The sequence below is a fragment of the Clupea harengus genome, unplaced genomic scaffold (assembly GCF_900700415.2).
Source record: "Clupea harengus unplaced genomic scaffold, Ch_v2.0.2, whole genome shotgun sequence".
Lineage (NCBI taxonomy): Eukaryota > Metazoa > Chordata > Actinopteri > Clupeiformes > Clupeidae > Clupea > Clupea harengus.
This window is the reverse complement of record NW_024879738.1, coordinates 3,812-75,900: the sequence shown is the minus strand read 5'-3', so window position 1 is coordinate 75,900 and position 72,089 is coordinate 3,812. Positions and strand designations below refer to the sequence as shown.

The window sequence follows — 72,089 nt, the reverse complement described above, 5'->3', positions numbered from 1 at the left end:
GGTTTAGGGGCAGGGGCAGGTTTAGGGGCAGGGGCAGGTTTAGGGGGAGGGGCAGGTTTAGGGGCAGGTTTAGGGTCAGGGGCAGGTGAATTTAATAAATAATAGGAGTTTAACACAGACTAGCAATAATGGAATAGTAAAGCAATGAACATTAAATACGTGTGGTGTAAGTCAGTGTAGAGGAATAACCCAAAATGTGGTGTGGATCAGTATAGGAGCAACAAACAAAACACAACGGAAGCACCAAAAGCCGCGAGGAGGAGAGAGAGACCGCCATGTTGGAATCCTAGCCTTTATATCCTCCAGCCAATCACGCGCACCTGAGCAGAGACAAGGACAAAACCAATATTCCCATCTTCCCGTGGGCGGGGTTAGCTGGGCCGTCACAATATCAAGTCCCTTGAAGCATTGCTTCAAATATGAGATTTGTGGTAAAGGAGGGTCCAACCGAAAAGACGGCCTTCAAACCATGTCCGGCCACCATATGCGACAAACAAACAAAAAAAACTCCTCTTCTCTTGCCAAAAAAGATGGAAAAATCAAAGTACCATATATTCCAATGAATTCCACAAGTAGTCAAGACAGAGAGGATATATCCCACTTAACTGGCCTCAGGCTCCTTCCAGAATTCCTCCAGTTTTCATGGCACACAAAATGGCTTCTTCACCTGCACTCGAGGTCGCAGGTGTCCCACACATGCACTCACTTCCTGTTTCCTCAGGTGTGCTCTGTTTTATGTCAACTTAAAAGTACCACTTCCTGTATTTGATCAGTAACATGATTACCATTATACACAGGGATGAATGAGAAATACAATTATACAGAAAAATAAGAATACAACTATGCAGAAAATAAAGAATACACCGTCACCATATCCAGTACAATAATTAGAAAAATGCGGATTTCCCATTAGAATTCTCTCTAGACTCCCCCTCCTGTACCTCAACAGTTTAGTGTCAACTCTGTTACTTACTGGGGTCCTTTATGAGGGTGTTTAAATCATAATTCGTCTGTGGTGGTGCCACAGGCTCCTGGATGCAACTTTCTTCCATAGCTTTCCACCTGTAACTAACTACTCTAGCTAAGTAGGTAGAGGGGACATTTTTCTGTTGTGTGCTGCCATCTAGTGGACAAAAAGGTATTGCTGTATGAGTTAATCAGCTAACAACAAATTAATACAATTGTCTTGCTTAATGTACCTACTGAATGGGTTGCCTTAATCATTATCAAAAAAATTGCCCCCCCTGAGAATTTTTTCAGGAGCCGCCACTGTTTTCGACAAGCAATACAGATCAGAGTGTGCTGGTTGGTTGGCCAGTCTAGTTCAGTGGTTTCTTTTGTACATTTGTGTTGAAGCTTTCCCAGTCGTCCAAGCACAAACCCATTGCAGGGTTTGTATTTGAACAAATACGGTAATCTCTTCCCAGACATAAACAAGGATGATCTTGTAAATCTCTCTATCATGATTACAATTGTCCATCTTGACATTCACTGTAAATAAGACAATAAGACAAATCAGACTGGCATCATAATGTCATGGTGTTTCCACTGGTAGTCAGAGAAATGCTCTAAACTGCTAAATGAAAGTCACTGTTTTATGTCAACTTTATCAGCAACAATAGCAACAAAGAAAGAGAAAATGAGTGAAAAGTCTCTGGTTGAACTTTAACACTTTCAGGAAACGCACCCCTGCACTCCCCACAGCACCCAGCACCCGAGCCACAAGTGTTTCATCTCCGACTAAAGACTGAGCACAAAGCATAGGATAATTGGGAATCTCACACAGACTATTTTCAGTGTCAACTTCAAATGACCACAAATATAGAATCATTGAACAATAAACATTAATCTGTTCTCATCGGTCATGTTTATTATCAATATTAGAATTAAGGGAATATTAATGAAAACAGTACTAACAATACTAACAATTTTTTTTGTTACTTAAAAAAAAAATACATATTGCTTCAAATAGTAACGTGATGCAAGTAGTATATGAGGGAGAAGGAAATATATTTACAGTCCAGTGGAGTACAGAGATAGGAATAACATCATTTCTTCCTAAACAAAGACAGGTACTGTGGAAAGGAGCTGTTGGACAACTACTATATCTCATATATGCAGTCACTTCAACAATAATAATTCCAGTAACTAAAGAGAAATCTTTTTTATATCTGATGTAATTATTTGTTTTATACACAGTGTAGAGAAATATGTAATGTGGAATAAAATGTGAATGGTCTATGAGGGTCCAGATAAGTTGATATGTTTACATTTTGGATCTTTCTGAAGTTCAGTGATCAGCTGCAGTACTGAGGGTCCAGGATGATTCCCATCCAGCTGAAGCTCTCTGAGGGCTGATGGGTTTGATCTCACTGCTGATGCTAAAGATCTGAAGCCTTCATCTGTAATACTGCAGTCTACCAGGCTGTAGAGAGAAAGAAGGAAAGACTCTATTAGACCAGCTGTGTGTGAGTGTGTTTGTGTGTGTGTGTGTGTGTGTGTAAGTGAGTGTGTAAGTATGTGTGTGTGTGTGTTTTTAAATGTGTGTGTCAGTGTGTATGTGTGTGTGTGTGTGTGTGTCTTTTTAAGTGTGTGTGTGTGTGTCTGTTCTTGTAAGTGTGTGTTTAAGTTTAAGTTTAAGTTTGTCTGTATGTGTGTTTCCGTGTGAAAAGGTAAACTCCCTCCCCCTTCTCACTGTGGTCCAAGAGGGGAGAAAGGCTGGACTCCCCCACCGTAATGGTTGGGTCCGGGTTCCCCTACACCTGTGCTTGCTGGCCAATTGGGACTGATTGGGTCAAATTAGCCCCACGGTCTGCCTTGTTAAAAGGCGCACCTCATTGTTGAGGGGGAGACAGACTGGGCAGGCTGCAAAGAAGCTGAGGTAGGTACGTAGACGAAACCTGTTACGAGTACAGAGTTGTACCTTGCCTGTTTTAAAAGCTTTAGTTTTGTTCAGTGTATGTTTCTTTGTTTTTGGGGTTCAAGTCCCTGTTGTTGTAAATAAATATACAGCTGTATTTTTATAAGAAAGCCACTGTCTCCTGCGCTGTGTGTTCTCCTGCCTGCCTGAAACCACGTCCCAGAAGCTTACATCCCACATCGCTCAGGCCATTCTCACAGTGTGTCTGTATGTGTGTGTGTAATAAAGATGGAAAATGAGTGATAAGAAGTGTTATCTGCTGAACTCTTTACATGTGAAGGGCATGATCAGTCACTGTCAAATTCACTGATAGCAACTCAGTATTTGGTCTTGTGATACTCACTATAGTATCTCCAGTTTACATTTGGGATCCTCAAGAAGAGAAGAAAGATGTCTCACTCCTGAGTCTCCTGCTTTATTCCTACTCAGCCACAGCCCTCTCATGTGTGAGGGGTTTGATCTCAGTGCTGATGCAAGAGAACTGAAGCCTTCTTCTGTAATACTGCAGTTTGTCAGGCTGTAGAGAGGAAAAGGTTCAACAAAATCCATTTTAGACAAACAATATGAAAAGGAATATGTGTTTGTAAGTATGTATGAGTGTGTGTTTCAGAGTGTGTGTGTAAATGTGTGTGTGTGTGTGTGTGTGTGTGTGAATGTGTAATAAAGATGGAAAATCAGAGTGATAAGAAGTGTTTAGTGGTGGATTAATAGTGACCCTTTACATGTGAAGGGCATGATAAGTCACTGTCACTGTCAAATTCACTGATAGCAATTCAGTATTTGGTCTTCTGATACTCACTCTAGTTTCTCCAGTTTACAGTTGGGATCCCATAGAAGAGAAGAAAGATGCTTCACTCCTGAGTCTCCTGCTTTACTCCTATACAGCCCCAGCACTCTCATGTGTAAGGGGTTTGATCTCAGTGCTGATACAAGAGAACTGAAACCCTCTTCTGTAATACTACAGTTTGACAGACTGTAGAGAGAAAGAAGGAAAGACTCTATTAGATCAGCTGTGTGTGTGAGTGTGTTTGTGTGTGTGTATGTAAATATATGTGTGTTTGTGTCTGTGTGTTTGTAAGTTTGTGTGAGTGTGTGTGTAAGTGTGTCTTTTTAAGTGTGTGTGTCTGTGTGTCTGTTCTTGTAAGTGTGTGTTCTTGTAAGTGTGTGTGTTTGCAAGTGTGTGTTTAAGTATGTGTACGTGTGTACGTGTGTGTATAAGTTTGTGTGTATGTGTGTGTGTCTGTTCGTGTGTATGTGTGTGTGTAATAAAGATGGAAAATGAGTGATAAGAAGTGTTATCTGCTGAACTCTTTACATGTGAAGAGCATGATAAGTCACTGTCACTGTCAAATTCACTGATAGCAACTCAGTATTTGGTCTTGTGATACTCACTATAGTATCTCCAGTTTACAGTTGGGATCCTCCAGAAGAGAAGAAAGATGTTTCACTCCTGAGTCTCCTGCTTTATTCCAACTCAGCCACAGCCCTCTCATGTGTGAGGGGTTTGATCTCAGTGCTGATGCAAGAGATCTGAAGCCCTCTTCTGTAATACTGCAGTCTGTCAGGCTGTAGAGAGGAAAAGGTTCAACAAAATCCATTTTAGACAAACAATATGAAAAGGAATATGTGTTTGTAAGTATGTATGTATGAGTGTGTGTTTCAGAGTGTGTGTGTGTGTGTGTGTGTGTGTGTGTGTGTAATACATATGGAAAATCAGAGTGATAAGAAGTGTTTACTGGTGAATTAATAGTGACCCTTTACATGTGAAGAGCATGATAAGTCACTGTCACTGTCAAATTCACTGATATCAACTCAGTACATATTTTTATTATAAATTCTGCGTGGCCTCCCCTTTATGTTTCATGCCTGTGAGCCCGGCACGTGACATGGGGGCTCGCCGAGATTGTTTTCGGAATCAGTTAACTTGTTCAGCTACTCATTGGAAGGGAATAGTGGTTGTAAAGCGGTCATTCATTTTTTAGATCGGGATATTGACTGTTTTAGCTGACGGGCATAAAACTGCCGGTACAGCAAGGAAGGCAGTGAAAATTGGGGGAGACGCACGCGGAAAATTGTAAGTTGTAAACTTTTTAGTTTTTTGTTGGGTTGCCGTGGAGGAGGGAAGTCACTTTTGAAAGTGACTGCAGCTGTGGGCTCTCGTTGCGAGAGAGGCGCGCTGTGCATACTGGTTAAATTGGGTACAGGTGTTTGTAACTGGGTGGTGATAGTAGGTGAGTACCTACTGAGCAAACGCAAACCCCTGCGCAGGTTAAAAGCGCTTACCGCTGTTTGTTGTTTTTGGCGTGCTTGTAAGAGTTTGTTGTTTTTCGTGGGTGTGTCGGACGCGCTGGGGTTGCTTATCAACTCAATTGCAGGTGGACACACTGAAGAAATAGGCTTTGGAAATAGGCTAGGACTGTGTGTTGGAGATAGATCGGGGAAGCTCTAGTCTTTTGGGTTTTTGTGATCGGGTGGTTCTACACCTGTGCATGATTTGCTGGTGTGCACAATCGCCTCAGGGTGATTTAATTAATTCCGACGATCGGAAGATTTGGGCCGGTATAATGGAGTATATGAGTGCGTTAGATTTTGAGCAGCATCTTAAACAGGTGAAGCCTGACGCAGCTGAAAGAGATAACGCTTGCAAAGTCGAATACGAAAAGCTGAAAGCGCACGCAGCTGAAAGAGATAAAAATCGCGAAAAGTTGAGAGCTGAAATTGATAAAGAATGGGAAAAGCTGAAATATGGAAGGGATAAAATTGAAAAAATTAAACGGGATCGGAAATTGCGGGAGGAGTATATCTTTAAGTCACCAAGAGGGGAGGGATATGCAGCACCTGGTCGTCAGTCTAACAGCACAGAAAAGGAGCTGAGGGAGGTGTTGGCCGAGAAGGAGAACATGAAGTAGAGGTTGCAAGAGGTGAAAGAGGGAACTTGAGAGAGTTAAGACGATGTTGGTATAGGACTATATTAGCCTCAGTGACCATGAAACAGTCACCGGCAAGCTGAACAGTGCATTAGCTGGAGCTGAGGAGGAGGCAAAGGAAGCCCTCTCCAAGTATCAGTCAGAGCAGGAGGTCACTGGTAAGCTGCACAAGGAGATGGAGGTGCAGAGAGAAGAGTTGAGTACAATACAAGCGGCTATACAGGCTAAGTTTGTGCCACTGTCTGTCATGAAAGAGAAAGAAGCACTTTTGACACAGCTGAGAGAGGATATGGCTATGTTACAGAAGGTGACTAAGAGTGATGCTGCTTCCAGTGAACATAGCAGGAAAGATTGATTGTGAAGATTGCAACACTGGAAAAAGAAAGCAAAGACAGCGAGGAAAGGATGAACAAAATTAAAGCTGTCGCTGTGAAGGCCAACAAAGAGCTGGATAATAGCAGAAAGGAGGTTGTTGCTTTGACCAACGAGGTGGGGGCTTTAAAAACAGAGCGAGACAGTGTTTCAGTCGCAATGAAGGACATTATCCACAGGGCTGCAAACTATGAGAACCTCAGGAAGGATTATGATGGGCAGTCTGAGCAATTGAATGAAGAAGGAGAGAAGCTTGAGGGGGCGGAGAGACAAATCAGAGAGTTGACCAAACGTCTGCAGACTGACACCCAGCAGCATGAGCAGTGTGCCTCTGAGAGAGAGAGGACCTGATGGTTGGACGGGACACTCTGCAGAATGATGTCAGGCAGATGGAGGAACTCCAGGGTCAGCTACACAAACCAGAGCAGCATCTCCAGCAGACTGCACAGCAGCTCGAGCAGCTTCACAAGGATGCTCAGCAGAGATCTCTCATGGACATGGAGTTAGGAGACTATGAGCGCCTTGTAAAAGAGCTCAACATCAAGATATCAGAGAAAGACAGATTGAGGATCTGGAAATGCAGCTACTGAAAAATAAAGTTCTGGAGGGCGAGGCCCAGTATTTATTGGAGAATGCCATGACTGAACTGTTCCACAGTGGTTTTACACCTCATAAAGAAAAGGTCCATTTTGCATGGACTATTGCGTTGTCCCACACTACAGAGGTGGGGATAGGTTGTGCGGTGATTGTGCTAGCTTGCTTGCTTGCTGAATTAAGTTCTCTCCTCTCCTGTCTCTTCCCCTGTCCCTCTTAGATTGCTTTTCCAAGCACTGGAATTGCTGAGGGGCAATAGGTTGTGTGACTGGTGAGCTAAATGAATGTTGAGGTTGTGAGTGAATAGGTGAATAGGTGAATTGGATGGAATAGGTGAATTGGATAGTGCAGAATCCCACTTAGGATGACTTCTGTCTTAAGGGGGGGGATGTTATGAGCCTGGCGGATCTAGGCCCCGCCCCATGATATTTTGCATGCCTGTTCTGTCTCTGTCTCCTCAGCAGGTAATTGGAAGCAGGTAGAGAGAGCGTTGGATTGGAGATTTGGATTTTGGTTATCGTTGGTGTTTGGATAGGAATTGGATTTGGGATACTCGTTGGATAGTCACATCTTTTGTTTCTCTTCACAACACTGACCTTCACCACACGTTTGCTATAATTATTAGATAAATATATAACTGTAACCATTAATAAATAACTTATATTCTATTATTATTATGATTTCTGCGTGGCCTGTGAGCCGGGCACGTGACAGTATGTATGTATGAGTGTGTGTTTCAGAGTGTGTGTGTGTGTGTGTGTGTGTAATAAAGATGGAAAATCAGAGTGATAAGAAGTGTTAACTGGTGGATTGATAGTGCCCCTTTACATGTGAACAGCATGATAAGTCACTGTCACTGTCAAATTCACTGATAGCAAGTCAGTATTTGGTCTTGTGATACTCACTATAGTGTCTCCAGTTTACAGTTGGGATCCTCCAGAAGAGAAGAAAGATGCTTCACTCCTGGGTTTCCTGCTTTACTCCCTCTCAGCCGCAGATCTCTCATGTGTGAGGGGTTTGATCTCAGTGCTGATGCAAGAGAACTGAAGCCCTCTTCTGTAATACTACAGTTTGATAGGCTGTAGAGAGAAAAGGTAAACATTATTTATGTCCTATTAGTCAAAAGACTAAAGATAAGTTTGCATGTATGAGTGTGTGTTTGAGAGTGTGCGTTTGAGAGTGTTTGTGTGTGTAATAAAGATGGAAAAGGACAGTGGTAAAAACTGTTTACTGCTGAATTAATATTATCCCTTTACATGTGAAGATACTCAATTTTGTCTTCTGAGCTTTCACTAAAGTCATGGTCGTACTGCTGCAACAGCAGCTCCTCCAGGTTTGCAACAGAAATTCTGTTTGCCGTGACTTTAGGACAGCTATCCATGCAACATCCATTTAGAGGACCGATGACAACCCAGCCCGATTTGGTTATAACGGCTTGTGGCCATCTCCTTGGCTGTTGACCACTTCCCACTGTTCTAAAGCCTTTGGAAGATTGCTGCCAACAAATCCAGATTTACTTTGACTGTAAGAAGGTTCACCTCCCTAAGGTAAGGAAATCTAGAGAGACCATCTGATAGAGATAATTCCAAACACTGTTAATTACTTAGGAATATATGAATCAAGTGCCTTGTATTAATATATTCCTTATATGAATCATGTACTTATGTAAGCAGGAACATGGCTTTTCTGTGTTTCTGTGTGTGTGTGTAACTTAGAATATTAGGTGCCACTTAGTCTGCATATGTACAAGAGCATGTTTAGACCAGAGTTGATAAGAAGGGTCGAACTGTGCTTCTTCCGACCTTGCAAAACTTCCATCCTTGACTTCAGAAATCCACCACATGGTTATCCCTGCTAAACGCTCAATTTCTGTCTATATAAACCTGGTGCGATGTGTTTATCATTGCTTCACTTTCAGCCTTGTGCTGGGGGTGAGCCCGATTGCAATTGTTGTTTGTCTAATAAATATACTTATATGCAGCTCCGGAGTCCTGAGGTAACTAGGGTGAATTTTCACCTATCACCATCATTGGTGGGAATGCTACTTGTGTCTACTGGCATGCTTTCCTGAGTGTATACCTCTGGTAATGCAATAAAGTAGTTCTCATCTACAGCAGAGATCTCTAACCCTGTGATGATGTCTGAGCTAACAGGCTTCTTCTGGGACATAGTTCAGAGCTAGATATTGGCCAACTGTCACTTAAGAAAACCTCTGTTTTCATTGTACATAGGAAGCACCTTTAAGTCAGTCAAAAGACTTAACTAGACTTCCATCCTCCAAAAATGAGAAGAATGCAGTTTATGAATGTTAATTCAAAAGAATGTGACAGCCTCCACTAACATCAGTTTCTGCAGTCTGCAGTGGGAATCCTCCAGTAAAGCACACAGCTGAGTCACTCCCAAGGCTTCTGGTATGAGCTTACTCAGATCCAGCTCAGTCATGAGTAAGGGGTTTGAACCCACAGCTGAAGCCACAGCAGCACAGGCTTCCTCAGCAGCACTCCCCTTCAGGAACCTGTACAAATGGAGACAATAAACATATCTGTGGTCCGACACAAAACATCAAAACACACAAAAACATTACATCTTCTGGCAAGGCAGCCTTTTACAGAAATGAAAAAAGCACGCTGATCAGTCAAATATGTGTTTTTCTCATGGGAAAGGAGGCACTGCTACCCACTACTATAGTCTATTAGTTCAATAAGTCTGCTTGGCCTGCTGCAGCAGCTTTAAATCTAGCAGGCTGAGTTTTCACTGCAACAGCTGAGCTCATCCTGTCACTTTTAATATAATGTTCATCTATGGTCATTAGTGATGCCCCTAAGTAAACAGCTTAAAATATGAGGTGTGGCTATTAAATAAAGAGACTAATGCCTTAAGTTAATTGCAATGAAGAAGACTTGTTATAATCATAGAACTCGTATATACTCGTAATAACAGTCTCATTATTTTTTTTTATTGTAATTTTCTTGGTCTTGATATCCATTTACCTGAGATTTTTCAGTTTACACTGCGGGTCCTCCTTTAGGTCTAAAAGCAGTTTGACTCCTGATTCCCCTGGATCATTTCCTCTGAGATCCAGCTCTCTGAGATGATTGGGATTTAACCTCAAGGCTGAAGCCAGACTAGCATAGCCCTCCTCTGTGATACTGCAGTCTGAGAGTCTACAGTGATAATATAGTCATAATTCAGTCAAGGCAAACACAACAAGACATTTAGAGCACTTTTAAAGTACAAATAGAGTAGTCTATACTAAATATTTTTGTAGATTATTTTGGGGATCAGTAGTTTACTAAGTCAGGTACATTGGATGACAGAGCATTTGAAAGGTTGAAAATAATGCACACTGAGGTGGTATTCCCACCCAGACCGCAGTACTAAATGCATGGTGCTATGGTCAAGGTGTCATGGAACGTCGGACGACACAGAGATTGCAGGTAGGTGGGAGTTTATTGAAACCAGCCATTACACGGTTCACAGGGGGGAAAAACGGGAAAAAACACAAAAGCAACTCGGGATACAAAAGCACAAAAGATAAGTCCAAACGGGAACGCACAAAAGATCAAATCCAAAAACTATAACACACAAAAGTTAGACCGGGGATAACTGGGATTTAACTAGAATGACCTGGGTGTCGTGGAGATCACGTAAACACTGGACTGGAGGTCGGGGATCCGGAGCTTGTATCGTCTTGAGGTATAACCCATAAGTGATGCGAGCGTGATGCGAGAACCGACAAGGGATTGAAGGGAGTGAGGAGTTTAAGTAAGGAGACGGCCAGGTGTGTGGGATCAGTACTGATTGGGATTGTGAATGAAGTGCAGCTGGGAGTGTGAATGTGACTGACACACTTGTAGTGGCACTCCGTCTGTTCTGAGTCTTCTGTACCACAATTTTGAGTTCAGTCTTAGAAACTATTAATTGACACGCGAGTGAGACAAGTAAATCTTCCATAAAAAATGTTTACTAGAAAACTTAGAGTTACAAGTTCACACGGTCAAAAAACTATGTCGCTTCCAACATTTCTGAGCTCAAATCTAAACTAAAAGTCCAACACGCAGGTATTATACTGACGTAACGTCATCTGATTGGAAGCTTACATTCTGACAAGTTATTCAGCTTTTAAATACAATACTAAATGATATAGTTCAACCTAAACACTCTTTCAAATCCTAATGAAATGATTTATCTTCAGATACCTTTTTAAATCTTTTTAAACTAAATTATTATAACACATGAAATCATGAATTTGGCTCTTTCATTACCCGGCCCCTAATTGGTTAGGCAGGAGGACTAAGCAATTATAACTTAAACATTATAACAACAAACAAGAGCCACAATACTTCAAATGTCCATAAACTTTTAAACTAGTATCTTCTCTCTTCAGTCTTCTGATATTGCCTCTTCCAATAGGCACAGCTTGTTTACAGGCCTTTCCAGCGTGCTGGTTTTAGTCTTTAGCTTTACTCTTCTCACTGTTCCATTTGAGTCTGGCAATGTTTCCACAACCTTCCCCACGAGCCAGGAGTTGCGTGGAGAGGAACTGTCCACTAGTAGCACGACATTTCCGGTCATGAAGTTTCTTCTAGGCTTCAGCCATTTCTGGCGCTCCTGTAGAAGTGGAAGATACTCACGTGTCCATCTGGTCCAGAATAAATCCGCGAGATATTGGACTTGTTTCCATCTTCTTCTTGTGAATGTGTCATCTTTGCTGAATATGCCTGGAGGCATACTGGGTTGACATTTCAGCAACAACAAGTGGTTCGGTGTCAGAGGCTCAACGTCGTTCACATCATCTGAGACGCTTGTGAGCGGCCTGCCATTTATGATACTTTCCACTTCACACATTATTGTGTGTAGGCAATCATCATTCACTGTCTGTTCTTTCAATAAGGAATTAAGGATCCTTCGCACTGTCTGGATTTGTCTTTCCCAAACCCCACCTTGGTGAGAGGCTGCTGGGCTGTTGAATATCCACGTTATCCCTTTTGGTTGCAGGACTCTTTCAATCTTGATGTTATCCAGCTGTTGGATGGCTTCTCTCAGTTCTCTTTCAGCGGACACAAAATTAGTGCCATTATCCGACCTCATGATGGTAACTTGGCCTCTTCTGCTTATGAAACGTCGAATTGCATTAACGCAGGAGTCAGTGTCAAGGCTATCTGCAACTTCAATGTGCACCGCTCTGAGTGTGAGACAAGTGAACATCACGCCGTATCTCTTGACCGTACCCCGGCCCCGTCTGACATCAAACGGTCCAAAGAAATCAACACCGGTGTTTGTGAAAGGAGTTTTGTCTGGCAAGAGGCGATCTTCAGGCAAGCTTGCCATCTTCTGCTCTCCAACCTTTCCATTGATCCTGCGGCATGTTGTACATTTGCTGATTATCTTTCGGATTGCAGAATTGGCCTGTGGGATCCAGTACTTGCGTCTAAGCTGTGCCAAGACATAACTGCGTCCACAGTGTCCTGTTCTTTGGTGTATGTCTCTTAAAATCAGTGTGGCGACTCTGCTATGCTTAGACAGAATCACTGGATGTTTAGCATTTTCTGGCATAGCAGACTTGTTGAGTCTTCCACCAACCCTTAAAGTGTCGTCTTGGAGAATGGGGTCCAGTTTGAACAACTGACTGCTGCGGCTGAGCTGTCTGCCCTTCTGCAAGGTTTTGACCTCTTCTCTGAACTGCTGTCTCTGGCTGCATCGGATTATCTCTGATTCAGCAGCTACTAAATCATCCAAGGTAAGTGATTTCTTTCCGATTGTTCTTTTGTATTTCTTCATGTGTTGTTCTAATTTTGACTTTTGCTTTTCAGGGTCCTTTTCAGTTTGATGGATTGTTTGTAATAACTCTTTTCTTTCTTCCTTCAGCTTCCACAGAGTTTCCTTTACTTTCAAAATCCAGGCTACTGATCTTTTCAATTAATGCCAATCTGAGTAGTAGTTTATCAGTTCGTTCAATGGTTCCATATCTTCTTTGACCTTGATTGCGTTGACAGTGACTTTGTTTTTGACTTCCGGATCATTTGGAAGGCTTTCTTCTCTTCTGTCTGGCTGCTCTGGCCAGTCACTTTCACTGTTCAACAAAAAGTTTGGCCCGTTGATCCAGGTTCCCCCTTGGACCAAGTTCTTTGCCTTCAGGCCTCTGCTGGCTTGATCTGCAGGATTCTCTGTCGTCCTACCATGCTTCCATTGTGACGGCTTGGTTGCTTCTCTGATGAGTACAATTCTGTTAGCGACGAATGTCTTGAAACGGGCTGTTTCGCTGTCGATGTATCTGAGCACTGTAGTGCTATCTGTCCAGAAGATGGATTGTTGCAGTGGGATCTTAAGTTCTTGCTGTAGCATCTTGTCTACCTTCACTGCCACAACCGCTGCGGTCAGCTCAAGTCTTGGGATAGTGATCAACTTGAGTGGAGCTACTCTTGATTTTCCCATAAGGAACGCACAATGTTTCTTGCCTTCTGTATTCTCCAATAACAGATAAGACACAGTGCCATATGCGTACTCAGAGGCATCTGAAAAATGGTGCAACTGCGCTGCTGCAGTGCATCCTAAATCCAAAGGCTTCAAACACCTGTTCACGCGAAAGTTGGAGAGGTGAGTAACATCTTCAATCCACTTTCTCCAATGTTCAGCATGCTTTTCACCGACGTCTTCATCCCACCCATGTTGTTCTTTACAGAGTTCTTTCAACAGTAGTTTAGCTGGCAAGATGACCGGGGCCAGAAAGCCGAGGGGGTCGTAGATGGAATTGACAACTGATAAGATGCCTCTTCTGGTCATCGGTTTGTCTTGCAGCTTCATTCGGTAAGTGAAATGATCTGATTCCGTGTCCCACTGGACACCGAGGGTCGTTTCAACTGGCAAAGCGTCATGTCTCAGATCCAGGTCTTTCACTTCACTAGCTCTGTGAGCCTCTGGGATTGATAGCAACACCTTTCTGCTATTACTCATCCACTTCGCCAAAGTAAAGCCTCCACTGGCACACAAAGTCCGCAGATCTTTTGCTAAGGTCACTGCATCATCTTCTGTTGCTAGGCTCTTCAAGCAGTCATCCACATTGAAGTTACGGAGGACTGTCTGAACGGCTTCTGGGGATGCAACGTCTCTGTGATCTTCAGCAGTTCTTCTTAGCGCATATGAGGCAACACTCTGCGAAGAGGTGGCTCCGAAGAGGTGCACTGCCATCCGGAATTCTTCCACAGGTTCAGTCAACTTGCCGTTTGGCCACCAAAGAAAACGTAGAAGGTCTGCGTCATGTTCTGGCACTTTAACCTGATAAAACATCGACTCAATGTCTGCCATTAACGCCACAGGTTCCTCACGAAATCTTAAGAGGACACCAACCAATGTGTTGGTCATGTCGGGCCCTTGAAGCAACTCACTGTTCAAAGATCGATCCTGGAAGGAGGCGGTGCAGTCAAAAACCACCCTGAGCTTTTTCTTCTTCGGGTGATAAACACCGTGGTGTGGTATGTAGAACACCCTGTTGTCGTCACGGTTCAGCTGGTGTGGTGGAACTTGAATGGCATAGCCCTTTTCAATGATCGTGTGCATGAAGCTCTTGTAGTCCTCAAAGAACTCAGGATTCTTCTGTAGCTTTCTTCTCAGACAGGTTATGCGCTGTTCAGCAAGGCACTGATTGTTGGGCATTTTGACCTTCTCGTTCCTGAGTGGCAATCCAACACAGTAATGCCCACTCTCGAATGCTGTTGTCTTCTGCACAGACTGCAAAAACTGTTTGTCTTCCTGGGACATCTCTTCTTTGTCATCGTACTTTCGCTCTGGAAAATCAGTGTTGTACTGTTCAACCAGAAGTTTCTCAATTTCCATCACGGAGATCCTATTCACTGAAAGATGAGGTGACTCACTCTCTTCGTCTTTTAGTTCTTTTCTTACGGGTCCGTTCACCACCCAGCCAATGGCGGTCTTGACAGCATACGGCCCTCCATCTTGACTGTTGATAATGTGCCATGGCTCCATTGCTCTCGAGCAGTTGGCTCCAATAAGTAGGCCTATGTCAGCTTTTATCTCTGGCAAGCTCACTTCTCTGAGGTAAGGCCACTTCTGGATGTCTGACTGCTTAGGTATGTTTCCAGTGTGCACAGGTATGTTTCTGTGTGTGAACACCTTCGGCAGGTCAATGAAGCTGGTGTCTTCCCATCCGCACACCTCAAGGTCTGAGATAGCTAAACTGTTCATGAGCTTTGGTTCTTCAGGTTTGTCTTGTCCCATGGTGCTGAGAAGTATTCGTGTCGGTTTTCCTTTAACACTCAGTTTTCTTTGCAGGTCTTCCGTACAGAAGGTTGCTGTGCTTCCCGGGTCTAAAAAGGCGTATGTTTCAACACACTTGTTACTCTTCTTTGATTTAATTTTCACCGGTACTATTGACAGCACACATTCAGCTTCTCCGGCCCCTGTGAGGCTACAAGACTCCTGTTGGACAGAAACCTGAGCACATGATACTTGGCTTCCATGAGCATCTTCTTTCTTTTCAGGCACAGCAGATCCTTCTTTGATTATGTGCAGAATGTCCGGATGCTTCAACTTACATTCTTTACATTCAATTCTTCTTTTGCAGAATTTGCTGAGATGGCCAGGCATTAAGCATCCGAAACACAATCCCTTTGACTTTAAGTAGTCCACTCGTTCTTTGTGTGGTTGAGCTTTGATTTTACTGCATGCAGCAAGAGTGTGAGGCTGCTGGCAGTACAGACACGGCTTATCAAAGGCGCTTGTGGTTTTGCTTGAGATCGCTGGCTTAGCATGCGTTTCTTGAGGCCCTTTGCTTTCTGCTGAAACATTGGTGGCGAAGCTGCTTCCACGTATTTGTTTCTTTGAGGAATACCTCTCTTTCTGTTCTGTTTTTCCACTTGTAGATGGGCGGCTGTCTGGTATATTACCAAAGAGGGGATCTGATGCTATTTTAGCTTGACGGTCAATGTATTTCACCAAGTCAGCAAACTTCGCTCTTCTGCCACTTCGCTCTTTGATATCAAAAGCTCCAGCCCGCCAACGTTCTCTCATTTTGTACGGCAGTTTTGACACCATTGTCCGTAGATTGGTAGGGTTGTCCATCTCGTCTAAGTATTCAATGTCCATCATGGTGTTGAGACATCCAATTAGGAACATTGCATAAGCACTCAACGCCTTTCCATCCTCAGACTTCACTTGCGGCCATGTTAGTGCTTTATCTATGTACGCGCTGGCAATACGTAGTTCGTCCCCGTAGTGCTTATTAAGTAGCCGCTTTGCTTCAAGATAGCCTTTGCTTTGTGTCATATGAGTGCAGCTGCGGACAAGCTCTTGGGGTTCACCGGCTGTATACTGTTCCAAGAAGTACAATTTATCCTGTTCATTGTCAGTCTTCTGGTCTATCGCATGTTCGAACGCTCTGATGAAAGATTTGAACTGTAGCGCATCGCCCTTGAACACAGGAATGTCCTTTGTTGGTAGCTGAGACAGCTGCTGTTGTTTTACAAGTAGCTCTGTGATTACATTCTGCCTTTGCATGACCTTTAGTATGTCATCACCTCTGTCCACTTGAGTGTTAGACCGATGACTTGTGGCTGACTGAGATGGTGGTGGTTGAGAGTGCAGCATTGATGGTTGAATGCGAACGTTTGCGTTAGCTTGTTGCGGTATCCTTATGCTAACCATTTCCTTCTTCACATTCCCAAAATGTAACTTTTGCACTGGCGTATGGTAACTGTAACTATCTTCAGATCTTTCATATTCTTTAAGCACCTTTAATTTTGCTTGGCTTTCAGCTAATGCCGTTTTCATCTCTAATTCCTCTTTTTCAGCTTGAATTCTAGCAGTTTCAAACTCTTTTTCAGCTTGGATTCTAGCGGATTCAAATTCAAGCTCTTGCTTTCTCTTCAGTCCTGCAGCACGCTCTAGCAGGGCTGCATGTTGTGCTTCCTGTCTAACCCGTGTTGACGAAACACGTGATGTGGATGTTGCATGACTTACTTGTGTTCCACATAGGTTACCACGCTCTGCATTTCTATCTCCTGCCTGGGAAATACTGTCATTTGGTCTAACAGCTTCTTGCAGGCTATCCACCATATCAAATTCTTTTTGCTGTACATTTTCCATTGGCAGCACTGATGTTGATTCATGCACAGCTGCTATCCATCTTTTAGTTTCTTTCATAAATTCTCTGATTGGTGCCATTTTAACTTCAAACCAATTATCTTGGTCACACGTTCGTTCATCCTCACTTAAAAGATTTGCAACTTCACTGTTGAGACTTCTGAACTCTCCTACTAACTCTGCAAAATCTTTTTCCATTGCATCTTGCACATTTTGGACGTTTCCAGCATCACGCATTAATATCTCAAACTCCCTTATTGTGCTTGTCAGAGTTCCTAATTTTCGTCTCCTCAATGCAATGTATTTCTGCAACTTATCTTCTAATGCCTTCTCAGTTAGCTTACGTGATCTTCCCTGCGCCATCATATCCTCCACACCTCTCTGTTCTTCCCCATCAGCCATCGTATACGTTGCCGAGTTAATGCTCAAGCTGTATGCCACAGTTCAAAAGCTTTTTTCTTACACGGAACTTCTCTTAATAAACGAGTGCAAAACAGAAAATCATTAAAAAATCATTAAAAACTCCACATTGACTGAATATAGGCTTGCTAACAGCGTAGGCTCTTGCTAGGGGTGAATCACGTTGCTATTTCCAGCATGGAGCAGTTACAGTTTAACTTTCGTTTTCATCCAATCTCACTAATTATCTTCGTTTCTTCTTAATACTGAAAGATAAAAAGGAGTTTTCGATACCTGTTCTCGTAGAGTACTTCAATGGATTACCAGTTCCAACGTTAGCTTCCAGTCCTTTTCACGTCCTAGCCACGTTCTTCTCCTTGTTAAGGCAATCCAGTTAAACTCGGCTAAGCTAGTTTTTTGACTAAATGTAGTGGCACTCCGTCTGTTCTGAGTCTTCTGTACCACAATTTTGAGTTCAGTCTTAGAAACTATTAATTGACACGCGAGTGAGACAAGCAAATCTTCCATAAAAAATGTTTACTAGAAAACTTAGAGTTACAAGTTCACACGGTCAAAAAACTATGTCGCTTCCAACATTTCTGAGCTCAAATCTAAACTAAAAGTCCAACACGCAGGTATTATACTGACGTAACGTCATCTGATTGGAAGCTTACATTCTGACAAGTTATTCAGCTTTTAAATACAATACTAAATGATATAGTTCAACCTAAACATTCTTTCAAATCCTAATGAAATGATTCATCTTCAGATACCTTTTTAAATATTTTTAAACTAAATTATTATAACACATGAAATCATGAATTTGGCTCTTACAACACTATTCACACGGTTGCGTCGGAATGCGTTGATCCAGCAAGGTTGACATGACGTCATCCTTTGCTGAACTGAATTGTGGCTCCGTTGGGTTCCGTTGCATTGCATTGCTTGCGACAACAGTTGAAAGATGTTTAACTTTTCGAGAGGCAATGCATGCGTCAGCCAATCAAATTGCCTTTCATGCATAACTGACAGCACAGGCGCTAGCCAATCAGATCGCGTTTATGCTCACATCTGAGCGGGAAGCTCAAAAAAAAAAAAAGATGCCGGACCAAACTCTGTAGATGGTCGTATTTGTACCTAAAAGTTGTTTGTTTGACTTTTTTTTTGCTTAGATTTTTTTAAAGTTACCGAGAAATAGACACTGTATAATGTAAAAAAAAACGTTATTGTAACTGAAAAATATGTCTGATAGGATTTGCGAGGTGTCTGAGTCACCTATCTAATATTAGCATGCTACTACTCACAAGGTAAACAGCTTGCTAGTGGCATGATTGGTTTGTTGACCTGTCAATCTCACTATAACGTCTCTGGTATCAACACAACCCCATGCTCCGCCATCCATTGGATCAACGCATTCCGACGGAACCGTGTGAATGCTATGTGAGGCTGTAGCGGAGGTGTGTGAGTTTAAAGATGCAAAAGGGGGGCGTGGCCGGAGCAGGGCTCAGCGCAGATATGACACAAGGTATCATTGTTAATTAACTGAATTTAAGGATTTTGGTTTTAGTGGTGTGTGTGTTTGTAAGTGTGTTTAAGTAAGTGTGTGTGTGTGTGTGTTTGTGTGTGTAAGTGTGTGCAAGTGTGTATGTCTGTGCGTGTGTGTTTGAGAGTGTTTGTGTGTGTCTGTTTGAGTGTGTGTGTAAGTGTGTGTGTTTGTAGGTGTGTGTGTGTGTGTGTGTGTGTAGGTGTAAATACTGTAATACTGTAATACTGCAACTCAGTATTTCGTCTTGTGATACTCACACTAGTTTCTCCAGTTTACAGTTGGGATCCTCCAGAAGAGATGAAAGATGCTTCACTCCTGAGTCTCCTGCTTTACTCCCATCCAGCCACAGCTCTCTCATGTGTGAGGGGTTTGATCTCAGTGCTGATGCAAGAGAACTGAAGCCCTCTTCTGTAATACTGCATTCTCCAAGGCTGTAGAGAGAAAAGGACAACATTATTAGGATTCCTCTGTCAGGAGGAAACCTATTGTTATTGTAGGCTTTCCTATTGTTATTATTCTTGTACCATGGGAGTCAATGGCAGCCCCTAGAACCGTATGGTAACTTTTTGTGAAATTTGGCACACTCATTAAGGACAGTCCCTTTTTTACTCACACCAAGTTTCATGTCTCCCACTAGACCACACTAGCGCCACCAACGGGTCAAAGTTGGCCTTTTGTTAACACACATAACTTTTGAACCGTTTGACCGATTTTCCAAAATGAGGTACCATTGGATTCCTTGGATCAAGACGAATTAAACGTTTAATGGCGCCAATTTTTGGTTGTATAGATTTTCCGCTATTACCGGTTTTATCAAACTGCTTTGAAAGCCTACTCTTCCTACAATTTTTCTCAAATCCCATATGGTAACTTTTTCTAAAATTTGGCACACTCATTAAGGACAGTCCCTTCTTTACTCACACCAAGTTTCATGTCTCCCACTAGACCACACTAGCGCCAGCAACGGGTCAAAGTTGGACTTTTGTTAACACTGTAACTTTTGAACCGTTTGATCGATTTTCAAAAATGAGGTACCATTGGATTCCTTGGATCAAGACGAATTCAACGTTCAACGGTTATGTAGATTTTCCTATATTTGCGCTTTTCTCAAAAACCTTTGAAAAGCCTAGTCCTCCTACAATTTTTGTCAAATCTTCTTCAAAATCACTAGAGATGATTTTCAGACCAAGCCTCACAAAAAACATTCATAGAATTTTGATCCTCACAACCGTTTGTCCGGTACAGCCACTCAAATTCAGCAGAAAAGCCGCCAAACAGGAAGTGAAGTCATATCTCAGCAAATCTTTCAGATATCAACACCAAACTTGGTATGCACGTGGAAGACACTACAACATGTTCCCATGTGCAAAGGCAACTTCATATCTTCAAAAATGATTGATATAAAGCAAATTGCAAATCGCTAGTTGCCAGCGTGATTTCCGATGTAATGTCTCACTCTCTGCTCCTTTAATCCTGTGCTCGAAGGCAACTTCAGGCGACTGTGGTACAGTGGGTAGAGAAGTCGTCTAGTAATCAGATGGTTGCTAGTTCAATTCCCTGTCAAAGCGTCATTGAGGAAGACACTTCTTTCCTTTCTTCACTCTTCTTTCCTCTATTCTTTCCTTCTTCCACTCTTCTTTCCTTCTTTTACGCTTCTTTCCAAAATTGTGAAGAATATACATTTCCCCCTGGTTTCGCAATCTTTGGAGGAATCCGCATCGCTGCTTGCAGCTATATTTCATTTTATTTATCATTTTAGACAAAAAAAGTGATGAGAATTGAAAAAAATATATACAGTATGTGTATGTGTTAGTAAGTTTTTATGTATGAGTGTGTGTTTGTAAATGTGTGTATGTGTGTGTGTGTGTGTGTGTGTGTGTAAGTGTGTGTGTGAGTGTGTTTGTCTGTCTTTGCGTGTGTGTGTCTGTGTGCTTGTAAGTGTGTTTGTAAGTGTGTGTGTAAGTGTGTGTGTGTGTGTGTGTGTCTCGAGTCAAACTGTGTTTAAACTTCACTTTGGGATTTTAAGGAAAAATGCCTTGGGAGAAAAACAGAAAAAAAAGAGGTGGTGACAATTTCACTTTCGATCAGGAGCGAACAGACTAACCAGCTGAGCAACCATTCAATCAAGTTCCAATTAATCCAAGCCATGCAACGTCATACACGCGACGAAGCGAAGAAAAGAACAGATGCCTAATTAAGCTCCAAGCAGGTACGAGAGAGTAGTTTTGAAAACGCCACAGTAAATGCTGGGAAGAACTTGCTTGCGCTGTGTTTGTGATTTGAGTGTTGTGCAAACCTGATAACTTCTACAAAGTCTGGAGAGGCAGCCGGTAAGAGAAAAAAATTCAAATCTTACTTCCATTGAAGTCTGCTGCTGCTCCTGCATTGTTGTTTTGTGCTATAAATAGTTTGGAACTGCAGCGACCGTTTGCGAGTGGGCATGCTAAATGTGTTTTGTCTATAAATGCCCAAGAACTGTTATTTATACTGATATCATCTCAGTATTTGGTCTTGTGATACTCACTCTAGTTTCTCCAGTTTACAGTTGGGATCCTCCAGAAGAGAAGAAAGATGCTTCACTCCTGAGTCTCCTGCTTTACTCCCATTCAGCCACAGCTCTCTCATGTGTGAGGGGTTTGATCTCAGTGCTGATGCAAGAGAACTGAAGCCCTCTTCTGTAATACTGCAGTTTGACATGCTGAAGAGAGAAAAGGAAAACATTTTTTTTTCTTTTAGACAAAAAAATATGAAAAGGAATAAAAAAATGAAAAATAATGAAAATAATAATAATTAATCAATCAATCTTTATATCTACAGTGCCTTGCATAAGTATTCACCCCCTTGGATGTTTTACCGATTTATTGCTTTTATAAATCAATCATGGTCAATATAAGTTGGCTTTTTTGACAATTTATTTTACAAAAAAGCCCTCTTCAATGTCAAAGTGAAAACAGATTTCTACACAGTAATGTCAATCAAATAAAAATATGTAATGTAAAATAAGTGATTGCTTAAGTATTCACCCCCTTTAAACCTAATTCAACAGATGTCCACCCAATTGGTGCTAGAAGTCTCACAATTAGTGAAATGGGGATCAGTGTGCAGTGAATGTGTCTCAAGTGATTGTAGTATAACGACACATGTGTCTGGAACTTCCATTCAATGGTTAATCAGTATTCCTGGCTACCGTTACACCATGAAGACAAAAGAACACTCCAAGCAACTCAGAGAACATTTTATTGAAAAGTATAAGTCAGGAGAAGGATGCAAAAAATGTCCAAGGCACTAAACATCCCCTGGAGTTCTGTTAAATCACTCATCAAGAAATGGAAGGAATATGGCACATGTGTAAATCTGCTTAGAGTAGGCCGTCCTCACAAACTGAGTGACCGTGCAAGAAGGAGACTAGTGAGAGGCCACCAAGACACCTATGTCTACTCTGAAGGAGTTACAAGCTTCAGCAGCTGAGATGGGAGAGACTCTGCATACAACAACTGTTGCCTGGGTTCTTCATCAATCAAAGCTTTATGGAAGAGAGCCACTGCTGAAGAGAACTCATATTAAATATCGACTAGAGTTCGCCAAAAGGCATATGAGACTCCATGGTCATGTGGAAGAAGGTTCTGTGGTCTGATGAGAACAAAGTGCAGCTTTTTGGCAATCACACAAGACGCTATGTTTTGCAGACACCAAACACTGCACATCACCAAAAACGCACCATCCCCACTGTGAAGCATGGGTTAGGGTTAGGGTCAGCTGACCCTGGAAGGCTCATAAAGATATAGGGTGAAATGAATACAGCAAAATATAGGGAAATCCCGGAGGACAATCTAATTCTGTCTGCAAGAGAACTACGGCTTGGGAGAAGATTTATTTTCCAGCAAGACAATAACCCAACGCATACAACGAAAGCTAAACAGAAATGGTTTAAAGACAACAAGGTGAACGTTTTGGAGTGGCCAAGTCAAAGTCAAGACCTAAATCCAATAGAGAATTTGTGGCTGGACTTGAAAAGGGTCCAGATGTGCAAGCCTGATTGAGTCTTATCCACACAGAATCAGTGCTGTGATTGCAGCCAAATGTGCATCCACTAAATACTGACTTGAAGGGCGTGAATACTTATGAAATCACATATTTTAGATTACATATTTTTATTTAATTGACATTACTGTGTAGAAATTGGTTTTCACTTTGACATTAAAGGTTTTTTTTGCAATTTTTTTTTTTCAAAAAAGCCAACTTATATTGACCATGATTGATTTAAAAAAGCAGAAAAAGGGTAAAACATCCAAGGGGTGAATACTTATGCAAGACAATGTATATATATAAAATGTGTGTGTGTTTATAAGTTTGTATAGGTATATGAGTGTGTGTTTGAGAGTGTGTGTGTGTGGGTGTGTGTAAGTATGTGTGTGGGTGTGACGATGTGACGTCACTACACATGATTATGTGCTATGACTGCCATACCAACGAGCCTGGCTCTTTGGCGTTGCGTTCAGAGTGCATGTTTGGCTCCCTGTAGACCCGGGTTCTAGTCCGGGTTGGGTGAGTATGCTCTCCCTTCGCTACAGTGGGTGTGTGTGAAAGTGTGTGTGTGTCATAAAGATGGAAAAGGAGAGTGATAAGAGGTGTTTACTGCTGAATTAATAGTTATCCTTTACATGTGAAGAGAATGACAATTCACCATCACTGTCAAATTGACTGATAGTAACTCAGTATTTGGTCTTGTGATACTCACTCTAGTATTTCCAGTTTACAATTGGGATCCTCCAGAACAGAAGAAAGATGCTTCACTCCTGAGTGTCCTGCTTTATTCCCATTCAACCCCAGCTCTCTCATGTGTGAGGGGTTTAATATCAGTGCTGATGCAAGAGACCTGAAGCCCTCTTCTGTTATACTGCAGTCTCCAATGCTGTAGAGAGAAAAGGAAAGCATTTTTTCCACTTATAGACAAAAAATATGAAAAGGAATGAAATAATATATTTATATATATATATTTAAATAGAAAATGTGTGTGTGTGTTTTGTAAGTTTGTATGTATAAGTGTGTGTTTGAGAGCGTTTGTGTGTGTGTGTTTCAGAATGTGTGTTTGAGAGTGTGTGTGTGTAATAAAGATGGAAAATCAGAGTGATAAGAAGTGTTTACTGGTGGATTAATAGTGACCCTTTACATGTGAAGAGCATGATAAGTCACTGTTACTGTCAAATTCACTGATATCAACCCAGTATTTGGCCTTGTGATACTCACTCTAGTTTCTCCAGTTTACAGTTGGGATCTTCCAGAAGAGAAGAAAGATGCTTCACTCCTGAGTCTCCTGCTTTACTCCCTTTCAGCCACAGCTCTCTCATGTGTGAAGGGTTTGATCTCAGTGCTGATGCAAGAGAACTGAAGCACTCTTCTGTAATACTGCAGTTTGACAGGCTGAAGAGAGAAAAGAAAAACATTCGTTTTTCCTTTTAGACAAACAGTATGAAAAGGAATAAAAAAATGAAAAATAATACAAATAATAATAATCAATGTATATATATATATATATATATATATATATGTATGTGTGTGTGTGTTTGTAAATTGTATGTATGAGTGTGTAGGTCTGAGTGTGTCTTTGTAAGTGTGTGTGTGTGTAAGTGTGTGTAATAAAGATGGAAAATCAGAGTGATAAGAAGTGTTTACTGGTGGATTAGTAGTGGCCCTTTACATGTGAGTCACTGTCACTGTCAAATTCACTGATATCAACTCAGTACTTGGTCTTGTGATACTCACCTTAGTATCTCCAGTTTACAGTTGGGATCCTCCAGAAGAGAAAAAAGATGCTTCACTCCTGAGTCTCCTGCTTTACTCCCATACAGCCACAGCTCTCTCATGTGTGAAGGGTTTGATCTCAGTGCTGATACAAGAGAACTGAAGCCCTCTTCTGTAATACTGCAGTTTGATAGGCTGTAGAGAGAAAAGGTAAAAAAAAAAAATCCATTTTAGACAAGAAATATGAAAGGGAATACAATAATATTTATATAAAATGTGTGTACATTTGTATGTATGAATGTGTGTTTGTGTTTGTGTGTAATAAAGATGGAAAAGGACACTGATAAGAAGTTTACTACTGAATTAATATTATTTACATGTGAAGATACTCAATTTTGTCTTCTGAGCTTTCACTAAAGTCATGGTCGTACTGCTGCAACAGCAGCTCCTTCAGGTTTGCAACAGAAACTCTGTTTGCCGTGACTTTAAGACAGCTATCCATGCAACATTCATTTAGAGGACCTATGACAACCCAGCCCCATTTGGTTATAACTGCGTGTGGCCATCTCCTTGGCTGTTGACCATTTCCCACGGTTCTAAAGCCTTTGGAGCATTGCTGCCAATCAACAACTCCAGATTGGCTTTGACTGTAAGAAGGTTCACCTCCCTAAGGTAAGGAGATCTAGAGAGATCATCATTGGTGGGAATGCTACTTGTGTCTACTGGCATGCTTTCCTGAGTATATACCTCTGGTAATGCAATAAAGTAATTATCATCTACAGCAGAGATCTCTAACCCTGTGATGATGTCTGAGCTAACAGGCTTCTTCTGGAACATAGTTCAGAGCTAGATATTGGCCAACTGTCACTTAAGAAAACCTCTGTATTCATTGCACATAGGAAGCACCTTTAAGTCGTCCAAAATACTTAATTAGACTTCCATCCTCCAAAATGAGAAGAATGCAGCTTATCAATGTTAATTAAGGAGAATGTGACAGCATCCACTAACATCAGTTTCTGCAGTCTGCAGTGTGAATCCTCCAGTAAAGCACACAGCTGAGTCACTCCCAAGGCTTCTGGCATGAGCTCACTCAGATCCAGCTCAGTCATGAGTAAGGGGTTTGAACCCACAGCTGAAGCCACAGCAGCACAGGCTTCCTCAGCAGCACTCCCCTTCAGGAACCTGTACAAATAGAGACAATAAACATATATGTTGTCTGACACAAAACATCATCACTGGTGCTTAAATAAAGAAACACACAAACATTAAAACTTCTGCACTGCTACCCACTTGTATAGTCTATGTTCAATTAGTCAGCTTGGCCTGGTGCAGCAACTTTAAATCTAGCAGGCTGAGTTTTCACTGCAACAGCTGAGCTCATCCTGTCACTTTCAATATAATGTTCATCTATTGTCATTAGTGATGCTCATAAGTCAACAGCTTAAAATACGAAGTGTGGCTATTAAATAAAGAGACTAATGCTTTAAGTAAATTGCAATGAAGAACACTTGTTATAGTCATAGAACTCATATAGACTCGTAATAACAGACTCATTATTTTTATTTATTTATTTGAAATTCTTTCTAATATTCTTGGTCTTGATATCATTTACCTGAGATTGTTCAATTTACACTGCGGGTCCTCCTTTAGGTCTAAAAGCAGTTTGACTCCTGATTCCCCTGGATCATTTCCTCTGAGATCCAGCTCTCTGAGATGATTGGGATTTAACCTCAAGGCTGAAGCCAGACTAGCATAGCCCTCTTCTGTGATACTGCAGTCTGACAGTCTACAGTGATAATATAGTCATAATTCAGTCAAGGCAAACACAACAAGACATTTACAGCACTTTTAAAGTACAAATAGAGTAGTCTATACTAAATATTTTTGTAGATTATTGTGGGGATCAGTAGTTTACTACGTCAGGTACATTGGATGACAGAGCATTTGAAAGGTTGAAAGTAATGCACACTGAGGTGGTATTCCCACCCAGACCGCAGTACTAAATGCATGGTGCTATGGTCAAGGTGTCACGGAACGTCGAATGACACAGAGATAGCAGGTAGGTGGGAGTTTATTGAAACCAGCCAGTACACGGTTCACAGGGGGAAAAAACAGGAAAAACACAAAGGCAACTCGGGATACAAAAGCAGAGAAGATAATTCCAAACGGGAACGAACAAAAGAGCAAAATCCAAAAACTATAGCACACAAAAGTTAGACTGGGGATAACTGGGATTAAACTAGAATGACCTGACTTCCGGTTGGTTAGCAGAATGGAGTAGCCGTGTTTCTTCATGCTCCTGCCACACAGTTTCCGTTTTGACCATAAGTCAATATAAATGATCTCAACTTAGTGACAACTAAACACCAAACGGCACCCAAACAAGTTTTTTGCCCAACAACATGTCGTCCATACCAATCAAGCCGTTGAAAAAGTCAGAACAAGCTGCCCCAGCTGACACTGCTATCGACAATGCTACGTTAGCAAACATGCTATTGGAGCTAAGAGCAGACCTGCTAACCAAACCTGACTCACTCGCTGTACGATTTGAAAACAAGCTGGCGGCCATTGACACAAAGGTAGATGGGATACAATCCACGGTAACCAACAATGAACAGCGAATCTCTGATTTGGAATCTGGGCTGAACCAGCTGCAGTTCTTGGAAGCAAAGGTAACCTCTATGGCAAAGCTGAAAGCCAGGCTAACTGACCTGCAGGGAAGAAGCAGACGGTGCAACGTACGTCTCATGCGTGTGCCTGAAGCAGTCGAGGGTTCATGGCCAACGTCTTTTTTCTCTAGTTTTCTAGTGGATGTGTTGGGGAAAGATGTGCCCATCGCACACTCAAACCCAAACCAGCAGAGGGGGGAAAACCTAGAGCCGTGATCATCTGTTTTCACAAGTTTCAGACCCAAGACGTTGTCATTCACGCTGCCTGAGAAAAAAGAGGCAAACTTAAATATGACGGCAAGGCAGTCACAAGTCGCTGGGCCCGGATGGATTTACAGTAGAATTTTATAAGAAATTCGGCCCACTTGTCTCCACAGTCTTGTGCGATATGTATAATGAGGCCCTGTTTCTTGGCCAGCTTCCTCCAACCCTGACTAATGCCACAATTACTCTACTCTTAAAAACAGATAAAGATCCTTTACTTTGTAGTAGTTTTAGACCTATATCTCTGTTAAATGTAGACTACAAAATTCTTGCCAAGATTTTAGCCCTCCGTCTCCAGGGGGTTCTTCCACATCAGACCAAACTGGCTTCATGTTGGGGAGGCACTCATTCAACAACACCAGAAGACTGTTTAACATACTGAACAACATAATTCCTTTTAAAAGAGTGGATAACGGTTTTAAATATTTGGGTATAATTATGACAAGGTCTCTAACAGATACTTTCAATACAAATGTTGTCCCCTTGCTTGGCAGAGTTGAGGAGGACTTTCATAGATGGTCTACCTTGCCTCTATCATTGGCCGGTAGGGTGAACCTCATCAAAATGACAGTTCTGCCAAAATTCCTTTACCTTTTCCAGCATATTCCTGTACTTACTTCAAAAAAGTTTTTTGCTAAACTGGATAAGGCAATATCAACATATGCAGAACCTGTGCATATGCAGAAAAGGTTATTGCAGCTTCCTAAGAGCACAGGGGGCCTTGCTCTTCCCAATATTTTATATTACTATAGGGCAGCTAATATTCACAAGCTTTTGTACTGGACTGACAAACCTACCACCCACCAGCCTGCCTGGGTCCATATTGAAATGTCATCATCCCAGGTCTCACTGCGGTCATAGCTGTTGTGACGACCCCGCCTCTTCTGGTGGCTGGGAGAGCTACTTGTCCTTGTATTACAGATGCCCCGCAGGTGTGGCCAGCTCGTTCGTTATTGGGAACACCTGGGTCTGCTACTATAAGAGCACCGCCCACGGATCTCATGGGAGATTCAGAGAGAGAGAGATCGCGGGGAAACCTTGCTCCCTACTGCTCGTCTTGGGCAATGATCATCGCTCCGTACCTATTGAGATACAACATTCCATCTACTGCCCTAGCATGCATACATACACTACAACCTTACTGACTCACTGACTGCCCCATCTCACCGTAGTCTGGCCTGGTAATATACCCTAGTTGCTAAATAAAAGCATACTGTTTGGCGTTAAATCCTGTGTGACTCTCTTTTATTTGGCATGCCTGTGAGCCGGGCATGACAAATTGGGGGCTCGTCCTGTTTTGAATTCGGAATTTGGAAAAAAACTACTGGACAAGGGAAGGTAAGTGGACGTGCTGGGGTAATTGTGGTTGAGCTGAAGCTATTTGTTCCCTGTTAGGCACAGCAGCGTTGATTCTTTGAGTTTCGCTGGTTTGTTTTTTTAGTAGTGTTGGGGTGAAAGCGGCTGGAGCGGTTGTCTCGGGAGCATCGCCGTGGTGATCGGGTTGTTGCCAGTGACTGGTCGCTTCCCTTTACCAGCGGTATTGAGTGCGTAATTACCCGCCGCGAGTAACCACATGAAGACCAGGTGAGTTAGGTAGCTAATATTTGGGTTAGGCAGATAGAGGGGACGCTCTTCTTTTACGGGTTACAGCCAGCGCGTCCACTACTGAAAAATGTCTCAGCTTGAGGATTTTTTTAAGACTCCATCGGAGTTGTTTTTAGAGGATTGCACTAAAGACCAGCTGTTAAAAATTGCAGACCATTATGAGATAGTGATCAGTGATAAGAGGCTGAAAGATACGGTAAGAGCGATATTGAGGGCGAACTTGCAGGAGCGGAAAGTGTTGCCGGGAAAACCAGGAAGCGTTGTGGGGGATGCTCCTGGTAGTACAAGTTTTACTTTTGAACAACAGAAGGAGTTGCTATTGTTGCAAATGGCGCACGACAAAATTAAGTGCGAGGCAGAGCAGGATAGGATCAGCTTGGAGCGGGAGAAGTTGAGTTTGCTCAGAGAAGGTAGGTTGAGCAGGGAAGATATGCAAGCGTTAGGTGGAGAGAGGGTTTCTGCACATAGCCGAGTGCCGTATTTTGATCTGGTGGGGAACTTGAAGCTTGTTCCAAAGTTTAATGAGAAGGACCCTGAGACTTTTTTTTCGTTATTTGAAAGAGTGGCGGACGCTAGGGGTTGGCCTGGTGCGGATCGCACGGTTATGTTACAGTGCGTACTGACCGGGAAGGCGCAGGAGGCATATGCAGCGTTGTCGGTGACGGATAGTGTGAGTTATAAATCGGTGAAGGAGGCGGTGCTTAAGGTCTATGAGATGGTGCCGGAGGCCTATCGTCAGCGGTTCAGGGAGGGTAGGAAAGAGGACAAGCAGTCCTACCTGGAGTTTGCACGAGAGCTGGTGATTACTTTTAATCGTTGGCGTACAGCTTCTAGTGTAGGAAACTTTGAGGAGTTATGCGACCTGGTCCTACTGGAACAGTTTAAAAGTTCAGTTCCCTGTCCTATTGCCACCTATATAACGGAACAACAGTCAAAAACAGTGGGGGAGGCAGCTGCATTAGCAGATCAGTATGCTTTGACACACCGCAGTGACTGGGTAAAGGTGCCTAGTGGGCCTAGGGAAGGTGCAGTTGGGCGTGGAGTTTGGTCTGTGGGGTCAGGCATGCCTGAAGTGAATGGGGCAAATTGGCGTGACGTAGAGAGAGTGTGTCACTTTTGTGGGAAAAAGGGGCATGTGAAAGCGGACTGCTATGCTCTTAAGAACAGGAGTAAACCGATGAGTGTAGAGTCGGCTGCGTTATCCGCTCCAGTGGTAAGGGTGGTTCCGGATCAACATTCTCATCGGGTGTGTGAGAAAGGTCCTGGTGATTATTTGCCTTTTGTCTCAGCCGGTTTCGTTTCCTTGACGAGAGACAGTGAGAAGGTGCCGGTTAAAATCCTAAGAGATACCGGCGCATTAAGTTCATTTATTCTGGCATCAGTTCTCCCTTTCTCAGAGCAGTCTGATACTGGCGAGACGGCACTGGTACGGGGTATGGGATTGTCTGTGGTGTCTGCTCCAGTGCACCGACTGCAGCTGTTCTCAGATTTGGTGCAGGGGGAAGTGTGCCTCGCAGTGCGCCCGGCGTTTCCGGTGGAAGGAGTCCAGCTTGTTCTTGGGAATAGGCTAGCTGGTGGGCATGTATGGTCGGATGTTCCTCCAAGCACGGTGGTGGGTTATCCCCCTCGGTGAGTGGCAGTGACGGAGAGGGAAGAGTCTCATGGTTTGATCCGGCAGGTTAAGATGAAGGAGTGTCTGTATATCAGGCGTGTGTGTGTGTGTGTAAGGTAGTGTCTGTGCGTCAGGCATGCTGGGGTGTGAGTTAGTGTCTGTTCATCAGGCAAGTAAGGTAGGGTCTGTGTATCAGTCCTGCTGGGGTGTGAGTTAGTGTCTGTTTATCAGGCAAGTAAGGTAGGGTCTGTGCATCAGGCCTGCTGGGGTGTGAGTTAGTGTCTTTATCAGGCATGTTGGTGTGAAAGGTGTTGTCTGTGATTCGGGCATATCAGGGCGACCCAGGCCCTGTTGGGTGGTGCTTGTGGCTTGGTGTTATTTACTTGTGTGGTGTTAATCTCTCCTCTTCCTCATGCAGGGTACTAACAGGATCCTGGTGCTGCGGTTGAGGGGGGGGTGTTGCTCACAGGTGGAACAGCCGTTCTGGAAAAGTTTATTTTCGTTGTCGTGGTTCCGGTTAGAACCCCTTTCTTATGGGGGGGGGTGTGACGACCCCGCCTCTTCTGGTGGCTGGGAGAGCTACTTGTCCTTGTATTACAGATGCCCCGCAGGTGTGGCCAGCTCGTTCGTTATTGGGAACACCTGGGTCTGCTACTATAAGAGCACCGCCCACGGATCTCATGGGAGATTCAGAGAGAGAGAGATCGCGGGGAAACCTTGCTCCCTACTGCTCGTCTTGGGCAATGATCATCGCTCCGTACCTATTGAGATACAACATTCCATCTACTGCCCTAGCATGCATACATACACTACAACCTTACTGACTCACTGACTGCCCCATCTCACCGTAGTCTGGCCTGGTAATATACCCTAGTTGCTAAATAAAAGCATACTGTTTGGCGTTAAATCCTGTGTGACTCTCTTTTATTTGGCATGCCTGTGAGCCGGGCATGACACTGTGTTCTCCACTTCCTGTGTCAGCCACTGAAGCCAGCGATAATCCAGTAGTTAAGCAGTCATTTAAGATATGGTTGCAATTCAGGAAGCATTTTGGCTTGCAAGGTTCCTCTATTCATGCCCCAGTATCCCATAATCACAGTTTTAAACCATCCATTATGGACTCTGCATTTCAGTTGTGGTCAGAGAGAGGTATAGCATCTATCAATGACATCTATGACAATGATACTTTCATGTCCTTCAGTGACCTATCGTCTAAATTTAATATCCCCTCATCTCACCTTTTCCGGTTTTTTCAAATTAGACATTTGCCCAGAAAAACGACCCATTTCCAAAACACTCCCCCTCAGACTCTGTTAGACACCCTTCTCAGGATAAACCCCAATCAGAAAGGAAATATCTCCCATATTTTTAATGCAATGGACATCATCACTTCAGTTTTCCCACAACACACAAAACATCTGTGGGAACAGGATCTAGGGCTCAATTTTGAAGAAGATCAGTGGGACAATATCCTTGAGTTGGTCCACAACTCTTCTGTCTGTGCCCGACACGGGCTGATTCAATGTAAACTCATACACAGGACTTACTACACCAATCATAGACTGTCTAAATTCTATCCCAATGTAGCTGACACTTGTAATAGATGCAACCAGTCCCCTGCCGATCTCATACACATGTTTTGGTCATGTCCAAAGCTTACAGACTTCTGGTCCAAAATATTCTATACCCTTTCAAATTGCTTACCATTTTGTGGCCGACCCCCATCCCCTCTCTGCCCTATTTGGTATCCCACACAACATCTTAACGGCTAAGGCACGACATTCACTTGGGTGTGTGTAAGTATGTGTGTGGGTGTGACGATGTGACGTCACTACACATGATTATGTGCTATGACTGCCATACCAACGAGCCTGGCTCTTTGGCGTTGCGTTCAGAGTGCATGTTTGGCTCCCTGTAGACCCGGGTTCTAGTCTGGGTTGGGTGAGTATGCTCTCCCTTCGCTACAGTGGGTGTGTGTGAAAGTGTGTGTGTGTCATAAAGATGGAAAAGGAGAGTGATAAGAGGTGTTTACTGCTGAATTAATAGTTATCCTTTACATGTGAAGAGAATGACAATTCACCATCACTGTCAAATTGACTGATAGTAACTCAGTATTTGGTCTTGTGATACTCACTCTAGTATTTCCAGTTTACAATTGGGATCCTCCAGAACAGAAGAAAGATGCTTCACTCCTGAGTGTCCTGCTTTATTCCCATTCAACCCCAGCTCTCTCATGTGTGAGGGGTTTAATATCAGTGCTGATGCAAGAGACCTGAAGCCCTCTTCTGTTATACTGCAGTCTCCAATGCTGTAGAGAGAAAAGGAAAGCATTTTTTCCACTTATAGACAAAAAATATGAAAAGGAATGAAATAATATATTTATATATATATATTTAAATAGAAAATGTGTGTGTGTGTTTTGTAAGTTTGTATGTATAAGTGTGTGTTTGAGAGCGTTTGTGTGTGTGTGTTTCAGAATGTGTGTTTGAGAGTGTGTGTGTGTAATAAAGATGGAAAATCAGAGTGATAAGAAGTGTTTACTGGTTGATTAATAGTGACCCTTTACATGTGAAGAGCATGATAAGTCACTGTCACTGTCAAATTCACAGATATCAACCCAGTATTTGGCCTTGTGATACTCACTCTAGTTTCTCCAATTTACAGTTGGGATCTTCCAGAAGAGAAGAAAGATGCTTCACTCCTGAGTCTCCTGCTTTACTCCCTTTCAGCCCCAGCTCTCTCATGTGTGAAGGGTTTGATCTCAGTGCTGATACAAGAGAACTGAAGCCCTCTTCTGTAATACTGAAGTTTGACAGGCTGAAGAGAGAAAAGGAAAACATTCGTTTTTTCCTTTTAGAAAAACAGTATGAAAAAGGAATACAAAAATGAAAAATAATACAAATAATAATAATCAATCAATCAATCAATGTATATATATATATATATATATGTGTGTGTGTGTGTGTGTGTGTTTGTAAATTGTATGTATGAATGTGTAGGTGTAAGTGTGTCTTTGTAAGTGTGTGTGTGTAAGTGTGTGTAATAAAGATGGAAAATCAGAGTGATAAGAAGTGTTTACTGGTGGATTAGTAGTGGCCCTTTACAGGCGAGTCACTGTCACTGTCAAATTCACTGATATCAACTCAGTACTTGGTCTTGTGATACTCACCTTAGTATCTCCAGTTTACAGTTGGGATCCTCCAGAAGAGAAAAAAGATGCTTCACTCCTGAGTCTCCTGCTTTACTCCCATACAGCCACAGCTCTCTCATGTGTGAGGGGTTTGATCTCAGTGCTGATACAAGAGAACTGAAGCCCTCTTCTGTAATACTACAGTTTGATAGGCTGTAGAGAAAAGGTAAAAAATAAATCCATTTTAGACAAAAAATATGAAAAGGAATACAACAATATTTATATAAAATGTGTGTACATTTGTATGTATGAATGTGTGTTTTTGTTTGTGTGTAATAAAGATGGAAAAGGACAGTGATAAGAAGTTTACTGCTGAATTAATATAATTTACATGTGATGATACTCAATTTTGTCTTCTTAGGTTTCACTAAAGTCATGGTCGTACTGCTGCAACAGCAGCTCCTCCAGGTTTGCAACAGAAAATCTGTTTGCCGTGACTTTAGGACAGCTATCCATGCAACATCCATTTAGAGGACCGATGACAACCCAGCCCCATTTGGTTATAACTGCGTGTGGCCATCTCCTTGGCTGTTAACCACTTCCCACGGTTCTAAAGCCTTTGGAACATTGCTGCCAATCAACAACTCCAGACTTTAAGAAGGTTCACTTCCCTAAGGTAAGGAAATCTAGAGAGAGATCATCATTGGTGGGAATGCTACTTGTGTCTACTGGCATGCTTTCCTGAGTGTATACTTCTGGTAATGCAATAAAGTAGTTCTCATCTACAGCAGAGATATCTAACCCTGTGATGATGTCCGCTCAATAAGAAATAAACTGGATGAGATCAGACTATGACTCACAGCACAGAGGACGTTGACAAGCTGCTGCTGCATGATTTTCACGGAGACATGGTTAGACAGCACCACACCAGACGCAGCTATCCAGCTAGCAGGCCGCACCGTCTACCGGGCCGACAGAACAGCTGACTCGGGTAAGAAGTCCGGTGGCGGTCTGTGTGTATTCTTAAATAACTGCTGGTGCACAAACGCAAGCATTGTCGAAAAGTATTGCTGCCCCGAACTGGAACTTATGCTTCTGAAGTGCAGGCCCTTCTACTTACCGAGGGAGTTTGGCATTGTTTTCATCTGTGCTGTTTACATCCCTCCGGACGCTAATGCTAAACTAGCATTAGCACAGCTACATGTCTACATAAGTGTCATGCCTGGCTTTGCCGTGCTGGGTCTGCCTCACTCAAACCCTGGTAAATAAGACTTTGGGCTGCCCCTTTCCCTCCAGTCTACAGGGGGAGCCGTCTGGTCTGGCCAACATGGCTAGATGGCAGCTGATTGGCGGGGACATTTAAAAAGAGTTCCTGATGTGAGTTGGAGGTGGTCTCTTCTCGGTTCTTCGTTGCTTGCACAGGGCTGCAAGACCTTTGTTCCTCAGCTCCCTCTTTTGTCATTTTACCACTACACATACACTATGCTGATCTGCACTACATTGAGCTTTACTTTCTCTTGCTGACTTACTGACTTTTTGTAAGTATTTTCATTTAATGAGTTAATAAATTACCTTTTTCTTTAATCTTAACTCTGTGTGGTCTCCCAATTTAATGTTATCTCCACATCGAGCCATGTGGACGTAACAATAAGTAAAAGACTGGCCACACACCCAGACAGCGCCTTCATTGTAACAGGAGATTTTAACCGAGCTAATCTCAGATCTGTGCTCCCCACATTCCATCCAAACGTGACCTGTGCAACAAGAGGCAGTGTGACACTAGACCAGGTGTACACTAATGTTGTTAAGGCTTACAAAGTACAGTCTGACTCCCACCTAGGCCTGTCTGACCACCTCTCGCTGTTCCTGTACCCCTCATACCAACAAAGAATAAAAGCGACAAGGCCTGCCACCAAGTCCATAACAGTGTGGAATGAGGATACCATCCCTCAGCTGCAGGACTGTTTTGACAGCACGGACTGGACAATATTTAACAGCCTGGAAGCTCCTGTTGACCCAAAAAGGGCACTGGAGGAATACACATCTTCAGCTATGGACTACATCAACTTCTGCGTGAACAATGTCACAAGAAGGAGGACTGTGAGAGTGTTCCCCAACCAAAAGCCATGGATGTGCAGAGAGGTGCGTACACTATTAAAGGCCAGAGACAGATCAGGTGATGCACCAGCGTACAGCGTAGCCAGGGCAGCACTGAGGAGAGGCATAAAATCTGCAAAAGCCAAGCACAGGCAACGTGTTGAGCAACTTTTCCACACTCACACCAATCCGAGACAAGTATGGGAGGGAATAAGGGCAATCTCGGACTACAAAGGGACTGCGTCATCCCCCCCGTCCAGCTGTGCTACCCTGTCTGAAGAGCTGAATCAGTTCTATGCACGGTTCGACAGGGACAACACTGGTCAGCTGCCTCTGCCCCTACCCTCTGACGCTGCTGCACCCACTCTGAGCACCCACGAGGTCAGACTCTGCTTGAAAACCATCAACCCCAGGAAAGCGGCAGGACCAGATGGTGTGGCAGGCCGCGTACTAAGGAATTGCGGGGACCAGCTGACAGAGGTTTTTACAGACATTTTTAACCGCTCTCTAGCCCTTTCACATGTCAAAGCATCAACCATCATACCTGTGCCAAAAAAGACTGCAGTCACATGCCTGAACGACTATAGGCCAGTGGCTCTCACCCCCATACCTGCTAAATGTTTGGAAAGGCTGGTCATGAAACACATAAGAGGCATCACACCAGCTTCCTTTGACCAACACCAATTTGCCTACAAAGCGAACAGATCTACAGAGGATGCAGTAGCCCTGCTGCTTCACACTGCACTGGAGCACCTGGAGCTAAATAACACTTACATCCGTATTCTATTTATAGACTAGACTATTTATAGACTAGACTAATTCTGCTTTCAATACGATCCTTCCAGGAAAACTCATCTCCAAACTTCAGGAGTTAAACCTCAGTGCTACACTGTGTAACTGGGTATTGGACTTCCTGACCAATCGCACACAGAGAGTACAACTGGGGAAGCACCACTCTTCGAATTTGACCATCAGCACTGGCGCCCCACAAGGTTGCGTGCTCAGCCCACTATTATACACTCTCTACACCCATGACTGTACTCCCTCCTGCCCATCCATCTACATCAAATTTGCAGATGACACAACAGTGCTTGGCCTCATCTCCAACAACGATGAGGCTGCCTACAGGCAAGAAGTGGGAAACCTGGCAGCCTGGTGTTCTGAGCACAACCTCAGTCTCAACTTAAAGAAAACAAAAGAGATGATCATTGACTTCCAGAAGTCTGCTCAGCACAATCACCATCTCCCACTCTACATCAACGGGGAAGAGGTTGAGCGAGTCACCTCTTTTAAGTTTCTGGGTCTAACGCTGACGGAGGAGTTGTCCTGGGACAACAACACAGCTTCCATCTTGGGGAAAGCCCAGCAACGCCTCTTCTACCTCCGGAAGTTGAGGAAAGAACACCTTCCTCAGAGACTACTGAGCAACTTCTACCGCTGCGCTATAGAGAGTGTGCTGACATACTGCCTGAACGTATGGTTCTCCAGCTGCACAAAGGCGGAGCAGGCAGCCATCCAGAGGCTGATTAAAACAGCGGGCAGGATCATCGGAGCAGAGCTGCCCGACATCTATTCCATTTCCTCCTCCCGATTGCCTGCAGCGTTCAAATCGCATCCTCACGGACCCTTCCCACCCTGCCCATTATCTGTTCCCGCTACTCCCGTCAGGGAAAAGGTTCAGATCAACAAAAGCGCGCACCTCTAGAATGGCAAAGAGCTTTTACCCTCGTGCAATAAGGCTTCTCAACAGCTCACCCAAAACCACCCCACCTTCCCCCCGGCCCGGCCCGGCCCGGCCCGCCCTCATAGACTGCACTCTTAACACTCCACCCTGCAACTATTGATGCACCTCAATGTATATATTTATTTTTTAATTTACTCAGGGATATTTATTTATCAATTCATTGCTTGTTATTTATTATTATTTAGCTGTGGCAGTTAATGTCCACAGCAACCTACATTTTAGCTGTCTGTTGCTGCCTCTACTGTCTCGTTGTTTTTGTGACAATGACAAATAAAGTACTTTGAACTTTGAGCTAACAGGCTTCTTCTGGAACATAGTTCAGAGCTAGATATTGGCCAACTGTCACTTAAGATAACCTCTGTATTCATTGCACATAGGAAGCACCTTTAAGTCATTCAAAAGACTTAATTAGACTTCCATCTTCCAAAATGAGAAGAATGCAGCTTATCAATGTTAATTAAAGAGAATGTGACAGCATCCACTAACATCAGTTTCTGCAGTCTGCAGTGTGAATCCTCCAGTAAAGCACACAGCTGAGTCACTCCCAAGGTTTCTGGCATGAGCTCACTCAGATCCAGCTCAGTCATGAGTAAGGGGTTTGAACCCACAGCTGAAGCCACAGCAGCACAGGCTTCCTCAGCAGCACTCCCCTTCAGGAACCTGTACAAATAGAGAAAATTAACATATCTGTTGTCTGACACAAAACATCATCACTGGTGCTTAAATAAAGAAACACACAAACATTAAAACTTCTGCATTGCTACCCACTTGTATAGTCTATAAGTTCAATTAGTCTGCTTGGCCTGGTGCAGCAACTTTAAATCTAGCAGGCTGAGTTTTCACTGCAACAGCTGAGCTCATCCTGTCACTTTCAATATAATGTTCATCTATTGTCATTAGTGATGCCCATAAGTCAACAGCTTAAAATACGAGGTGTGGCTATTAAATAAATAGACTAATGCTTTAACCCTCCTATTATGTTTGGGGTCAATTTGACCCCATTCAATGTTTAACGTCTCTAAATAAATGTTTGACATCATTTGTTTTGCTTCATATTTAATGACTTTTCCTAATTTAATGGGGACAACTGGGTTTTCAATGTCCTGTACACATACTTTACGCATAGGTGTTGTTTGGGGTCAATTTGCCCCCAGGCTGTTTTAATTGTATAAAATATATAAGAAATATAAACTTTTTTCATCACATTGTTACTTTTCTTGATAAAAGAAATAGTTTTTTATTCCAAATGTTATAGATAACAACAATATGTACTTAGAAATAATATGAAGCCATAAAAACACCATAAGGATATCTCTTTCCAATTTTAGGTCAATCAGTGAGATTTTATGGGGATCTGCATATTTCTCCATAGTCGCGTAACATGTATTCTGGATGTATAAAGGGAGTGGGTGGGGATATTGTTTTAATTTTAAGGGCTATTTAGGTAGTCAACAAACAAACCTTAAGTACCTGACACATAAACTTGGGTAAAAAAAAAAAATTATAAAAAAATGTTGGAGGTTTAAATTGCTGGGGTCAAATTGACCCCAAGCATAATAGATGTGGGTAAAATTTGAACATAATAGGAGGGTTAAGTAAATTGCAATGAAGAAGACTTGTTATAGTCATATAACTCATATACACTTGTAATAACAGTCTCATTATTTGTATTTATTCATTTGAAACTCTTTCCAATATTCTTGGTCTTGATATCCATTTACCTGAGATTGTTCAATTTACACTGCGGGTCCTCCTTTAGGTCTAAAAGCAGTTTGACTCCTGATTCCCCTGGATCATTTCCTCTGAGATCCAGCTCTCTGAGATGATTGGGATTTAACCTCAAGGCTGAAGCCAGACTAGCATAGCCCTCCTCTGTGATACTGCAGTCTGAGAGTCTACAGTGATAATATAGTCATAATTCAGTCAAGGCAAACACAACAAGACATTTAGAGCACTTTTAAAGTACAAATAGAGTAGTCTATACTAAATATTTTTGTAGATTATTTTGGGGATCAGTAGTTTACTAAGTCAGGTACATTGGATGACAGAGCATTTGAAAGGTTGAAAATAATGCACACTGAGGTGGTATTCCCACCCAGACCGCAGTACTAAATGCATGGTGCTATGGTCAAGGTGTCATGGAACGTCGGACGACACAGAGATTGCAGGTAGGTGGGAGTTTATTGAAACCAGCCATTACACGGTTCACAGGGGGAAAAAACAGGAAAAACACAAAGGCAACTCGGGATACAAAAGCAGAGAAGATAATTCCAAACGGGAACGAACAAAAGAGCAAAATCCAAAAACTATAGCACACAAAAGTTAGACTGGGGATAACTGGGATTAAACTAGAATGACCTGACTTCCGGTTGGTTAGCAGAATGGAGTAGTCGTGTTTCTTCATGCTCCTGCCACACAGTTTCCGTTTTGACCATAAGTCAATATAAATTATCTCAACTTAGTGACAACTAAACACCAAATGGCACCTGATGGAGATAATTTCCAAACACTGTTACTTAAGAATATATGAATCAAGTGCCTTGTATTAATATATTCCTTGTATGTGCTTATGAAAGCAGGAACATGGCTTTTCTGTGTTTCTGTGTGCATGTGTAACTTAGACTATTAGGTGCCACTTAGTCTGCATATGTACAAGAGCATGTTTAGACAAGAAGTGATAAGAAGGGTTGAACTGTGCTTCTTCCGACCTTGCAAAACTTCCATTCGTGCCTCGGACATCAGAAATCCACCACGTGGTTTTCTCTGCTGAACCCTAAATTTCTGTCTATATAAACCTTGTGCGATGTGTTTATCCTGGCTTCACTTTCAGCCTTGTGCTGGGAGTGAGCCCGATTGCAATTGTTGTTTGTCTAATAAATATACTTATATGCAGCGCCGGAGTCCTGAGGTAACTAGGGTGAATTTTCACCTAACATATTTGGGGGCTCGTGACTGGATTCCAACAACCTCATCGACTCTCCACTCTGGGCTAATCATCAGGACCTGAATCATACGGAGGAGTATGAGACTCAGTTTTTCTAAAGACCTCCTACTTGAATTAGAAGGAGGCCAGGGCCTGCCAGCGAGGAGAGCCGAGAGTGAAGGGATTATATTAGACTATAGGGGTTGGACTCCGAGCTGTTTGTGAGTATATTGTTTGTTTGTTGTAAGTGCACGGTAGTATATGGTTATTGTTTGTTTCGGTTTTGCGTACACTTGTCTTCAAGTGGGGTTGAGACAAACTCAAACTCACTGGTTGCCTCGTGTGTTGAACGAATTGCTAGAGTTAGAGAGACTCCTGTCTGTAGTTTTCATGTTCTTGGAGCGCTCAAGGCTAAATGTTATATATTCCTGTTCACCTTCTTGTCCCCTGGTAAGGTAGAGACGGAAGGGTACCGTTCGTTTAGGGAACGCTAAAGGTTATAGGCAAAGAAAGCCTGTTGCCAAAAGAAGGGCTAGCGCGCGCTAAAAGTATAAGCACTGTTCACCTTCCTGTCCCCTGGTAAGGTAGAGACGGAAGGGTACCATTCGTTTAGGGAACGCTAAAGGTTATACGCGAGAGCGCTGTTCACCTTAAAAGGAAGGTGTCATCTGAAGTTGAAAACTCTCTGGGCCTATTTTCTCTGGATATTTCTATATATATATATATTCCTGTTCGCCTTGTATGATGGGAACAAACTTTTCAGTTTCTGTTTTCCTGTGGGGCCTCCTGGTAGGCCTCTGGGTGCATTGTTAAAAAGGGCTTTACAAGAGGGGTATAGTCCATTACGAATAGATATATTCCTGAGGGAGACGAGTCTCCTTAAAAGATAAAAAAGAGAGAGTCAGAGATACTCCTGTGTGTTATTTTTCTGTGGGGTTGAGACAAACTTTTTACAATGGTTAAAACACAGATAGTTGTAGTCATAATTTATGTAATTAAAGATTTTGCATTACTGAGATGCCTTGACCCGGAACCAGTAGGGGACGGATCACCCCAGGGAAAGCCCCTGGCCTCAACCTCCTCACAAAACGAGAGAGACGGAGGACCTCTGGTCGGGCTCGGGTTGACTCAGCATTGCGATCTCAAGAACAAACTATGAGAGTCTGAAAATAGAAACATAACTAACCCTAGTGTGAAGAATAAGATAAATAAGATAATAAGATAATGAGGCCCTGTTTCTTGGCCAGCTTCCTCCAACCCTGACTAATGCCACAATTACTTTACTCTTAAAAGCAGATAAAGATCCTTTACTTTGTTGTAGTTTTAGACCTATATCTCTGTTAAATGTAGATTACAAAATTCTTGCCAAGATTTTAGCCCTCTGTCTCCAGGGGGTTCTTCCACAGATGATCTCATCAGACCAAAATGGCTTCATGTTGGGGAGGCACTCATTCAACAACACCAGAAGACTGTTTAACATACTGAACAACATAATTCCTTTTAAAAGAGTGGATAACTGTTTTAAATATTTGGGTATAATTATGACAAGGTCTCTAACAGATACTTTCAATACAAATGTTGTCCCCTTGCTTGGCAGAGTTGAGGAGGACTTTCATAGATGGTCTACCTTGCCTCTATCATTGGCCGGTAGGGTGAACCTCATCAAAATGACAGTTCTGCCAAAATTCCTTTACCTTTTCCAGCATATTCCTGTACTTACTTCAAAAAAGTTTTTTGCTAAACTGGATAAGGCAATATCAACATATGCAGAACCTGTGCATATGCAGAAAAGGTTATTGCAGCTTCCTAAGAGCACAGGGGGCCTTGCTCTTCCCAATATTTTATATTACTATAGGGCAGCTAATATTCACAAGCTTTTGTACTGGACTGACAAACCTACCACCCACCAGCCTGCCTGGGTCCATATTGAAATGTCATCATCCCAGGTCTCACTGCGGTCATAGCTGTGTTCTCCACTTCCTGTGTCAGCCACTGAAGCCAGCGATAATCCAGTAGTTAAGCAGTCATTTAAGATATGGTTGCAATTCAGGAAGCATTTTGGCTTGCAAGGTTCCTCTATTCATGCCCCAGTATCCCATAATCACAGTTTTAAACCATCCATTATGGACTCTGCATTTCAGTTGTGGTCAGAGAGAGGTATAGCATCTATCAATGACATCTATGACAATGATACTTTCATGTCCTTCAGTGACCTATCGTCTAAATTTAATATCCCCTCATCTCACCTTTTCCGGTTTTTTCAAATTAGACATTTGCCCAGAAAAACGACCCATTTCCAAAACACTCCCCCTCAGACTCTGTTAGACACCCTTCTCAGGATAAACCCCAATCAGAAAGGAAATATCTCCCATATTTTTAATGCAATGGACATCATCACTTCAGTTTTCCCACAACACACAAAACATCTGTGGGAACAGGATCTAGGGCTCAATTTTGAAGAAGATCAGTGGGACAATATCCTTGAGTTGGTCCACAACTCTTCTGTCTGTGCCCGACACGGGCTGATTCAATGTAAACTCATACACAGGACTTACTACACCAATCATAGACTGTCTAAATTCTATCCCAATGTAGCTGACACTTGTAATAGATGCAACCAGTCCCCTGCCGATCTCATACACATGTTTTGGTCATGTCCAAAGCTTACAGACTTCTGGTCCAAAATATTCTATACCCTTTCAAATTGCTTACCATTTTGTGGCCGACCCCCATCCCCTCTCTGCCCTATTTGGTATCCCACACAACATCTTAACGGCTAAGGCACGACATTCTATGGCCTTTTGCACTCTGTTGGCTAGGCGCTTAATTTTACTAAACTGGAAGCACAACTTTCCCCCATCCTATACTCGATGGGTTAAGGATATTCTACACAACTTAAAGTTGGAGAGATTAAGGTTTTCCCTCAAGGGCTCTCTGAGGAAATTTGACAAAATCTGGAACCCCTTGTTGTTCATTATAGACTCATTAGATATTACACCTGAGGAGTCAGAGTTCCGCTGAAGTACCACTGAAACTTATTCCCAAAATGTTAGTTTTTCTATAGTTTCTTTTCTTTTTTTTTCTTCTCTTTCTTCTCTTTTCTCTTTTTTCTTTTCTTCACCTAGAGACAGGTAGGGTTGGGACCTCTACCTAGGAGGTGGGTGGGTGTGTGGGAGGGGGGCTGGGGGTGGGGGGTTACTGTAAATTGTAAAATTGGGAAAAATGTGAGCATTGTACAGTATCTCTTTTATGTCCTCATTTTGTATCATCGAATCTCAATAGACATACTTATATAAAAATGAATGCAGCAAAATATAGGGAAATCCCGGAGGACAATCTAATTCTGTCTGCAAGAGAACTACGGCTTGGGAGAAGATTTATTTTCCAGCAAGACAATAACCTGAAGCATACAACGAAAGCTAAACAGAAATGGTTTAAAGACAACAAGGTGAATGTTTTGGAGTGGTCCAGTCAAATTCAAGACCTAAATCCAATAGAGAATTTGTGGCTGGACTTGAAAAGGGTCCAGATTGAGACTTATCCACACAGACTCAGTGCCAAATGTGCATCCACTAAATACTGACTTGAAGGGCGTGAATACTTATGAAATCACATATTTTAGATTACATATTTTTATTTAATTGACATTACTGTGTAGAAATTACTTTTCACTTTGACATTAAAGGGTTTTTTTGCAATTTTTTTTTTCAAAAAAGCCAACTTATATTGACCATGATTGATTTAAAAAAGCAGAAAAAGGGTAAAACATCCAAGGGGTGAATACTTATGCAAGACAATGTATATATATAAAATGTGTGTGTGTTTATAAGTTTGTATAGGTATATGAGTGTGTGTTTGAGAGTGTGTGTGTGTGGGTGTGTGTAAGTATGTGTGTGGGTGTGACGATGTGACGTCACTACACATGATTATGTGCTATGACTGCCATACCAACGAGCCTGGCTCTTTGGCGTTGCGTTCAGAGTGCATGTTTGGCTCCCTGTAGACCCGGGTTCTAGTCCGGGTTGGGTGAGTATGCTCTCCCTTCGCTACAGTGGGTGTGTGTGAAAGTGTGTGTGTGTCATAAAGATGGAAAAGGAGAGTGATAAGAGGTGTTTACTGCTGAATTAATAGTTATCCTTTACATGTGAAGAGAATGACAATTCACCATCACTGTCAAATTGACTGATAGTAACTCAGTATTTGGTCTTGTGATACTCACTCTAGTATTTCCAGTTTACAATTGGGATCCTCCAGAAGAGAAGAAAGATGCTTCACTCCTGAGTGTCCTGCTTTATTCCCATTCAGCCACAGCTCTCTCATGTGTGAGGGGTTTGATCTCAGTGCTGATGCAAGAGAACTGAAGCCCTCTTCTGTAATACTGCAGTTTGACAGGCTGTAGAGAGAAAAGGTAAAAAAATAATCCATTTTATATGAAATATAATATAAAATATGAAAAGGAATACAATAATATTTATATAAAATGTGTGTACATTTGTACATTTGTATGCATGAATGTGTGTTTGTGTTTGTGTGTAACAAAGATGGAAAAGGACAGTGATAAGAAATGTACTGTGAGGATACTCAATGTTGTCTTCTGAGCTTTCACTAAAGTCATGGTCGTACTGCTGCAACAGCAGCTCCTCCAGGTTTGCAACAGAAACTCTGTTTGCCGTGACTTTAGGACAGCTATCCATGCAACATCCATTTAGAGGACTGTTGACAACCCAGCCAGATTTGGTTATAACTGCGTATGAGCCATCTCCTTGGCTGTTGACCACTTCCCACGGTTCTAAAGCCTTTGGAAAATTGCTGCCAATCAACAACTCCAGATTGGCTTTGACTGTAAGAAGGTTTACCTCCCTAAGGTAAGGATATCTAGAGAGATCATCATTGGTGGGAATGCTACTTGTGTCTACTGGCATGCTTTCCTGAGTATATACCTCTGGTAATGCAATAAAGTAGATCTTATCTACAGCAGAGATCTCTAACCCTGTGATGATGTCTGAGCAAACAGGCTTCTTCTGGGACATAGTTCAGAGCTAGATATTGGCCAACTGTCACTTAAGAAAACCTCTGTATTCATTGCACATAGGAAGCACCTTTAGGTCGTCCAAAATACTTAATTAGACTTCCATCCTCCAAAATGAGAAGAATGCAGCTTATCAATGTTAATTAAAGAGAATGTGACAGCATCCACTAACATCAGTTTCTGCAGTCTGCAGTGTGAATCCTCCAGTAAAGCACACAGCTGAGTCACTCCCAAGGCTTCTGGCATGAGCTCACTCAGATCCAGCTCAGTCATGAGTAAGGGGTTTGAACCCACAGCTGAAGCCACAGCAGCACAGGCTTCCTCAGCAGCACTCCCCTTCAGGAGCCTGTACAAATAGAGACAATAAACATATCTGTTGTCTGACACAAAACATCATCACTGGTGCTTAAATAAAGAAACACACAAACATTAAAACTTCTGCACTGCTACCCACTTGTATAGTCTATAAGTTCAATTAGTCTGCTTGGCCTGGTGCAGCAACTTTAAATCTAGCAGGCTGAGTTTTCACTGCAACAGCTGAGCTCATCCTGTCACTTTCAATATAATGTTCATCTATTGTCATTAGTGATGCCCCTGAGTCAACAGCTTAAAATACGAGGTGTGGCTATTAAATAAAGAGACTAATGCTTTAAGTAAATTGCAATGAAGAAGAGTTATTATAGTCATAGAACTCGTATACACTCGTAATAACAGTATCATTATTTGTATTTATTTATTTGAAACTCTTTCTAATAATCTTTGGTCTTGATATCCATTTACCTGAGAGTTTTCAGTTTACACTGCATGTCCTCCATTAGGTCTAAAAGCAGTTTGACTCCTGATTCCCCTGGATCATTTCCTCCGAGATCCAGCTCTCTGAGATGATTGGGATTTAACCTCAAGGCTGAAGCCAGACTAGCATAGCCCTCCTCTGTGATACTGCAGTCTGACAGTCTACAGTGATAATATAGTCATAATTCAGTCAAGGCAAACACAACAAGACATTTACAGCGCTTTTAAAGTACAAATAGAGTAGTCTATACTAAATATTTTTGTAGATTATTGAGGGGATCAGTAGTTTACAACATCAGGTACATTGGATGACAGAGCATTTGAAAGGTTGAAAGTAATGCACACTGAGGTGGTATTCCCACCCAGACATCAGTACTAAATGCATGGTGCTATGGTCAAGGTGTCACAGGAACGTCGGACGACACAGAGATTGCAGGTAGGTGGGAGTTTATTGAAACCAGCCAGTACAGGGTTCACAGGGGGAAAAAAACGGGAAAAACACAAAGGAAACTCAGGATGCAAAGGCACAGAAGATAAGTCCAAACGGTAACGCACAAAAGATCAAAATCCAAAACTATAACACACAAAAGTTAGACTGGGGATAACTGGGATTAAACTAGAATTACTTGGTTGTCGTGGAGATCATGGAAACACTGGACCTGACGGTGCAGGAGCGCGGGACCAGAACTAAGACTAAACGACCTGGAAGAGGAGAACACTGGCGTGGCAGCGGAGGTCGGGGATCCGGAGCGTGTATCGTCTTGAGGTATAACCCATAAGTGATGCGAGCGTGATGCGAGAACCGACAAGGGAGTGAGGAGTTTAAGTAAGGAGAGTGGCAGGTGTGTGGGATCAGTACTGATTGGGATTGAAGTGCAGCTGGGAGTGTGAATGTGACTGAGGCTGTAGCGGAGGTGTGTGATTTGAAAGTAGAAAAGGGGGGCGTGGCCGGAGCAGGATTCAGCACAGACGTGACACAAGGTCCCATTTTTACTTAACTGAATTTAAAGATTTTGATTTTAGTTACAACCCACGCTAGGAGAAAACATATCTGAGTCACCTTGCCATCCAGATTTTCCATGAAACAGTTTGTGACATTGTGGTTTCATGATACTTGAAGAATATCGTTGGTATGGGTGGAAAGCTAAACAGATTTCCCGTGAAAACACCACTGCTATACTATATAACAGACCTCTATGTTAGCTCTGACGTTAGTGCGGTTGCGTGATTCTAGCAAAGAACTCGATGAAATGCCGTCTGATAGTGATGTCGGTTTATTCTATGTACCAGACCTCGAGCACACACAACACGCTACGATGGAGAGAGAGAGAAGGAGATATTAGGAGGTCTGATCCATAGTGTAGTTTGTCTTCTGGTTGGCCTTTGACTCCACAGGCCGCGATGTCTCCTCAATTCTCCTTGCTCCGTTCTCTCACCGGTCGTAGCGGTTGGTGTCTCTACGGCATCCTTTCTTCAACACAACACACTCAGTATACAAATTACATTTCAGTTATAGTCAATAGAATACACAACTTAGCATAATGGGTGTGTCTGTGGTCTGGTTGTGTGCATGCTGGGCTACCTATATATGAAAAGGTGTGAATGTCAGCAGACAGGAAGGGTCTTTCTGACCATTTGTGTGTTAATGAAGGTAGCGAGAATGTGACACATTCTTGTGGGGGAGGAACTCATATGAGTTGAAAGTATATGAAAAATGCCCAAATCTAACAATCTCTAAACATTTTATTGCCATCTCAGCGTTTGTTTTTTAAAATGCACTTGATATTAGTTTCGTAAACTGAGACAACTTTTACAGTTTGTTCAGTGAGCTTTTATCATTGAAAGGAAGGATCTTCAAGTCTATGTGTGTCTGGAACTTTACATGAAAATTTTAAAAAGTGTGTGGTGTGTCTGTAACCAGGGGGATATTTTATCAAGAAATGAAACAGTTCAAATTATCCCACAGAACTCATTCCTAGGGAATACTGAAGAATCAAAATGTCTTACCTGAGTGTCTCCAGTGCACAGTTTGGGTTCTTTAGTCCACTACAGAGTTCTTGGACCCCAATATCTCCAATACTGTTTTCACTGAGATCCACATTTTTCAGTTTTGAAGATGGTTTGCTGAGGATACATGCCAGTGCTGTACAGCTCCTTTCAGTGAGCCCACAGCTATTGAGCCTTAAGGGGAAAACAGCCACCAGTGAATATAAGCTCTATGAAAAGGACACTGCTGCTGTCTGTATATTAGTGGCACTCTGAGATTCTTTTGAATGAAGAGTGCATTACAAATAAAATAAATTATTATTATTATTATTATTATTATTAGTGTTGTGCTTCTAAACCAATTAAAAAATCAGACAAAAAGTTTTTTTCACATATCAGAAGCTGGGTTTCCATCTAACTCATTAGCATATTGTATGCGCATTCATGAAAATTCAGCTAAACAAAATGCGAATCAGTGCACTTTCATCATCTGTATTATGCAAATTCAAAATGGACACTAATTGAGGAAGGAGTTGTGAACAGCTGTAGGATCACATACATAAGGTTGTCAGGGCAACTTTAACAGGAAAAGGTAAATAAAGTGCAACAAATGCAAATTCATGTGAATGAACCCATTTAATTGAAACCTAGTCACATTATACCAGAACGGCGAGTTACTCCACCCGCCTCTAGCAAATCAAATGTTTATTCGCAATAGAAGATTTTATACGAATTTGAAGTGTTTCCAGTCAGGGTTTATTATTCAAATGATCAAAATGTGCATTGAAAAGTTAGATGGAAACCCAGCTAATGTCATTAACCCTCCCTTTCTGAGAATACACACTGCCACCATACTTACTGAGCCTTCTGAGATTCCTCCACTACTGGCTGAAGCCTGAGGAAAGCTTCATCAGATCTGATGTACTTCTTCAAGTCAAACACATCTAGGTTCTGTTCTGATGTCAGCAGCACAAACACTAGAGCTGACCACTGGGCAGGTGAGAGTTCAGCTTCAGAAAGTGTCCCAGCACTCAGGAAGCTCTGGACCTCTTCCACTAAGGAGTGATCATTGAGTTCATTCAGACAGTGGAAGAGGTTGATCACCCTTTCTGAGGAAGGAACCTCCCTGATCTTTTCCTTAATGTAACTGATTGTTTCTTCATTGTCGATATTATTTCCTCCTCTCTGTAGTAGGCCATGCAGGAGAGTCTGGTTAGACTCCAGAGAGAGGCCAAGAAGGAAACGGAGAAATAGGTCAAAGCGTCCATCTTCATGCTCCAAAGCTTTGTCCACGGCACTTTTGTGTAAGATGAACATGGATTTTGGCATTGATCTCATTTTCAGAATCTTTTTCAGAAAGACTTTTCTGAGGGCTTGTTTTGGAGAAATTAGGTCTTTCCTTTCCTCCATCAGAAGCGCATATAAAGCTGCAAGATACTCCTGGATGCTCAGATGCAGAAAACAGTACACATTTTCCTGACGAAGCCCTGTTTCTTCTCGAAAGATCTGGGAACAGATGCCAGAGCGCACTGCTGCCTCTCTGACATCAATGCCAGACTCTTTTAGGTCTTCTTCATAAAAAATCAGATTTCCCTTCTCTAACTGTTCATATGCCAACTTTCCGAGACCAAGGATTACTTCCTGGTTCCACTGTGGAGCAGGGTCATGCACACTTTCAAACTTAAGGCTCCTCTGTTTGGTTTGGAAAATAAGGAAATAGGTATACATCTCTGTCAAAGTCTTTGGAATCTGTCCACTTCCTAAAGAGCCAAGAATCCCCCCAAGAACAGTAACAGCAATCCAGCAGAACACTGGTATGTGGCACATAATGTAGAGACTCCTTGATAATTTGATGTGTGAGATGACTTTGCTGGCAAGATTCTGATCACTGATCCTCTTCCTGAAGTACTCCTCCTTCTGTGGGTCATTGAACCCTTGTACCTCTGTGACCCGGTCAACACACTCAGGTGGGATTTGATTGGCTGCTGCTGGTCGAGAGGTAATCCAAAGTAAAGCAGAGGGGAGCAGATTACCCTTGATGACATTTGTCAGGAGTACGTCCAATGAGGTGACATCTGTCACATCAGTCAAACTTTCATTATTCTGAAAGTCTAGTTGGAGTCGACATTCATCCAGACCATCAAAGATGAACAACACTTTGTACTTCCCTTGGCTGGGAAAAGTGAACTGCTTTATTTCTGTGAAAAAGTGGTAGAGGAGATCCATCAAAGAGAGCTGTTTTTCTCTCATGAGGTTGAGCTCCCTAAAAAGCAGTGGAAATATGAAGTGGATATTCTGGTTTTCTTTCCCCTTTGCCCAGTCCAGGATGAACTTCTGAACTGAGACAGTTTTACCAATTCCAGCAACTCCTTTTGTGACAACACTTCTGATTGGTTTGTCTTGGCCAGGTAAAGGTTTAAAGATGTCACTGCATCTGATTGATGTCTCCTGTCCATCTGGTCTCTTGGATCTTGCCTCAATCTGTCTGACTTCATGCTCTTCATTTACTTTTCCACTTCCTCCCTCTGTGATGAAGACCTCTGTGTAGATCTTTTCTAGAAGAGCAGAGCTTCCTTGCTTGGATATTCCTTCGAAAACACTCTGGTACTTGTTCTTGAGATTTCTTTTGAGCTCAGTCTGACAAACTCCATACATCTCTATTTCAAAAAACAAAATAAAACATATTAATGTTTTGCAAGCCACTGACACTGAGGACAAACACTAGCTGTTTCTATTTTTCCTAATTTTAGCTAATTGATGCAAAAAAATGTAAATGTAAATAAAGGAAGAATTCTTACTTTCTTGCAGTTTGTCAGCGAGATCTTTCAGCTCCATATTCCTAAGGAAGTGCAGTGCCATCTTCAGAGCCCCTTCTCTGGCATCACTCTCATCCTCCTCTTCACTCTCAAAGTTTTCTTGGTAATCTGGACTCAGCATCCCCTTGAATCTCTTCAGCTCATTCTTCACAAAGGTGATGATCTTCTCCTCTAACACCTAAAGCACAAATATCTGGTAACACTCTGCAGCACATTGCATTACAGAGCACTGATACACTACTTACATTTATCTTAACCCTAAACCTGGTAAATGTAAGTACAACGGAATGTTCTATTACTTAAGGATCCTCAGTATGACATATTCTATTACACTGCATTCATTAGTGTCATTACAATATTGAAAGGCCACTGTGAAAAAGTGAGACAGGAGATAATAACCCTCCACACATATTATTATGGTATACGTGTATATATGATTATCATTGTGGCTGGTATTGGATTTGTTGTGGTGTACATCAGTTTAAGAACACTGTAGAAACTTGCTGCTGAATGAACTATATATAGGGTAGAGATGTAAACTACAGTTGGCAGCTGGACCCTGGGAGAGAGTAATGAGATTAAAAACTACTGCATGACCAGTGCAGACCATTTAGACAGTGTGGAAAGGTGAATTTCCCTTTCCACCGTGAGTATTAACATAGACTAATTAAGATCACGTTGCCCAGCAAAAGCGGGAGAAAGAGACGGTACTCTCATTGACCCGCATGAGCGGGAGAGAGAGAGAGACATTGCACGCACACACACACACACACACACACACACACACATACACACACACACAAACACACGCATAGCCATGTCTGTCGCTAGCTACCCAATCCATGCAGCTGTGTGCATGGTTGGCTGTGGGTTTGGCGCTATACGAACGCCATTGTTTGTTTGCAACACGGTATAACCGCCATATGAAATGAAAGTACAATTCACCATTATCACTGTTCACCTGTTTATTATCATTACATTCATTATCGTGTCATATCACCTTTACTCTCTGTTTCAGCATACAACCCCGTTTAATACATCCATACAGACATACTCACAATCACTCCCGTACTGCTGTTTGTTTGCGGAAGCGCGTACCGCTAAGGAGTGGTATTTCTCCACGTCCCACAGGGGAGGGAGATGGTAATTGCCATGAGGGGTGTTTGATGTGATGTTTGTTATGTATGTTTGTTAATATCATGGGTGATATGTGTAAAAGGTGTAAATATGGTAAATGTATTGTTATGGGAACATTGGTAAACTTGGTGGTGGATGAATGTCTTTGTTAATGTAATATATGATGTGAATTATAAGACTAATGCAGGGAGGGTTACCCCACTTAGATGGTTCGATCCGATTGGAGCTTATTGGTCCAATCTAGCCTAATGGGCAGCATTATTAAAGCCTGCCTCATTCCTTTGGAAGGGGTCGGTGTGAGGAGTACTTACTTGGTGGAAGGTGAAGTACATGCGAGTAGAAAATACTGTTGGAATACTTTTTGAATACGGTTACTTTGCAGTTAAACCTAGTAAGCTAGTTTGCGAGTACGGTTTAAGTATTGAATTATGTTTGTTTGTTTTTGTATATATGTTTGGTGCTGGAGCCAATAAATACAAATATATTTTTTTTTTTACAAGAACTATCATCCCGTGCCCCGTGGTTTGTTCCTCTCCACCACTATCTCTGGTCACCACATCCCAATAACGTGGGGTGACCGAGCGGTCCCTCACAGACAGACAGTGGAGCCTTATGTAACCCATGACTATATGTTAACAATGTTGCAGGACATTAAAAATGAACAAAGAAATAGAAAAAGGACTGAGCCCTTCTTACATGGGACGGACGGTTGAGCCTATGACAGCTCAGTGAATTTTCCCATAGGATCAATTCATGCAACATTATCTAAACACTTGTCTGTCCAAAATATAAAATATCAACTCACAACAGCCCACTTTATCCCTTAAATATATTTGTTGTACATTAACTGTATTCTCTTTTTCTGGTAAAGTACTGATCCTTCTCCAAAGGTCTGGGTGACAATGCCAATGTGTATGGTTTCTCTGACATTAATGCCAGTCAGGTCTTCTTCATGAAAGATCAGACTGCCCTTCTCTATCTGGTCATAGGCTAACCTCCCAAGAGCAAGGAGACTGCTGCCTGAAATTCCCTCCCTAATAGATTGCAAATGTTGACATAGGGTACAAAAGAGGTAAATATACACTATACCCATTCAAAAGTTTGGAATCACCCAGAAAATGACACATTTTCCAGGAAAGGTCTTTCGAAATCTCCAGTTCTTTTCCGAGCTCCCGTGCTCTAGTGTTCCAGTGCCTTGTTTTTTCCTCGTTTGCGAGTTTCCTGTGTTTTCCTATGTTACCCCTTCCCCACATTATTCTTCTGAGTGTTGTGTTTATTGGACATTATTCTTCTGAGCGTTGTGTTTTGTAAGACATTATTCTTCTGAGCTGTTTTACTAAACATTGAACTTCTGAGTGTTCTCCACTGTTGTGTTCATCCCGTTTATTCCCCTTTTTCTCTTTCTGGCTGTTTCCACTCAACTCTGTCATATTCCACCTCTGAGTCCTGACGTCTGTGACACTCTCTTTAACCCCTGGTCACCACCAGTTTGCACTGCTATGTGAAGGGTGTGGTGCACACCTTGGGAAGATGTAACCTTTGGAAGATATATTCAGTAACCTGCCAATTTCTTGCATTAAATAACTTAAGTTCCTCAGAACAACCCATAACACTTTATGTGAAGGGGTGGGCATAAGACTGACATGACACTGTCATAACCATAACATGACACCCGTCATGAATATGAAGGAGTTTTTATGAATGTTTATGACTGCTGTCATTAAGTGCCATTTGGTCAATTGGACATTTTGGGATGTCGTTGCTATGACAACTTGTATTACCCAAGACAACATAACCTGTCAAACATGCCATAGCAGGCCTAATGATTACCTATATTATATTTATGGTCAATGGTCAAAATAAATAAATGAAGGGACATTTAGAATAGATACAAATTTGCGATTAATTGCAGTTCATTTTGAGTTAACTATGACATAAATGCGATTAATCGCGATTAAATATTTTAATCGTTTGACAGCACTACTAATTATGAACATATACTCCATAGCAGTACTGCATTAAATGTGTGCATCAAACCTGGAATATGTGCTTCAGATCCCCATGTTGACTCTGGGTGAACTGGTCACTGACAGCATCTGGTTTACATTCCTCCATTTGGCTTCTGGGGATGGAAAATCAAAGTGAAGAAATATGGAGCTAACCTTTAAACATCAACAAAAGCACAGTTGACCCTGATTAAAACTACCCAGCTTGCTGATGTACTTTGGCGATATATTTGGCAACACTGTGCTAAAAGCTGGCCTTACATTTCCACAGGGTTTTGAGCCTATATCAGAAACCTAGCGAATAGACTGAGTGGCTTATGAAAACAAAAAATGTGCTTATTCCAACATCATACCTCAAAAACTGTGTGTGCCTTTCAGTAACATATGATGTTAAATGGCTCCAGATTTGTTTTTCCTTGCCTCTAGGTTTTTGGGTCTGCACTTGTTCTGTCTATTCTATGCTGTAATTATTTCAGAAACAGTGGCGGCTCCTGAAAAAATTCTCAGGGGGGGCAATTTTTTTTTATAATGATTAAGGCGACCCATTCAGTAGGTACATTAAGTTAGCTGATTAACTCATACAGCACTACCTTTTTGTCCTCTATTGGCATGCACACAACAGTAATATGTCCCCTCTTGCTACATAGCTAGAGTAGCAAGTTACAGGTGGAAAGCTATGGAAGAAAGTTGCATCCAGGAGCCTTCATAAGCAAACATGATGTGGCTCCACATTAAATGATCCCACTTTTTCATTATCCACGTGTCTCAAATGTTGTATGATGTAACATAGCTTAACAGGACACATGATATGTCCAGTAACATCATAAAGAAGGGGTAACATAAGTCAAAACCAACAATATTTATTGACTGATCTTGAAAGTATTGGCTTACAAAAGCAAAATAAGTCATCACATTAAAAATTATTCAGTGTTAGTGCAAGAAGCGAACTGTGAAACACACTGTAAAACCTATGAAAAGTGACAGTGGTATATGAAATACAGACCGCATTAGCCACTTCACGACCGCAATTTTCTTTCGTTCCAATTCTTGGATGTAGGATTTCCCTCCCTTTGTAGAAACCTGTTGAATGGATACATTTGGTCTAGGAAGTCCTAATTGTTTTGTTGTCAATTTATCTTCATTAGTACGCCGACTAAAAAGGAGTTTCTGTCAAAGAGCGAATCGAGTTCTTGCACTGGACAGGGCAGCCATCTTGACAGAATATGCCTCCGTCGAAGCTGTATGACGTTCGTATAGGCTTTTACGTCCACTACTTATGACAAGACCAGGAGGGGCGAGCCCTCCCGGAAGCCATAGAGAATGCATTGAGAGCTCTGTTTTGTGAAAAAAATGGATTTAACATGGGAGTCAATGGGAGAGGTCTGGGGCGATTTTCATTTCGCCCCAAATCGCCCCAGAAGGGGTGGGGCCATTTGAAGCACGACTTTAGGCTGACTGAACGACTGTTACCTGATTCGACAATGACGTACAGAGGCAGATCAGACGGTCTAGTGGTAGAATCCGACAGAAAAAAAATTATTACATTTAAATGAACATGTCATTTACGCGACTTACAAGAATATTGCATTTATACATAAGGAGTTTTTTTTTTTTTTTTTTCCTAGGCAGTGCGTCGCCCCAATCGCCCTTATGGACGAGCCGCCCCTGTTCAGAAATCATTTTGTACATTGATAATTTGGGGTTTTTAGTCTGATTTCATTGTAAAGTACAAATACTTTACTGATGTCCAAATGCATCTCAAGAGGTCTCTCCCGACGGATGTGTCGATCACACAAAATAGCACTTTTTGGACTGCAATACCCTTTATGACCATGTGGGGCCCTCAGTGTTCCTGTTTGCCTGTCACATGTGTGTTCTTGTCCTTATTGTTTCATTGTGTTCACCAGAGCCTTGTTTACTTGCCTTTGTAAGCCACCTGAGCTTTAGTTTTTGCTGAGTCTTGATTTGACAGCCTGCGGTCACGTTGTGAGAGTTTTTGAACTGTGAATCTTTGACCTAAAAACCTGTTGCCTGTTTTGAGTCCTTTGTTCCTGAGATCTTTTGTTACTCGTTTTTGGATACCCTTTGTTGGAACTGTTTAATTGCCCAGACTGTTGGTTGTCTGGATGCATTTTGAGTGTTCTGACTTTTTTAGATACTTCTGCCTGACTCAAGTAAAGACCATTTTTTATCTAATCCAAGCGAAACCTCTCTGTCTGTCTGTGCATCTGAGTCTATCACCTCCACGTAGCACAGTGGACCCTAGCAATCCGCCTACTACGCGGGAGACCCGGGTTTGTATCCTGACTAATCCTTACAAGCACCCACAATTTACTACAGAGGCATTTACACTCAAATCTGACTGAGTATTCTTAAAAGGGGAAACTGGAAGGTGAAGTTGGTGTTTAAATTAAATACAATTACAAAGTTTATAGAAAGATTCTTTCTTTTTTGACCAAATATCTGGTTGTGACACTCTAAATTCATCATTTGACTTTCTTACACACCCTTCCTGGTATAACCTTGTATTATAAGTCTGTGTGACAGTATACTTTTTTAAGCATACCCTTTACATGTGTCTGTTTCATGGACTTGCCTTGATGCATTTGTACCATCTTCATTCTGGAAGTTGATGCCGTACTCTTTCGACCGGTCACTTTTCATGGACACACAAGTGGGCACAGGTGATGGAGGTCTCTCCTGACGGACGTGTCTATCACACAAAATAACACTCAGAATGAGATGGAAGAAAGAGGGATTATTAGAAAATCTACAAGTGAATATGCGTCCCCACTGGTTCTTGTGTGGAAGAAAAATGGTGATCTGAGGCTGTGTTCAGATTTTCGGTGGCTGAACGCCCGCACAGTCAAAGACGCGCATCCACTGCCCCACCAAGAAGACTGTCTTGCTGCTTTAGGCGGCAATGTGTTTTTCAGCACAATGGACCTCACCTCTGGTTTTTATAATGTTCCTCTCCATGAAGACGATAAAAAGTACACTGCTTTTTCCTCTCCTGTCGGACTCCATGAGTAAAATAGACTCCCTCAGGGTCTCTCTAACAGCCCTGCAAGTTTCATGAGAATGATGTTGAAAATCTTCGGTGACCAGAATTTCATGAGCTTGCTTTGCTATCTTGATGACCTCATGATATTTGCTTCAAGTGAATTTCCAGAGGCTGCGTTTACACAATCTGAAGCTTGCCCCTAAAAAATGTTTCCTCCTCAGGGCAAATCTTATGAGAGCAGATGGGCTGACTCCTGATGCTAAAAAGATACAGTCATTTTTAGGGCTAGTTATGTGGTATCAGCGCTTCATTGAGAAATGCTCCACCTTAGCTAAGCCACTTTTCAACCTCGTTGCTGGGAGCAAACAGTTCAGGGTAACTAGAGGAGGCAAGAGGAAAAAAGTCCCTGTGTTAAGTCAACTGACTGCTGCTGACTGGACACCCGACTGTGAACAGGCCTTGCAGAAGCTTAAAGATGCCCTTCTCGGAAATGTCATACTGGCACACCCTGATTTTTCAAGACCTTTTATTCTATCCACTGATGCCTCCACTGATGGCTTAGGTGCCGTTTTGTCACAGGTTGTGCCAGGGGAAGATCGGGCCAGCCCCATAGACTTTGCGAGCAAGACTTTGAATAGGGCTCAGAGCAACTATCCAGCCCACGCCTTGAATTTTTTGCTTTGAAATGGGCAGTTTGTGAAAAATGTAGTCACTGGTTGAAGGGCCACAGATTCACGGCATGGACTGATAATAATCCACTTACTCATATTTTGACAAAGCCCAAATTCGACGCGTGCGAGCAACGCTGGGTGGCCAAGCTTGCAGCCTATGAGTTTGATGTCAAGTACGTCCCTGGACCAAAAAACGTAGTTGCTGATGCCCTGAGTCGGACCGCTTTTGTTGCCAGTAAAGTGAGTCACCGCCTTATTCACGAGCCTTACTCTGCCCTTCTGTCCGCCTCAGAACATCTGCCTGGCCCAGAACTGCAGGACCTATTCCGCCAGTCCACTACCTGTCAGGCCACTCAACATGCCAGTTTGTCCAAGGGGCCAAAAGATCAGCTGTCTGCCAGTATGTCAGCACATGAAGTTGCTGCAGCTATCAGTCGACACACTGAATGGGAAACGACCACTAGAGTGAGAGCCGTTCCCCTAGCCTGTCATCTGCAGAGTCTAGTTGACATAGGCCAGAGTGCTTTGCCTTCTTTTTCGGCCCGTGAGCTCCAGGACAGACAGCGTGATGATGCTGACCTTGCCCGTGTCATTTTTTTATGTGGGGCGGAAACGATGGCCTTCCAGGCGTGAGCGGGCACAGGAGAACTGGAGCACACTGAAACTTTTAAAGCAGTGGGAGAAGTTGTCTTTAAAAGAAGAAATCTTATTCAGAGTGTCTAAAGATCTAGCTACTGGTAAGAAGAGATTTCAGTACGTTGCGCCTCAGTCTCTACGGTCAGATGTCTAGCGAAGCATAAAGAGAGCTCCTGCATTATTATTTTAGAATACAATGACTAAACGTCCTAAATCCATACTGATTATAGAGAGGTGTTCCACATTCTATCCTCATGTAAATAGTGTGTTTGGTTTAGTAATTATGCACCTCTGAATGTATATTTTAATCGAAGTGCAAAATCACACGTGTGAATAGCTAATGTTTAATACTGTAAGGTGTCCCATGCTGCTGTGCTAAGGAGTCCCGTGATATTTTTTGTGCCAGGTACATGTTTTGTGTTTTATTGTATGTATTTAAATTAGATATATTACTTTGTAATTCAACTTGAATTAACAATATATGAGAGTTCTGAGATATAGAGTCACGATTAGCATACTGTAAGGTGTACCATGCTGCTGTGCTAAGGAGTCCTGTGATATTGTTTGTGCCAGGTGAATAAACTGGAGAACTTCACCCACGTCTCCCGGCTTTCTCTATGTAAAACCCTTCCTAGCATACCCTTGACATGAGTCTGTTTCACGAACTTGCCTTGATGCATTTGTACTATCTGTACAAGGCTGTGTGCTGAGCCCACTACTGTACTCCTTGTACACCCATGACTGTACTCCAACCCATCCCACCAACACCATCATTAAATTTGCTGACGACACCACCGTGATCGGGCTCATATCAGAAGATGACGAATCAGCGTACAGGGATGAAGTACAGAAACTGACAGTGTGGTGCTCAGACAACAATCTGTCACTGAACACCACAAAAACGAAAGAAGGCAAAGTGCAGTTCCGGCCCCACTCTACATCAACGGGGACTGTGTGGAGAAGGTCCACACCTTCAAATTCCTAGGAGCCAATTTATCAGATGACCTCTCATGGTCTGTCAACACCTCAGAGACAGTAAAAAAGGCACAGCAGCGACTACACTTCCTGAGAGTACTCAGGAAAAACAACCTGGAGTGTAAACTGATGGTGGCCTTCTACCGCACCACTATCGAAAGTGTACTAACCTACTGCATCTCGGCGTGGTACTCCGGTTGCACCGCAGCAGACAAGAGAGCCCTCCAAAGGGTCATCAACACAGCACAAAAAATCACTGGCTGCTCACTGCCCTCCCTGGAATCCATTGCCCGCTCCCGCTACCTTAGCAGGGCCAATAACATCTTAAAAGACTCCTCTCACCCAGGCCACCACCTGTTTACTCTCCTGCCCTCAGGCAGACGGTACAGATCCTTTAGAGCAAGGACCACACGTCTTAAGAACAGTTTTTTCCCCGACAGCCATCAGAACTCTAAATACCGACATGCACTAAACACTAAGCACTTTATTGACTACAAGTCACATACCATCTCAGTCACCTTACACATGTGCATAAACAAAGCTGTATTAATTGAAGTACTTTAGTCTATGCCACCGCACTTTGTTCTACTCTTAATGTATATATATATTTTTTGGGGGGCTGTTCCTACTGTTTTTGGATAGTTGTAGTATTGTTATGTTATATGTTGTTGTTGTGTTATATGTTGTCCCTCGTCACACCAACAGGAGAAGCACTCAAAATTTCGTTGTATAAATACAATGACAATAAAGGCTTTTCTTCTTCTTCTTCTTCTTCTTCTATCTACATTATGGAAGTTGATGAGGTCCTCTTTCGACCGGTCACTCTTCATGGACACACAAGTGGGTGCAGGTGATGGAGGTCTCTCCTGACGGACGTGTCTGTCACACAAAATAGCACCCATGATTTACTACAGAGGCTTTTAAACCGAAAATCTGACTGGAAGGGAAATGTTGGTATTTAAATGAAATAAAAGTAGAAAATATTCATGGGAAGCATCATTTCTTATTTTGATTTGGATATTCAAATTCAGCCACTGAACTGAACTGGCCAGAGTTTTAATGACGCTGCTGTGCTCACAATTCCATATGGAATGCAAGAGCGTGTGAAATGTAGTTTTCTCTCCTCACTACTGTTAGATATTGGTGGGTTTCACATGCCAGACCATATCAATAGACCCCCTAACCCTAACCCATATCAATAGACCCCCACCCGCAGTTTGGGTAACACCAGGGGTCTGGAGCCAGAGCCATCAGACTTGATTCCTGGCCTTTGTCTACAGCCATGACCAGATGGTCGGAGCCAGTCATATTAGCGTTTAGATGGCCAGGGTCAACTAGACCCCTCTGCCTGGCATTCACACCTCACATATCTCGTTCCTCTCATGCCCCCACCTCCTACCTTGACCCCCCCCCCACACACACACCTCACCTATGCCCCCCCCCTCCCCCCAAGCAGACATATCACCCGTATCCTCTCCCCCACAGAAAGAGTGACATCGAGCACATCCATACATCAGAGACCCACACACACTTAATTACCCCCCCCCCCCCCCTCATGCCAAAAGGTCCAGCGTAGCCCACAAACTGTATAACTTACCTGTAGTGTGGGCAGTTTTAAATAAATATTATATCATATTAGACTGAATGAATTACCTTACTTATTTTTTCTTATTTTTATTTATTTCAAATGACTAATAAGATCACTGTTGAATATTTTTTTTTAACATGAAGACCTTGTGGAGGAATTAATTATTGCAGTTATTGCAGAAGATTATTGCGCTGAACCTGATTGTGTTCAGTGGCAGAGTAGGCCTGGACTGTGACTCATTCAGAATTTAGAATGATTATCCATGTTTGTGTTCATTTGTTCAAACTCATTTTTACATAGTGTAGGCCAGTGGTCGCCAACCCGTCGATCGCGATCGACGTGTCGATCCCAGAGACTTTCCCTGTCAATCTCCAAAATAAGAAGAAAAGAAATACAGAACAATTTTTCTGGTGTCTTCTGAAATGTTTTCTTACGGACTTCGGAAGACCAACGTCAGAAAATCTCCGCCTGAGGATGTCTGTAGAGTTTATGTGAACGTAATCACCAACGATTTCTCACAAATTCAGCCCTTCCCACTAAATGCCCCTTCTAAAGAAGCTTGCACACTCCCCCGACAAACGGCAACATTCTCCAACAAATGCCAACAAACACCAACAGTTGGGTCAGTGTGCACCAGCAGTTGGTGTTTGTTGGTCATTGTCGGGTACTGTCGGAAGAGTTCAACATGTTCAGTCGGATCAGGTAAAGTTGCAGAATGTCTGCCCAATGTAGAGAGATTTCCAACGAACTCCAACATTCTGACAGCTCGTTTCCTTGAAAACTAGGCTAAACTTGCGTGCATAACATCCTCAAGCTCTCTTTGATGTCGTAGTTGTGTTGGTTATCGGCCAGTTTGTTAAAAAAAACGATATCCTAAGTCTATTTATAGATTAACGTTATGTATTAGCTTACCCAAACGAACGGTTTTCGAGAGAGATATTTGTCTATTTTAACTTCTACGACTCGTTTAACACTGCAACGTGTTTCTAAATATTAATATTAATGTGACACGTTGCATGAGTACGTTTGCGCTTATGTTAGTTATCGGGCACTCCCACTTCGTTCCACTTACTGCGTTGGTTTTCGAAATATTAATATGCACGCAGCCTGCTTTTACATACTTTCGTATGAAAATGTTTTGGCACCCGTCTGAGGCTGCATGATAATTTCCTCTGTCTTCACCAAAAAAAGATCACAGTGGTATATTATTCATTTTCTAGTTAACACTGAGTACTGGGGTGTTTTCCAGACAAAGATATTTAGTGTAGCAGTAGTTAATTGTGTGAAATGAAATCAAATGTGAAAAATAGGCTGTGCAAATATTTAGGAACCCTAATAATTTTAATGATTTGAATACCTGTAACTACTCAATACTGAATAATTGCAACACATAATTCGGCAGATTAGCTTGTTAAGCCTTCAATTCCATAGAAAGGTGCATCCAATCATTAGAAAAAGTATTAAAGGTAGCCAATTGCAAGATGTACTTCTCCTTGATTCTCCTCTGAAGAGTGGCAACATGGGGGCCTCAAAACAACTGTCAAATGATCTGAAAACAAAGATAGTTTAACATCATGGTTTAGGGAAATTGATGTGACAGGAGCCGGCTTACTGACAGACACCTCACAGGACTGCCTCAGACTGGCTGTCTGTGCTTATGAGCCAAACTACAAGGCACTCACAGACAGTGTTCAGTCACAGCCATCACACTGACTTGAGTCACATGAGAAATTTGTCAGTGTTGTAACTTCAGTTGATAAATAAAGCAGTTCATATCCAGCCTGCTCATTGCAAATGTGTTTTTTTTCTTGTTCATATTGTGTGCGGTTAACAAATATTTTCCTTTTTATGTTGCACTGAAATTAAGTAATTTAGTGTGTTCTTGGTCACATCAATTTGAAAGCTGGACCGAATTGTTTAATTTCATTCAATTACAATTAGGCTAAATACAAAGTTAAGTTGTAAGTACAGTCTGGAGTCTGGACAGTCTTTCTCTCTCAAAGCCTCAATAGGTAGATCTTGCCTGTCACCAAGGCAGAGGTCGGTGATCTTTGGCCAAAAAAGGTTGGTGACCACTGCTGTTATGAAAAAGGAAGTAAACACACAGAAAATGTTGGCAATTTTGGGAATTTTTGAGAGAGAGGAAGCAATTAGGCCTATACGTCCACTAAAAAGCACAAGTGTAGGCCTACATCCGTGTGTTTCACCAATGGTGCTGGACAGTGACTGACTTGCTGTTATGAAAATGGAAATGAACACAGAGAATTGAAGGACACAAGCAGTGTTTAAGAGAAAGCTATTAGCCTAAGTGGAGTAGGCCTATACGTCCACTAAAAAGCCCAAGAGCCACAGACACACACGGACATATCAGCTTCATTTAACATCACACATAATTCAGATGATGCATTACCTCTGTCCCTCTGGAGCGTCTCCTGGTGTTTCCATTGCTCAGCTTCTCTTCATGGACACACAACTGGCTTCAGTAGAAACAAGGAATCAAAAATAATAATTAGGCCCAATCACACGCTGTCATCTGGGACCGGGAGATGTGCTAGCCATCAATTTAACAGAGAAAATGCCGAAAGGTAAACGGTCAAATGTGTGGCTGTATTTCGCACAAAAAGATTCAAACAACGCAACGTGCAGCAAATGCAACAAAAAAAATGCGTGTAAAGGGGGGAGAGAAGGCAAGAGTCAAAGGCATATCAGCAACCACAGACTGAAGACTAAACGGAGATGCCAGCAACCCTAAACCTAGTCTCTTAAAGGGGCAGTACAAATTCACGTACCCAGTGGGTTCAAATAACAAGATTAAGTATAAACAAGATAGAAAAGATAGGTATAAACAAATCAGAAAATGGTGACATTTCATGAAATAAATCTAAACAAAATAATACATTTTTGACTCCGAAGGCAAATATGCTCATATTTCTGCAAAATAATTACTGAAGTTTGAAGCTGTAGTGTGTGTACAGAGTGTGTGTGTGTTTTGTATTTATTTATATTTATTTAAGTATACTTTAAACTGTTGTTAACAGTTAATATATTGTTCATAGTTTGAAGTTAAAAGGTTTGAAGCTGTAGTTTGAAGTCAAGTGTTTTGTATTTATTTATATTAATAGTATACCTTAAACAGTTAATATATTGTTCAATTTGAAGAAAAAAAATTGCCTTGGCAATAAAAAAGCCTTTCTTTAATGTCGTCAATCGTTGTTTTGTGCAATTTTTTTTTTTAGAGTATCGGTTCAGGCACCTTTTAGGCATCGGTATAGTTTTAAAAGTATCGGTTAAGCATCGGTATCGGAAAAAACCCAAACGATACCCATCTCTACTTATGGGACAGTACAAAGAATTAGAGTTCTAATAAATAAAATGTATCTGACTCCATTAAATATTAAATTACCTACAATATTAGTGTCACGGGACTTCAGGACGCAGAGATGTTCAGTTCAAACAATGTCTTTATATTTGGCGACACTGTAAATGCTGTAAAAGCTGGTCTTATATTTCCACAGGGTGCCGAGCCTATTTCAGAAACCTAGCCAATAGACTGACTGGCTTATGAAAACAAAAGATGTGCTTATTTCAAAACCATCCCTCAATATTATTATTCCAAAACCGTACCTCAAAAATTGTTAAAAACCTGCATCATGTGCCTTTTAGTAACATATGAATCAAATGTATCCAAATGTTTTTTTTTTCTCCTTGCCTCTAGGATTTTGGGTCTGCACCTTCTGTCTGTTATATTTGTAATCATTTCAGAAATAATTATTTTGGGGGTTTTAATCTGAAGCTAGGGTAAACTGGAAAGGAAAGTTTGATATTTAAATTAAGTATTAAAAAGTATGTATAAAAAAGATGATTTGTTTCTTGACCAAATCTATGTGCGTCTATTGCATTAAAAATAACATCCATGAGCACGCCAATGATCCCCAGAGAATTCTCTAGTAGTTTAGATTTGTTTCTTGACCACATACGTGGAAGACTACAGGAGAGGGTGTGCCTCCAAAATTAGTTCCTGCTCTGCTGGTACAATGAGGTGCCAAAAACAGCTGTAATAAATTGTATTGTTTATAACAAGTAATACATAAACTGTATAAATTACCTGAAGTCAAAGCAGTTTTTAATAAAACCATCATATTACTTATATCATGGTTTATATGGTTTATATCTGTATGTAGAAAACGTTATGGAATAAAAAGTGTTGTGCTTGATCTGATATGCTAGCTAATAATAACATAAACTATGCTGCCCCAGCAGCAATGAGCAGAAGACGGCAATTCTGTCGACCAGCGGCAGCGAGAATCATCAATCAGATGACAACTCACTTGACCGAAATCGAAACCGGAGACTGAAATGGAGAAGGGGAACTTTCCGAGTCAATGGTCTGCCATTGTTGAAATTACATTGTATCCTGTGTATTTACTGTCAGAGCACTCATTTGTTTTCAAAAGTTCTTAATGCCTTATTCTATCTTATAATACATAAATAAATAAATGAATAAAAATATAATACATAAATAATATAAATTCTTCTGCACCATTCCACGAGGCCTATTAGACACCATTTCCTCTTCTGGAGAATTTTTTTTCACATCAACTTCGTTTAAATTTACTAGCAGGAGGTATTTCAAATAATTGTATTGCCCAAATCCCTTAGCTGTAGGTGTAATAACCGGAATAAAATGTCTCAGGACGGGCTCCACTTTTTATTTTTTACTTTAGCCGCTCCGTCCCTCTTGTGTCATGTGAGGTGGAGCTGCATATTCCGAAGGTGTGGTGCACGCAGGGAATTTAACAACCTCTCCTGTGTAGTAATCAAACCATCTTAAAAATGTACCAATATAATATCTTAGGGATAAATGAACCATTTTGGATCAGGACATAGCCGTCTCTGTCAGGACAGTGTCTCTGTCTTGGTCTCACCTGCAGGACGTATCCATTGCACTTCTGTCAGCCAGCCTTGTTTAATGCAGGCTCATCATACTCAGGCCAGATACGCTACTTTTGTGCTGAAAGACTGATCTTGCGTAATGGGTCTCCATAAGTAGTGCCATTAGCAGGTTTAATTTCCTTTACTACTTCTCAAATGTTATACAACCACTTACAGTAGTACAACCCATATTTAAAGCGGCTTAATAGTTCGATACACGGGTCTAGACCCCTACTTATCAGTCTGCGTTTCCGAAACAACTTTCCTTACTGTCTCGCTCTCACACATGTAAAACAGCCCCATACAAACATCCCCTGAACAAAGACATTTGTGGACACATTTAGCTTTTATTTCTTCCTTTCCTGATGAGGTTTGAAATTCATTATTTTCTGTTTTTTTGTGTGTGTTTTTCTCGGTTCTCAGTTATTTCCAGTATAGCCTACTGTTCTCAATTATGTTTATCGTATTAAAAATATATACTCCACGCGCCTTGTCCAATATTTTCCTATATCAAGACACCTCGCCGAACGTTATCCCTTAAAGAACTGTTCTGAAAGTGGTGTTGCTGGTAAACGTACAGTGAAGTTAAAAAACTCACCCTTTAGCGTAGTTCGATTTTCTTCTCACAATTACCTCATCTGGAGAAATCGCCCAGCAGGAGGTATTTCAAAACGTTTTACTGTCCAAATACGTTATGTTCGTATAATAGCTGTTTTGGCCTGAAAAAAATCAACTTCAAATCCCAGCTTTATCTTCAGACTATAAGGAACTTCTTGAACAACCCATTACACAGCAAGAGGTAATATCAGCTATATTCTCTATTGTGACGAACCCTTTTTGGGCTCGTCGGCTCTGCCTGTTTTGTGTGCAGGAATGCGTGTGTAAATTGAGTGCATGCGTGTGTGGCTGTGTTGAATCTCTGTCTTCCAGGTGCCGGTGATTAACCATCTGGGCGGGCGTGTCCCTCCACTATAAAGGACCGGCACTTCCTGAATTCGGGAGAGCTAAGAGCAAGAGAGGAAGGGAGCAAGAGAACACACCTATTGAGAACTTTGTTTGAGAAACTTGGATTGATAACTTGGATTGATAACCTTGATTGAGAATTGGAACTTTGGAAATTTGTGTATTAAACCTTGGCGTTTCGGATAAACTTTTGTGTTGTTGGTTTCTTGTAATAAACCTAAGAGCCGGGTTGTTACACTATGCAGTCTCAAAAATCTCCCGGTCCAGATGGTTTTTCTCTAGAGTTCTATAAGAAATTTTCTATTCAGCTCTCTAGTCATCTAACCCTTGTTCTCACAGAATCCCTTGAGAAGGTGGTTCTACCACCAACAATGGCTCAGGCCTGCATTTCACTGTTAGCTAAGGGTGGGAAGGACCCATTGGACTGTGCTTTGTACAGACCCATCTCCCTGTTAAACAATGATGTGAAGATTTTAGCAAAGGTGTTGGCAAGAAGGCTTGAGGATGTCCTCCCCTCTGTAATATCCCCTGACCAGACTGGGTTTATTAAAAACCGACAGTCATTCTTTAATATTCGTCGTCTTTTCAATATTTTATATTCCCCTTCAGAATCTGTTCCAGAATGCATTATCTCTATGGATGCAGAAAAAGCATTTGATAGGGTAGAATGGGATTACCTCTTTACTGTTTTAGAGAAATTTGGTTTTGGCCCAGTTTTCATCTCCTGGATAAGACTGCTGTACAGCGCACCCTCTGCATTAGTCCTAACCAATAGTCAGTACTCCACTCCATTCTTTTTGCACCGTGGCACCCGACAGGGCTGCCCTATCAGTCCTCTACTCTTTGCCCTTGCTATTGAACCACTAGCAATAGCACTTCGCGATTCCAACCAAATCACAGGTGTGGTGCGGGGGGGATCTGAGCACAGGGTATCTTTATTTGCCGATGACCTCTTGCTTTATATTTCTAATCCAGGTGTGTCATTACCTGCTGCTATGTCCTTGCTTAATAAATTTAGCCAATTCTCTGGATACAAATTGAACTTGCACAAGAGCGAACTGTTCCCTATTAATCATCAAGCATCAGAACTACGCTTAAATGTACCTTTTAAGATTGCTAGGAATAGTTTTACATACCTAGGGGTTAATGTTACACGCTCTTACAATCACCTTTTCAAGGCTAATTTTGCCAAATTGTTAGAACAAACTAAACAAGACCTCTCAAAATGGTCCCCTCTGAACATGACTCTCATTGGCCGGGTCAACTCAATCAAAATGACCATTCTTCCCAAGTATTTGTATCTGTTCCAGTGCATACCTGTCTTTCTTCCTCTTTCCTTTTTCAAATCTTTAGATTCCATTATCTCATCATTCATTTGGAATGGCAAACAGCCTAGACTGCGTAAGGCCTTTCTCCAAAGACCAAAAGAACAGGGTGGCATGGCTCTTCCCAACTTTAAATACTACTACTGGGCAGCCAACCTACGGTGCATGTTATACTGGTGGCTTTACCATCTCAACCTTGAATGTCCATCTTGGGTTTCCATGGAAAACAGTGCTTGTAGGCAGACCTCTTTGTCAGCATATTTAGGTGCTGCTCTCCCTGGGATTAGTCGTACGCCTACAAACAACCCAGTGGTAAACCACTCTCACAGGGTGTGGCTTCAGTTCAGGAAGACATTTGGCTTTCAGAGAGCGTCCCTACTAAGCCCCATAGCATTGAACCACTTATTTGCTCCATCGATGCAAGATAAGACATTTATGGCATGGCATGAACTAGGGCTACACTGTTTTAAAGACCTATTTATAGATAAGATATTTGCCTCTTTTGAGCAGTTGTCAAGACAGTATGACTTGCCAAAAACGAATTTTTCAGATTTCTCCAGGTCAGGCATTTTGTGCAGTGTCAAGTACCAAACTTCCCATCTATGCCACCTGTGAACCCTTTGGATGCCTTTCTCTCTCTTGACCCAGTTGCTAGGGGATATATTTAAAGATTGTACAAATTAATGTCGGGTCTGGACTCTCCACCTTTGGCTGCAGTCCGAGCAGCCTGGGAGCAGGACTTAGGTCAATGCCTTCCAGATAGTAGCTGGGAGTCAATTCTTAGACAGGTGCATGGATCTTCTATGTGTGCACGCCACTCCCTGATACAGTTTAAGGTTGTGCATCGTGTCCATTTGTCTGAGGTAAAACTTTCTAAAATATACCCAACTATTTCTCCCAAATGCGATAAATGTAAAAGTGCAGATGCCTCCCTAATTCATATGTACTGGTCCTGCCCCTCTCTAGAAGATTTCTGGCATTCAGTATTTGAGACTCTCTCTGGAATTATAAACCACAAGATTGACCCTGACCCGCTGGTGGCACTGTTTGGGGTTATCCCGGAGGAACTGCAACTACCTGTAGCAAAACGTAAGACCCTGGCCTTTGCTTCACTGTTGGCACGCCGTTCCATCTTGTTGAAATGGAAAGAAGCTGCCCCACCCAAACACACCCACTGGGTCAAAGATATACTGTCTTTTCTCTCATTAGAGAAAATTAGATATAGTCTCAGAGGATCAGTGAATACATTCTATAAGATCTGGAGCCCTTTTCTTGACAGTGTCAGCACTTCAGACATAATTGAGGACTAGTCCTCGATAATTGATGGTTTACCTTACTGAGCACTGTGGCTTTTCTGATTTTGAACACAACAGAGATAAAGTTTGGTCAGTTTTTTTTTTTTTTTCTGTATTGTTTCTTTGTGTGTTTGGGGTGGGGGATGGGTGGTGGAAGGTGGTGGGATTTAAATTGTATACTGTATACATGTCTTGTTTGCAATGATATGAGAAATCAATAAAAAGACCATTGATTAAAAAAAATAAAAAAATTATTATATATCACAGATGAAACCTGGAGTTGATGTATGTCTTGATATTTGGGATTGTTTGGGATGTATGTCTACATATAGGGATTTTCCAGAATCTGTTTTATCTGCGAGGATAAGCTGACTCCCTCAACTTCCTGATATGTTATAGATTACATGTGTGAACAGGTCCCTATGTATCCTCCCACACAGTGGTTCAATGTTGCTCGCCCTCTCATTTAGCCACTATGATCAAGGTCGGTGTAACAGAGTTATAAATGTAAATAGATAAGAGTGTGAGTTTCGCCAGAAATAAGCGTGTTTAATTAGTGTAGGTGTTTTCGAGCCACCTTTGGGGATGTGATGTACTGCAGGTCTGCAAGATATATTCGTGTGCCGTTGCCATAACAGACAGAAGAGATATGCCTGTCAGCGATGCTGCGTATCCTAACCGTTGTTTGTTTATGATACAGAATAAAGCTGGAAAGCTGCAACTCCGTCTCCGTCCCTGACTGCCATAGAAGCATAACATCTGCTTGAATATTTTGTTTCATTGCCTTGCTGCACGCCTCCTTGTCATGGTACCTTAAAGTAGTTTAAAGTGCATGTGAAGTACAATACTGACGTGTTGTAAGTGTACTTTGTAGTGCAAATGAATCTATAATTTCATTGGTGAGAGGAAAAATAAAAACTGATGAAACATTCTTATCTTTCTGTTTATGAGAATCACAGAGTGAAGAGTCTGAAATAGTTCAGAGGTCTGACAAAAAATAAAGATTGCTATATTTATGACCTACGTGCAAACAGGCACATGCACATTCTGAGTTTGCCAAAACTGTCTGCAAAAGACCTATCTTTCATAACGAAAGCAAACATCTGGTGGTTAGCTACTTCTCGGTACAACAGCTTGTTGTGCAAGTTAAAAGAGGACGTGATACATTGTCACACAGTGTTCAGAGACAAGAGTTCACTGCAAATGTCACATGTCAGTCTAGTGAATGATGTGTTTGGTTATTCATTTGTGTTGTCATGTGTTCTTTGTATGGTATTTCTGTATCATGATTATAAATGTGAAACGTAATTGTTTATGATACAAATATTCTTGTATTTATTATTATTATAATTATTTAAATCAGAGGATGTCGGAGAATTGATGTCAACGCAATCACCAAAAATGTATAATCTTTTCTGGAGAAATCAACTTCTTCTAAATTTCCTAGCAGGAGGTATTTCAAATATTGTTATTGCCCAAATCCCTTAGCTCATGTAACAGAGTTATAAATGTAAATAGATGAAATGTAAATAGAGTGTGAGTTTCGCCATAAATAAGCGTGTTTCATTAGTCTTGGTGTTTTGGAGCCACCTTTGGGGATGTGACGTACTGCAGGTCTGCAAGATATATTCATGTGCCGTTGCCATAATCAGACAGAAGAGATATGCCTGTCAGCGGTAGGTCCATAATGCAATTTGACCATCACAATTTGTACATTTTTAGATAGCTAGATGCAGTAAATGTCAAGAAATTCGACATGTAACGGGTATTTTCTATAATAAGTATGTATTGTGTTGGTTTGTAAAGCAAGTTTGTCAATGGGCAGAAAGTTTGATTGCATTATTTTACTTGAACACGAGGTTCATTGTACACACTGTGATTAGCTAGCTAGTTCGCTAGGGACTTCTCACTACTCACGTTCCGCTAGCTAGCTAAATATTAATAGAATAGTGTGGTAGAAATAGAATATGAATAATAATGATAGTGATAGAGTATGGGTGGCCATGCTGAGCCTGACGTGTTTTGTGTTTTGTTTGACTTGTGCAGATGCTGAATATGCCCACAATTGTTTGTTTGTAAAACAGGTATGTTGCTCCAATGCCGGGATGTGTGTGTTATGTGTGCATTGTTGTTTTAACTGTTCGTGCACTGGTTTGTGTGATTAATATGTTGTTGTATATGGCCATAAGCAGGCAGAAGAGATATGCCTGTCAGCGATGCTGAATATGCCCACAATTGTTTGTTTGTAAAACAGAATAAAGAAAGCAAAAAGCTGCAAATCCGTCTCCGTCC

General features: G+C 41.9%; 2 protein-coding genes across 2 annotated transcripts; one reads left to right on the top strand and one right to left on the bottom strand.

Moving 5' to 3' along the window:
* The first annotated feature begins 34,186 nt into the window (after nucleotides 1–34,186).
* On the top strand, nucleotides 34,187–37,294 carry LOC122130178. The gene is made up of 2 exons (XM_042704813.1): nucleotides 34,187–35,091; nucleotides 35,530–37,294. The coding sequence occupies exons 1-2, from the start codon at nucleotides 34,770–34,772 to the stop codon at nucleotides 36,771–36,773; spliced, it is 1,566 nt and encodes a 521-aa protein (XP_042560747.1). The 5' UTR covers nucleotides 34,187–34,769; the 3' UTR covers nucleotides 36,774–37,294.
* On the bottom strand, nucleotides 36,860–66,871 carry LOC105895280 (protein NLRC3-like). Its single transcript, XM_042704814.1, has 10 exons — nucleotides 66,813–66,871; nucleotides 63,693–63,759; nucleotides 57,005–57,121; nucleotides 54,440–54,524; nucleotides 51,248–51,443; nucleotides 49,309–51,106; nucleotides 48,471–48,644; nucleotides 39,441–39,614; nucleotides 38,336–38,379; nucleotides 36,860–36,888 (listed from the first exon to the last, which is right to left on the bottom strand). The coding sequence occupies exons 2-10, from the start codon at nucleotides 63,725–63,727 to the stop codon at nucleotides 36,860–36,862; spliced, it is 2,652 nt and encodes an 883-aa protein (XP_042560748.1). The 5' UTR covers nucleotides 63,728–63,759; nucleotides 66,813–66,871.
* Between the last annotated feature and the right edge of the window lie 5,218 nt (nucleotides 66,872–72,089).

What these genes read in the sequence shown, in the direction of transcription:
- LOC122130178 (XM_042704813.1), top strand. Translation starts at nt 34,770, where the DNA reads ATGATTTTCACGGAGACATGGTTAGACAGCACCACACCAGACGCAGCT. An exon ending in ACAGCTACATGTCTACATAA is followed by an intron (nt 35,092 to 35,529) that starts GTGTCATGCCTG and finishes ACGTAACAATAA; the next exon opens with GTAAAAGACTGGCCACACAC.
- LOC105895280 (XM_042704814.1), bottom strand. Translation starts at nt 63,727, where the DNA reads ATGGAAACACCAGGAGACGCTCCAGAGGGACAGAG. An exon ending in ATCTGAAGCACATATTCCAG is followed by an intron (nt 51,444 to 54,439) that starts GTTTGATGCACA and finishes TTTGTGCTTTAG; the next exon opens with GTGTTAGAGGAGAAGATCAT. An exon ending in CGCTGACAAACTGCAAGAAA is followed by an intron (nt 51,107 to 51,247) that starts GTAAGAATTCTT and finishes TTTTTGAAATAG; the next exon opens with AGATGTATGGAGTTTGTCAG.